Source organism: Phyllobates terribilis, unplaced genomic scaffold (genome assembly GCF_046119375.1).
Source record: "Phyllobates terribilis strain yellow unplaced genomic scaffold, ASM4611937v1 Scaffold_11__3_contigs__length_659146591, whole genome shotgun sequence".
NCBI classification, from domain to species: domain Eukaryota; kingdom Metazoa; phylum Chordata; class Amphibia; order Anura; family Dendrobatidae; genus Phyllobates; species Phyllobates terribilis.
In genome coordinates, this window is record NW_027362771.1 from 556,476,010 (window position 1) to 556,548,098 (window position 72,089).

The following is a 72,089-nucleotide window of genomic DNA, read 5'->3' on the forward strand; positions in this document are numbered from 1 at the left end:
CTCAGAACCTTCTTCATCTGGTCCTGGATCCGACTCATAAAGATTCTGGGCATCAGTGCAGATCATTTCCTCGTCTGTATTAACAGAAGCTCTGGAGAAGACCTCTGTTTCCCAGGCTATAGTATGAGTAAACAGCTCTGCAGACTCAACCATCTGTGTTACCCCATACTCAGACCGGCAGCTGGAGACTTGGGAGCAGTGAGGAAGCAAGTGCGATTGGGGTGACACCTCTGAGGACTGGAGTATTTGTGATGTTGAAGTTGAGGTGGAGGAGAGCCCACTTGAAGGAGCACTTGATATCCGATGAAGCACCTGCTGTTTTTGTGCCTCATCTGGAATTTGTAGCGATGGGCATGTCCGTAAGAAAGGGATCGTATCACATTGTCCGCTAAAAGAAGTAGACATCTTAGTTTGTCTGGAGGATGGTCTTTCTTCTGCAGATGTTACTCCCCCCCCACTGCGGGGGGGCTCGACCCACCAGCGGACAGGCACCATTATTGGGAGAGGGGGGCTGGCTCTCAGGGTCCACCGCGGCTCTGGCACAAACCCGGCGACACGGAGGTCGCACTGGCAGGAACGGACTGGCCGTGTCGGCTTCACACTCCAGCATAGTCCATCTGCCCACTCGCGCCCGTAACCTCAAAGGGATGCGCAAGCGGCTTTTTTCTTCCCAGGGCTCTTCCCCGCCCAGCAGGAATGTGGGGGAGCTCAGTTCGGCCTTCCACTGTACTCCCTTACCTCCCTCGCCCTCTTTCCTTCTTCCGTTCTCCATCTAACCCCTCGGCTCTGTGGTGTCCGCTCTCCCTCCAGCTCTCTCCTTCTCACAGGTGGACTACCACGTGTATTCACACTGTGGTGAATCTTTTGGGCCCAGGCATAAGAAGTTGTCGAGGTAATGGATAATATGTGCCCCCTTAGAAACGTGCATTACAACCCATTCGAGGAAGCAACTCAACGCCTCAAATAGTGAGCAGGATCTGGACCACCCCATGGGCAAACAGCGATCTATATAGTATGCTCCTTCCCAGAAGCAGCCCAATAGGTGGATACTATTCGGAGGCACAGGTAGTAAGTAACCGGAACGCCACATCAATGTCTGTTTTGGCCATTAGGGTGACCCTTCCCAACTTCTTGATCCGCCTGATTGCCTGGTTAAAGGATGTACAGTATATACTACTGTACTTGGTTCCGCGTCGATGTTGTCGTTTACTGACCTGCCACTTGGATATGACAAATGGTGGATTAGTCCGAATGTATTGGGTTCCGTTTTTGGCACAACTCACAACGGGGATACCACTACGTCTTGTAAGGAAAGTGTTCTGAATGGAACCGCCATTCTACCTAAAGATATTTATTTTTTTAATTTTCTTGTCACAACGTCTGGGTATTGGTAGGCTGATTTTAGATTTTTACTCCAGCCTTTCTTGATTTTAGAAGGGCATGACATGCCTATATTTGTGTCACCCCCTCCTTTTACTCCTCCACCTCTTTTCTTTTCGCATGACTCTATGTACTTGTCACTTTTCCATGTGTTAGTTGTGTCTTCTGAGCAGTTTGTCAGCTTTTGGACACCTTTGAAGGAGCTTTCTATGTGTTTCTATGTGTTTTCGTTTGCCTGCCATTGGTTTTAACGGTGTTCGACGGTGTTCGACGAACAGTTCGACGAACATACCGGTGTTCGACGAACCGAACCGAACTCGAACACTACGGGGGTGGCTCAACTCTCGTAATGTATCCTGGGAAAAGACCAGTAGTGAATTCCCGTCTTCAGTGTTGGAGGTGTGGCCGGACAAGACACTTCCAAAGGGACTGTCACAGCCCTGCTAGCCAGTGCACCACCCAAGCCCCGCTATCTAGAAATAGGACGCCCCGCCCACGAGACTCACAAGAAAATGTCCCCCAAGACTGTCCATTCTGAAATGGAGGCCAAGCAGAGTCTGCCATCGTGATGCCTGTAACCACCCCCAGGCTCTGTTCATCTGTAGTTCTCCCAGTAGGAGGGAATTCAGTGAAGTTCATGGTAGACACTGGGGCGGCCAACTTCATTTTAAAATCCACTGAACTGCCCCAGGGTCTCTCAGTCCAATCTAATATTGATCGGTGTAGATGGCAGACCTAGCAAACACACTCTCACCAAACCTATTCCGATTGGCCCATTTCCGGAAGTAATGGCACAAATTGTCATATCCCTGACCTGCCTGGTAAATCTTTTAGGAGCAGACCTCTTGTCTAAATTCCGATCCCGAATTCAGTACCTGGACAATGGTCAGATGATCCTTACTGTAAAGGATCCAAACTCTGATGCACACATAGAGGAGGTCTGCATCTTACGGCGCTACCCACGGTTATGATTGACATATCAGATACGAATGGAAATCTCCCAAAAGATCTCAGGTTAGCTCCATACAGAGAGGAAATCCCTTCTCCTCTGTGGTCACAAGGCCCAGACAACATTGGGAGATTGCCAGTAGGGCCAATACAGGTGTACCTCAAGCCCGGAGCGCCCTTTCCTAAGGTTTGCCAGTACTCGCTCACACATGCACAAGAACAAGGTCTACACCAGCAAATTCAGACCTTATTAGAGACAGGGGCACTAATCCCCTGAGTCTCCCCGTGCAATACGCATTTGTTTCCCATAAGGAAAAAATCCCAATCGGAGCAGCCGTCTGATTATTGATTGGTGTAGGATTTGAGGGCAGTAAATGCAGCGACAGTCTTGGAAACTCCTGTGGTGCCTAACCCACATACACTTCTCTCACAAATACCATCTACCGCAGCCTGGTTTACAGTAATTGATTTAGCAGACGCCTTTTTCAGCATTCCACTACATAAAGACTGTAAGTTTCTGTTTGCATTTACCTATCAGGGCAGGCAATTGACTTGGACGGTGATGCCGCAAGGAGCGCAGAATAGCCCTAATCAGTTTGCAAAGAACATTTCTAGCTGTCTGCTGCCATGGCAGCTGGACAACTCTGCGGTCGTACTATTACAGTACGTTGATGATCTTCTTTTGTGTGCCCCCACGGAGCAAGTGTCCATCAGGGCCAGTGTTAGCCTCCTCAAGCATCTAGCAAAACTGAATTGTCGAGTCTCAGCCTCGAAACTTCAGTTTTGCCTCAGTCAAGTGGTTTTCTTAGGCCACTGCCTTACTCAGGGTGCCAGACATCTCACAGAAGAAAGAAAGATGGCCATCTACCTACTACCATGCCCAAAAGATCCCAAAGAGCAGCAACGGTTCCTCGGACTATGTACATATTGCAGACAATGGATCCCAGACGCCTCACGTCTGATGCAACCCCTATATGATGCATCAAAAGAAGACATTCTGGCTGATGTAAACAACAAGGACCACCAAAAACTGCTGCAACAAGCCTTTGAGCAATTAAAATCAAGGATAATGACAGCCCCTGCCCTTGGAAACCCGGATTATGCTCAACCTTTCCATTTGTATGTCTCCAAGATGGGAGGGCATGCAGCCGGGGTACTCACGCAGAGACACTGTACAAAGCAGCGCCCGGTCGGTTATTACTCAGCACGTCTGGACCCGGTAGCCAGGGCCTCCCCCAGCTGTCTATGAGTGGTTCACACCACACAGCAGTTGCTTGAAAAAATGGCAGACATCATCCTTGGACATGAGACTCACATTTATGCTCCACACGATATTGTGGCTGTTTTGGCTTTACAGCAACCTAAACTTCTGTCCACACAAAGACACTGGCAGCTGCATTGTACGTTGATCTTGCCAGAAAATGTGAAATTACACCGGTGCACCACCATCAACCCGGCCTCCCTGCTACAAGCACCTGAAGGAGAGGGGAAAGTGGCTCCACCACATGATTGTCTGGAACAAATTACTGCGGAGTCAACACCACTTGTTTTAGTGGGGGAAGTACCCTTGGATGACCCAGAACTTACGTTATATACGGATGGATCCAGATATGCTGATACCTCTGACAGGTTTCATACTGGATATGCTGTCACAACTGAAAATACATTGGTAGAGGCTGCGGCCTTACCTTCCAGTATGTCAGCACAGGAAGCAGAGCTCAAAGCTCTGATTTCTGCTTGTCAACAGGCCGAAGGAAAACGTGTGAATATATTTACTGACTCAAGATACACCTTCTGGATTGCACATGACTTTGGGGAGATCTGGGCAAGGAGAGGCTTTGTCACGACAAAAGGTTCTCCTGTAAAAAATGCTGAAAGCATCAGACAATTATCATAGAATCATAGAATGGTAGAGTTGGAAGGGACCTCCTGGGTCATCTGGTCCAACCCCCTGCTCAAAGTAGGATTCACTAAATCATCTCAGACAGATGTCTGTCTAGCCTCTGTTTGAAGATGTCCATTGAAGGGGAACTCACCACCTCTCATGGCAACCTGTTCCACTCATTGATCACCCTAACTGTCAAAAAGTTTTTTCTAATATCTAATCTGTGTCTCCTCCCATTCAGTTTCATTCCATTGCTTCTAGTCTTTCCTTGTGCAAATGAGAATAAAGATGATCCTTCTACAATGTGACATTGAAATATTTGTAGAATGCTATTAAGTCTCCTCTCAGTCTTCTTTTTTGCAAGCTAAACATTCCCAAATCCTGTAACCGTTCCTCATAGGACATGGTTTCCAGACTGGTCACCATTCTGGTCGCTCTTGTAGCATCGGCGTCTCTGCCTCCTGCCCGGCAAAGACGCCGTCCCCCTTACCGCCGCTGTCCTGCTCTGCCATCTTCTGACCTCCCTGCTGCTGCTGCACGTAGCCTCCCCGGCTCTGTGCTTAGGGCACGCGCACGCTCCCTCCCTCTTAAAGGGGCCGCGCGTGCCATCCTAAAAAGTCCCCGGCCAATGGCCAGAGGACTTCCTCTATAAAAGGCATCTCCTCCAATATGGAGGTGCCCATGCAAGGTTGTAGCTTTGTGTGTGATACTCTGCTTCAGCCCTCAGGTCCCGCTGATAGCCTGACTACAAGTCCAGCCCGCCAGCCAGACTACAAGTCCAGCCCGCCAGCCAGACTACAAGTCCAGTCAGTCTGCTTGTCTACTCTCCAGCCTGACAGTCTGTCTACAGTCCAGGCCGCCAGTCTCTCTATGGGCTCTGTCCGCCTGCTTACCTGGAAGCACTTGCCTGTTATCTGCCATGTCTACCTGCCAGCCTACCTGGTGGCTCCTGCCTGTTACCTGCCGTGCCTAGCAGCCAGCGTACCTGGAGGCTCCTGCCTGTTACCTGCTGTGCCTGGCAGCTCGCTTACCTAGAAGCACCTGCCTGTTACCAGCCGTGCCTACCAGCCCGCCTACCTGGAGGCTCCTGCTTGTTACCTGCCATGCCCGCCAGTCCGTCTGCCCGGATCACCCGTCAGCCTGCCTGCCGTGCTCATCTGCTGTACCGGTCAGTCCCTGCCTTCTGACTCGTGGGAGTCACCTGCTCTCATACAAGGTCGGTCCCCAAAGTAGAACCTGGTCCCTCTGCTCGGTCCTTCCCTGGTCACGGAGTCGATTGAGCCACCGTACGGACTTGGTCGCTCCGAATTTAAACCTAGTTACGCCGCTCTGGTCCCTCCTTGCACCGCAGCACAGGGGTTCCACCACCCGGACCCGTAACAGTTTGCATGGGCCATGGAACCCGGTGGCTCCCAGGCCCCTTCACTTGCTGACCTGTACCAGGAGGTTTCTCATCAGAGATCCCAACAGGAAACCATCCTGACCTACCTGCGGGCTGTCAACTCTCGCCTGGACATGCTGTCTGTCCCACCTGTGTCCGCCTCAAGTCAAGTGACACCCGCGCCGGCAGCGCCGCTACCTTCCAATACCACGTCATCCAGTCTAGGACCCCGGCCTTCTCCGCCTCCTCGTTTTGGAGGTGACCCTGTCCTATGTCGTGGCTTTCTGAACCAGTGCAGACTGCACTTTGAACTTCTGCCACACCAGTTTCCCTCTGACCGGGCCAAGGTGGCGTTCATCATGTCTCACCTCACTGGGGAAGCATTGGCATGGCTAAACCCTCTATGGGAGAGAGGGGATTCCCTGGTGTCCGATCTTCTGGCTTTCCTCACTGCCTTCCGGAAGGTCTTCGATGAACCCGGACGAAGGATCTCTACTGCCTCCTCATTGCTCCGTCTCCGCCAAGGGAGACTCACCGTGGCCCAGTATGCCATACGGTTCCGTACCCTCGCTTCTGAGCTTGCCTGGGACAATGAGGCCGTGGTGTCCACCTTCTGGGAGGGCCTTTCCGGTCGGATTAAGGACGAGTTAGCCGGCCGGGATGTTCCTACCACCCTGGATAACCTGGTGTCGCTAGCAACCCGAATTGACTTCCGTTTCCTATAATGTGCTAAGGAGACTACCCGGGAGAGAAGATTTCCTCGTCTTGCTCCTGCTTTACAGAAACCGGCCTCCCAATCAGCAACTCCCCAGGCACGCTCGCCCGAACCTATGCAGATCGACCAGACTAAGATGGTCATATCTAGCCAAGAGACACGCCGAGCCGAGGGGAGCTTTTTCTACTGTGGTAGTAAGGAGCACCTGATTCGTTCCTGCCCGGTGAAGCCGGGAAACTCCAGTGTTTAGCACCGCTCGGAGAGGTTGTCCTAGGCAAAAAGTAAATCCTCTCCATTCTTGACTTCATCCGTCTCTATTTCCTGTGGAGAGAACCGCTTCTTTGAAACTGCACATCTGGATTCCGGAGCCACTGGGAATCTCATATCCCAGTCCCTTGTAGAGAAGTATCAGATTCCTACCAAACCTCTGGCCGAACCATTGGCAGTCGCTTCCGTGGATGGAAGACTCCTTCCGGTGACCATCTTGCTCGTCACAGAGCCCGTAACCCTGCAGGTGGTAATGCTGCACTCAGAGAGGATTTCCTTCCATGTGCTTTCCGGACTTTCTCACCCCCTTTTGCTAGGCCTACTCTGGCTACAGAAACATGAACCCATTCTGAATTGGCAATCTGATGAGGTGCTCCGTTGGGGGCAGGATTGCCATGAGACCTGTCTGATTCCGGTTCGCCCGGCTCGACCCTCATCTACTCCGACTAATTTACCCGGTCTACCGGCACCCTACTGGTCCTATGCTGATGTCTTCGACAAGAAGGAGGCAGAGACTCTGCCACTCCATAGGCCATATGATTGCCCTATTGACCTGATACCCGGTGCCATTCCACTGCGTGGGCGTATCTACCCGTTGTCGTTGGCCGAAACCCGGGCCTTGTCGGAGTACATCGAAGAAAACCTGGCTAGGGGATTCAGCCGGAAATCTTCCTCCCCGGCTGGAGCCGGATTCTTCTTCGTTAAAAAGAAAGACGGTTCACTATGTCCATGTATCGATTATAGAGGACTCAACCTAATCACTGTCAAAAACAAATACCCCCTGCCACTCATCTCTGAGCTGTTCGACCGCCTTAAAGGTGCGAAGATCTTCACCAAGCTCGATCTTCGTGGGGCGTATAACCTGGTCCAGATCCACCATGGAGATGAGTGGAAGATAGCATTCAATACCCTGGACGGTCACTATGAATACTGTGTGATGCCCTTCGGTCTCTGTAATGCTCCCGCCGTCTTCCAAGAATTAGTTAATGACATCTTCCGTGACCTCTTATATTCTTGCGTGGTGGTGTACCTGGACGACATCTTGGTCTTTCCTCCGGATCTTCCCTCACATCGGAGGGATGTTCGTCAGGTCCTGCTTAGGCTCAGGCAGAATCACCTATATGCAAAATTTGAGAAATACTTCTTCGAGCAGTCCTAGTTCGAGCAGTATTATCTCTAAGACAGGTCTACGGATGGACCCCAAGAAGGTCTCTGCCATCTTAAAGTGGCCCCGTCCGGAGGGGTTGAATGCGATTCAGCGATTCCTGGGCTTCGCCAACTATTACCGTCTCTTCATCCCACATTTCTCTTCCCGGACTGCTCCCATCTCTGCGCTCACCCGAAAGGGAGCAAATCCTAAGGAATGGCCGTCCGAAGTGGAGGAGGCCTTCCTCTCCTTAAAACAAGCCTTCTCTACTGCCCCTGTGCTGCACCATCCAGATAGCAACAAACAGTTCTTTCTGGAGGTTGGTGCTTCCTCTTCCGGAGCCGGAGCGGTGCTCACCCAGAAATCTCCATCCGGGAGAATGGTAACCTGCGGCTTCTTCTCTAAGCTCTTCTCCTCATCTGAGCGCAACTACTCCATTGGAGACCGGGAACTGCTAGCCATCAAATTGGCGCTGGAGGAGTGGCGTTACCTGCTCGACGGGACTCTGCACCCGGTGGTCATCTATACTGACCTCAAAAACTTGGCTTATCTTCAGAACGCCAAAAGACTCAATCCGCGTTTGGCCCGGTGGTCTTTGTTCTTCGCCCTCTTTAACTTTACCCTACATTACTGCCTGGCAGACAAGAACGTTAAAGCAGACGCCTTGTCCCGATCCTTTCTGTCTTCCAATCAAGAGGAGGAGCCTATGCATATCATCGATCCCTCCAAAGTGATGAATGTGGCCCCCTTGGATCTGTCTCATCTCCCACCCGGTAAGACATTTGTAGTGGTTCCGGATCGTAAGAAGGTTCTTCACTGGGGTCATTCATCCAAATTTGCCAATATCGTAGGACAGACTTCAAACCAACGTTAACATTGGTTTGAAGTCTGTCCTACGATGTTGGCAATAAAAATTTATTGAAAAAAAGGTTTGAAGTCTGTCCTATGATGTTGGCAATAAAAATTTATTGAAAAAATTCAAGTGTCATTACGGACTTTATAGTGTGCCTTGGTGCTAATTTTTTTCAAATATTGGTTCTGCATCTAATAGGCACCATCCAAAAGGAGTAGCATATATCCTTTCTCATGTTATATCTCCTCCAAACATGTTCGTCTCAAAATACCCTCCTATAAATTGGGTCCACGGTTCATCGGTCCGTTTGAAGTCCTCAAGCAAATCAACCCAGTAGCCTACAAGTTAAAACTCCCGGCCACCTTACGGATTCCCAACTCCTTCCACGTATCTCTCCTCAAACCAGTTGTGCTTAATTATTTTTCCGACAATCCAGGTACCATCCCAGCTCCGGTCTCCACTGAGGACGTCTATGAGGTAGAGAACATTCTGGCCACCAAGAGGGTAAGAGGAAAAAACTTTTTTCTGGTGGATTGGAAGAGGTTTGGCCCAGAGGAGGGAACTTGGGAATCCAGGGAGAACATCCACGCCCCGCTTCTCCTTAAAAAAATTTCTTGCTGGCCTGATAAAGAGGGGGCGTAAAGGGGGGGTACTGTACCGCTGTCCTCCTCCGGCGTCTTCTGGCCTCCCTGCTGCTGCTGCTGGTGCACGCAGCCTCCCAGGCTCTGAGCTTAGGGTGCGCGTGCGCTCCCTCCCTCTTAAAGGGGCCGTGCGCACCGTCCTAACAAGTCCCCGGCCAATGGCCGGAGGACTTCCCCTATAAAAGGCACCTCCTCCAATATGGAGGTGCCTGTGCAAGGTTGTAGCTTTGTGTGTGATACTCTGCTTCAGCCCTCAGGTCCCGCTGCTAGCCTGACTACAAGTCCAGCCCGCCAGCCAGACTACATGTCAAGCCCGCCAGCCAGACTACAAGTCCAGTCCGTCTGCTTGTCTACTCTTCAGCCCTACAGTCTGTCTACAGTCCAGTCCACCAGTCTGTCTATGGGCTCTGTCTGCCTGCTTACCTGGAAGCACCTGCCCGTTACCTGCCGTGCCTAACTGCTAGCCTACCTGGAGGCTCCTGCCTGTTACCTGCCATGCCTAGCAGCCAGCGTACCTGGAGGCTCCTGCCTGTTACCTGCTGTGCCTGCCAGCTTGCTTACCTAGAAGCACCTGCCTGTTACCAGCCGTGCCTACCAGCCCGCCTACGTGGAGGCTCCTGCTTGTTACCTGCCATGCCTGCCAGTCCATCTGCCTGGATCACCCATCAGCCTGCCTGCTGTGCTCATCTGCTGTACCGGTCAGTCCCTGCCTTCTAACGCGTGGGAGTCACCTGCTCTCATACAAGGTCGGTCCCCAGAGTAGCACCTGGTCCCTCTGCTCGGTCCTTCCCTGGTCACGGAGTCGATTGAGCCGCCGTTTGGCCTTGGTCGGTCCGAGTTGAAACCTAGTTATGCCCCTCTGGTCCCTCCTTGCACCGTAGCACAGAGGTTCTACCACCCGGATCCGTAACAGCTCTTCTCTGAACTTGCTCCAGTTTGTCAATGTTTGATGGAAGCGGTACAATTACCAAGACAGTTGGATGTTGTAAAGGTAAAAGCTCATACCCGACAAGACGCCCCTGAAGCAAGAGGTAATGCACTTGCTGATCTCCATACGAAACAAGCAGCTCTTCTCCAGGCATCCATGTCCATGGCTGTTTCGCGAAAGCAGACCAAACAGCTAAATTCCGTGCCAACTCAGGATCAACCTACAGAAAATCATCAACCAGTCCCTCCAATCACAAAACTACGCTCCACACAGCAGAAAGTCTCTAAAGAGGAATGCTAGTCATGGAAGGAAGCTGATGCTAAATTGATAGATTGGCTATGGAAAAAGGAACAACTAAATTGTTTGCCTCGACTCCTATATCAGGCCGTCGCAGCCTGGGCCCATGGACAGGTGCATCGAGGGAAAAACCAAGCTTTGCTACTGGTACAGAAACTATATTGGGCCCCAGGAATTTCCACTGTGTTGAGCGCACAAAACAAAGGTTGCACAATATGCCAAACCTGCAACCCAGGCAGATTACAGAATGTACCGACAAAACACCTTGCTAAACCAGAGTATCTGTTCCAACGACTGCAAGTTAATCATATCACTCTCCCTAAAGCAGGACGATATGAATACTGCTTAGTGGTAGTGGATATGTTTTCCAGCTGGCCAGAAGCATTCGCAGTTCCAAACATGACTGCCAAGACTACCACCAAAAAGCTGGTCTCAGAAGTTGTTTGCCGGTACGGAGTCCCAGAAGTTGTCGAAAGTGATCAGGGACCAGCCTTTTCTTTATGCCTATATCAAGACATGCTTACTATGATCGGATCAACAGTGGCGCTGCATACTCCTTACCATCCACAGTCAAGCAGCAAGGTGGAGAGATTGAATGGCACACTGAAAAGGAAATTGACCAAAATGATGCAGGAGACTACGGCCCAGTGGCCTGAGCTCCTTCCCATTGTACTATATCACATACGTACCACCCCCATAGGGAAACATAAATTGTCACCCTATGAGATACTATTTGGGTCGCAACCAGCTATAGCTTGATTTACCCCACAACAATTATCAGAAGAAACGGATTATGTTGTACAGAATGTGATTCAGCTTACCAAAGTACTAACTAACACCCATGCGTTAGTATCATCTTCTATTCCAGATCCAGCTGATGCAGAAGGTTGTCATACCCTCAAGCCTGGAGATTATGCGTATGTGAAGAGGCATGTTCGGAAACACGGACTAGAACCATTGTTTGACGGACCATACCCAGGACTCATCAGAAGAGCTTTAAACTAGAACAATGTGGGAAGGGAAGCAAAAGGCCAGAAAAAGCCATACAGCTGACAAATACTATTGAGATCTCTGCTACTGGAAGTGGAAAGGAAGAACAAAGACAAAACAATTTAAATAATAAAAATATGGGAGGAAGAGAAACCAATCACAAACTAAAATGTTTTTATACAAATGCACAAAGCATGGGCAACAAACAAGGAGAATTGGAACTACTAACGCAGGAAAAGGAATATGATGTCATTGGAATCACTGAAACTTGGTGGGACGATACACATGATTGGAATAAAAGGCTAAAAGGATACAACTTATTTGCAAGAAACAGACTTGATAAACGAGGAGGAGGTGTTGCATTGTATGTTAGAAAAGCGTATATCTGCACAGAGATTGAAGCTTCAGAGACTGGGAGTTCTGTGGAAACTGTTTGGGTAAGAATACAAGGAGAGAACAACGGAAAGGACACCATTGTAGGCATTTACTACAGGCCACCTGGGCAAGCTGAAGATATGGATGAACTCTTTATGTATCAAATGACCAAGTTCTCCAAAAAATATGACGTAGTGGTCATGGGAGATTTCAACTATCCAGACATTTGTTGGGAATCTCTGTCAAGTAAAACTAACAGGTCAAGCAAATTCTTATCCTCTCTTGCTGACAACTTTATCTTGTAGGGGAGAAAACAAGTGGATCTGCTACTTTGGATCTAATCCTTATAAACAGGGAGGAAATGGTTGAGGAGGTAAAGGTGGCTGGGACCCTAGGAGGCAGCGATCATGCTATTATAGAATTTTGGAAAACTAGAGGAGGAAGACATGTGAAGACTCAAACTTCAAGGTTAGATTTTAGAAAGGCAGATTTTAAGAGACTCAGAAAGAGAATAGGAGGGATCCAATGGCTGGATGTCCTTAAGGACAAAAATGTCCAGGAAGGATGGGAAATTTTTAAAAATGAGATTCTCAAAGCACAATCGTTAACAATCCCGAAAAGTAGGAAGAATGGGAAGCATTTAAGGAAACCAGGATGGATGAACACAGAACTTAAACACATGCAAAAAAGAAAGAAAGAAATGTTTATTAAATGGAAAGAGTGAGGCATATTTAAAGAAGATTATAATGCAGTCTGCAGATCCAGCAGGGCACGTATCAGGTTAGCTAAAGCTGACAATGAATTAAGGCTTGCAAGAGATGTCAAAAGCAATAAAAAAGGATTTTGGGGGTATGTCAAAAGTAAAAGAAAAGTCAAAGATGCTATAGGATTTTTACAGGATGAAAATGGAGAAATGGTAAGAGAGGATGTTGAGAAGGCCGAACATTTTAATTCTTATTTTGCATCTGTTTTCTCTCAGAAAGAAAATGTAACATCAACTGATCTCCACTGTCCTTTTAAAGGAATAGAGGAATCCAAGTTATCTGTAAACAGAAAGATTGTGAGGGAATATTTAGCTAACATAAATGAGTTCAAGTCTCTAGGTCCAGATGAATTACACCCCAGAGTACTGAAGGAGATCGTAGAAGAAATTTTAGAACCACTCTCCATATTCTTTGAAAATTCTTGGAGAACAGGAGAAGTCCCAGAAGACTGGAGAAGAGCAAATGTTGTTCCTATCTTCAAAAAGGGGAAGAAGGTGGACCCAGGGAACTATAGGCCGGTGAGTCTGACTTCTATACCAGGAAAGATCTTTGAACAAATTATTAAACAACATGTATGTAAGTACATGGATAAGAATGAAGTGATTAACCAGAGTCAGCATGGGTTTGTAACTAACAAGTCATGTCAGACTAACTTAATTTCCTTCTATGACAGAATCACTGACTGGGTGGATCAGGGAAATGCTGTAGATATAGTATATCTTGACTTCAGCAAAGCATTTGACAAAGTATCTCACACCATCCTTATTGAAAAAATGACCAAGTATGCAATGGACCAGGCAACTGTTAGGTGGATTCATAACTGGCTTAGTGATCGGACTCAAAGGGTGGTTGTAAATGGCTTCACATCCAGCTGGATGAATGTCTCAAGTGGGGTACCACAGGGCTCCGTCCTGGGACCTGTATTGTTCAACATCTTTATCAATGATTTAGATGAAGGAATTGAGGGTAAACTGATTAAATTTGCTGATGACACAAAGCTAGGAGGGATAGCTAATACTAGAGAAGAGAGAGAGAGGATTCAAAAAGACCTAAATAAACTGGAGCAGTGGGCAGCAACCAACAGAATGGTTTTTAACAGGGAAAAATGCAAAGTACTTCATCTGGGCAATAAAAAATGAAAAAAGCATATACAGAATGGGAGGAATAGAGCTAAGCAACAGTACATGTGAAAAAGACTTAGGTATACTAATAGATCATAGACTGAACATGAGTCAACAGTGTGATGCAGCAGCAAAAAAGGCAAATACAATTCTGGGATGTATTAACAGAAGCATACAGTCTAGATCACGTGAAGTCATTATCGGTCTTTACTCCTCTTTGGTCAGACCTCATCTGGAATAATGTGTACAGTTTTGGGCACCACATTTTAAAAAAGACATAGACAAACTGGAGCAAGTTCAGAGAAGAGCGACCAGAATGGTGACTGGTCTGCAAACCATGTCCTATGAGGAACGGTTGCAGGATTTGGGAATGTTTAGCTTGCAAAAAAGAAGACTGAGAGGAGACTTAATAGCTGTCTACAAATATGTCAAGGGCTGTCACATTGTAGAAGGATCATCTTTATTCTCATTTGCACAAGGAAAGACTAGAAGCAATGGGATGAAACTAAATGGGAGGAGACACAGATTAGATATTAGAAAAAACTTTTTGACAGTTAGGGTGATTAATGAGTGGAACAGGCTGCCACGAGAGGTGGTGAGTTCCCCTTCAATGGACGTCTTCAAACAGAGGCTGGACAGACATCTGTCTGAGATGATCTAGTGAATCCTGCTTTGAGCAGGGGGTTGGACCAGATGACCCAGGAGGTCCCTTCCAACTCTACCATTCTATTCTATGACTCCTGACAACCCCAACAGCAGTAAAACTTGAAGGGAAGTCAACATGGATCCATGCTTCACACTGCAAACACCAACCATCCTGAGATGTTTTATGATAATATGTGTGGTTAGACTAGTCAATACCTGGAATAGCCTACAACAGAGTACTGACCCTTTTAATAACAAGTTCATTACTCACCACCAGATTTTGGTACAAGAATTGAGTCAATTAGAGAACAACCAGTTCAGTGACTGTTGGATATGTACTCACTCACCAGTTTCAGCGGCTAGTATGCCTTTTCTGGTGGTCCCAGTCACTCTGGAGGAATTACTAAACTGGACCAATTGTAGCGACGCCCTTGCTAATAACGCTACTAAGTTTAGTAGATTATGGAACACCACTGTAGGTATAGCAGTAGTTGGGTGGGTGGATCTCCCCTGGTGGCAAGGAAATCTTACTGCCACCAGTAGACACCTACAATTTCTTGCCCTTAAAGGAAACAAATGGGTGCCCAGAAACAAGTCCTCCTTGACTAATTTAGGCTGCATACCAACTGAAGGTCTACAAATCAGTTTTGATGCTACCTCCAGTACGGCAGATGCTTTTATGCCGTCATAGTTGGAAAGATCCATTCATAATCACTTATGGGTACATGCAAATCTGTTTATAAAAGGTACCAATGACACATGTTATAAAATATCTGGTAACATCCCTTGTAATGAATCTTCTGAATATAAGCGTAGTGATCCAACATGTGGCAATCCGGATGTTGGATATTGTAGCCCCCTGGGACAAATGCCTTCATGGTGTATGTTATCATATAACACAGTTTTTATTGATTTGGTACATAAATTAGTATTACAGCACTCCGCTTTATTGGATCTGCCATAAGCCACATATTGGGTCTGTGGGAATAATGCGTATAAATGGCTCCCAGTCGGAGTAGGGGGGACTTGTACGTTGGCCCGGCTAACACCAGCCACTTATCTTATTCCCCATAGTAAAGTAGATATGAGAGCCATCCCTCTTCATACCATCTATAAACGTGCCAAGGACAGCACCCCACGCCAATCAGTAAGACCTCATTTAGTACAAATGAGTATACCCAATAAGATAGCCAGTACTGTCTTCTTCTACCCTATGGTAACACAAATGTGGGACAAATTAGTGGAAGTCACTTACTACTTAGATGACCAGATTTGGAGTGTATTGGAAGTAATTAATACTACTGTTGCAGTGCAGAATCAACTTATTATAGTAGCCAATCAACATACTTTAGTGTTGGACTATTTGACAGCAGCTCAAGGAGGGATGTGTCAGGTTATAGGCCCAGCCTGTTGTCACTATATTGACCCCGATTCAACCATACGGTTATAGACTAAAATGGAAGACATTAGGAAACTCAGGGAAGAATATAACAAACATAACGAATTGACCAAAGACAGTTGGTGGTCTGATACGTTCTCCTTTTTAAATCCTGCTAATTGGTTTAAAGGGATTGGTGGATGGATTGCTGGAGCATTACAAGGAGTGTTGCACATTGCTGCTTGCATCTTGTTAATGTATGTCTTACTAAAACTAGTTTTTTTTTGTATCCCAATTTGCATGAGGAAAACCTGCCAGTCATCAGAGAGCAAGGAGAACGCTGTCAACCAACATCCAGTGCTACTATACACGGACCTCCCAGATGAAACTCAGCATTGAGGACCTGGACGGCAAGGGAATGATGATCTTCACCCACACGCCCCGACTAACCTCACGTATCAAGATCAGAACTTTATGATTATATCAACGGACAAGGGGAGATGGACATGCCGCGACGGCCTCAATTGGTAACAAGGGCACTAATTGAGTGAAGACCAATGTCCCTCAGGCTCAACCATGACCCTGGGAAAGCACCTCTATTGTTGATAATAACATAATTTTTTGGGGGGGAATGTAAAGGACATATCGATATTCATGCTATAGTTACGTTTACTTCATTTTTGATTGCTTGCTTCTAAAATCATGCTATTATTACTCCTTGCATAGCATACATTCATTTATTCTTTTCTCCTGCTTCACATGCAAATTTCTTACAAGAACCTTTTCTCTCAAGAACATTCTATGAAATACCCTGCTCATGTTATCTAACTAGTCTGAGACGGGATGTATAACCTTGTAATTTTCCATCATGTGCCGAACTAACGATAATATAACCATATGTGTGTTTCCGTAATAATTGTACTAACATTGGTTTTAGCCTGTAGTATGGCTGTAGGTGATTGGCTATTGATATAAAACAATATATAATGCTAAGTAAAATAACGGGATTAGAGATTCTCCGAATCCTCCCATACAGAGGTCTGTCTCCGTCTGGTTCCCTGATTACAATCAACCTTGTAACATAATAATTTGACAATCACTTGGTTAACCGTGAAGGGTCATTGTTGCCCTCCCTCAACACTGTTACAGACTCTGCCTGCTGCACTCCTGATACAGATTCTGCCTTCTGCACTCATGATACAGACTCCACCTGCTGTACTCTGATACTTACTCTGCCTGCTGCACTCTGATACAGATTCTGCCTGCTGCACTTTGATACAGACTGCCTGCTGCACTCCTGATACAGACTCTGCCTGCTGCACTTCTGATACAGATTCTGCCTGCTGCTCTCCTGCTACAGACTCTGCCAGCTGCACTCTGATACAGACTCTGCCTGCTGCATTATGATACAGACTGCCTGCTGCACTATGATGCAGACTCTGCCTGCTGCACTCTGATACAGACTCTGCCTGCTGCACTTTGATACAGACTGCCTGCTGCACTCCTGATACAGATTCTGCCTGCTGCTCTCCTGCTACAGACTTTGCCTGCTGCTCTCTGATACAGACTCTGCCTGCTGCACTATGATACAGACTCTGCCTGCTGCACTATGATACAGACTCTGCCTGCTGCACTCTGATATAGACTCTGGCTGCTGCACTCCTGATACAGACTCTGCCTGCGGCTCTCCTGATACAGACTCTGCCTGCTGCACTCTGATGCAGACTCTGCCTGCTGCACTCTGATACAGACTCTGCCTGCTACACTCTGATACAGACTTTGCCTGCTGCACTCCTGATAGAGACTCTGCCTGCTGCACTCCTGATACAGGCTCTGCCTGCTGTACTCCTGATACAGACTCTGCTTGCTGCACTCTGGTACAGACACTGCCTGCTGAACTCTGATACAGACTCTGCCTGCTGCACTATGATACAGACTCTGCCTGCTGCATTTTGATACAGACTCTGCCTGCTGCACTCTGATACAGACTCTGCTTGCTGAACTCTGATACAGACTCTGCCTGCTGCACTCCTGATGCAGACTCTACCTGCTGCACTCCTGATACAGACTCTGCCTGCTGAACTCTGATACAGGCTCTGCCTGCTACACTATGATACAGAATCTGCCTGCTGCACTATGATACAGACTGTCTGCTGCACTCTGAAACAGACTCTGCCTGCTGCACTCCTGATACAGACTCTACCTGCTGCACTCCTGATACAGACTCTGCCTGCTGCACTCTGATACAGACTCTGCCTGCTGCACTCTGATACAGACTCTGCCTGCTGAACTCTGATACAGACTCTGCCTGCTGCACTCCTGATACAGACTCTGCCTGCTGCACTCTGATACAGACTCTGGCTCCTGAACTCTGATACAGGCTCTGCCTGCTGCACTATGATAAAGACTCTGCCTGCTGCACTCAGAGACAGACTCTGCCTGCTGCACTCCTGATACAGACTTTTCCTGCTGCACTCCTGATACTGACTCTGCCTGCTGCACTCAGATACAGACTCTGCCTGCTGCACTCCTGATGCAGACTCTGCCTGCTGCACTATGATACAGACTCTGCCTGAAGCACTCTGATACAGACTCTGCCTGCTGCACTCCTGATACAGACTCTGCCTGCTGCACTCTGATAAAGACTCTGCCTGCTGAACTCTGATACAGACTCTGCCTGCTGCACTCCTGATACAGACTCTGCCTGCTGAACTCTGATACAGACTCTGCCTGCTGCACTCCTGATACAGACTCTGCCTGCTGCACTCTGATACAGACTCTGGCTCTGGAACTCTGATACAGGCTCTGCCTGCTGCACTATGATAAAGACTCTGCCTGCTGCACTCAGAGACAGACTCTGCCTGCTGCACTCCTGATACATACTCTTCCTGCTGCACTCCTGATACTGACTCTGCCTGCTGCACTCAGATACAGACTCTGCCTGCTGCACTCCTGATACAGACTCTTCCTGCTGCACTCCTGATACAGACTCTGCCTGCTGCACTCTGATACAGACTCTGCCTGCTGCACTCTATACAGAAGTTGCCTGCTGAACTCTGATACAGGCTCTGCCTGCTGCACTATGATACAGAATCTGCCTGCTGCACTATGATACAGACTCTGCCTGCTGCACTCTGATACAGACTCTTCCTGCTGCACTCCTGATACAGACTCTGCCAGCTGCACTCTGATACAGTCTCTGCCTGCTGCGCCATCTAGTCTGTCCTACTGGGTTCAGCTGCTGCGCGTCCGTTGGTCTCTCCTGGAGTAGCACCTGGCGTTCTTTGGGATCCAAGTCTAACCTCACCATCTGAGGCTCTAGTGAACAGTCTGGTGCTCACTTAGTCACACCCCTCCAGGCTCTCTGGGGTCCGTGGCACAGTGGTTCCACAAATGACGTCTGTGACTCTGCGCTCTCGCAGGCAGGGTCCTCTGTCCTGTTGTACCAGTCGGTGACCCCTTTTGACATGTAAAGCGCAACTGATTAAATGTCGCTGTCACAGTAATAATAATTATAGTACTTATACTCTGGGTCAATTGATGCCACTTCACTGGTGTCTACACCTAATTTGATGTGTTTTGTCAGCTTTTGGTCCCATTTCTAGGTGTTCTCTATGCATTTTTTTGGTTCCCGCATTGACTCCTATGGGTTTCGGAAATGATAGACGAACATTCGGCGAATGTTCGCACATGCCTAAATATAGCCCAAGGTCTGGAGGAGCATTTTTGTTTTTGGTTATTTATTTTGCCTTATATACAAGTCATTACCCTGGAAGGGATGTTCCTTAACATATTTCCCAAGAAAATCAATTTTGGTTTTGCTTTTGTATGTTTTATTGTGAGTCCGTAAAAGTGGCATAATACCTCTGACAGCGTTGTTGACAGCAGTCACCTGGGAGTCATAAATGCTTCCAAGGGTCTTCCCCATGCTGTTCCCATGTCATTTGAGCACTGTTCCCATCGATTTGTGCAATTTTTAGGCCCTTTGTAGACCGCCAGGGGGAGCTACCGGAAAAATGCTCGAGTTTCCCATAGACTTACATTGGACTTGTTACTCGGACCGAGCACTCGAGCATCCCAATTTGCTCGACTTGAACAATGAGTATATCAATATAACAGTTATAACAATAATAAGTGATGCAACTGTAATTATGATTACTTCATTGGAGCTGAGTTGATTTTTTCGATAGGTCACCCTAAGAAATATGCTAAGAAACTAAGCTAAGAAATCCTAAGACTGTATACTGTGGTTTGAGAAAGTATTTACCTCCTTTTCACTTTCGTGTTTTGCTACCTCACAACCTGGGATTTCATTGTTTTTTTGAGGGTTTGCATCAGTTCATGTAAAGAACATGCCTACAAATGTAATCATTTAGTTTTCTTTTTAACGTGAAGCAAATAACAAATAGGATAGAATAACTGAAAACGTCAGTATGTCTAGCGATTCACCCTCCTAAAGTCAGTACTTTGTAGAGCCTCCTTTTGCGGCAATTAAAAAGTCTCTATGAGCTTTCCACATCTTTCCACTGGGATTTTTGCCCATTCCTCAAGGCAAAACTGCTACAGCTCCTTCAAGTTAGATGGCTTCCTCTAGTGAACAGCAATCTTCAAGTTAGACGATAGATTCTCAATTGGGCTTTAACTAGGCCACTCCAAAACATTAACACATTTCCCCTTAATCCACTCGAGCATTGCTTTAGCATTATGCCTTAGGTTATTGTCTTGTTAGAAGGTGAACCTCCCAGTAACAAATCATTGACAGACTGAAACAGGTTTAGCTCAATAATATTAATGTATTTCGCACCATCTATCTTCCCCTCAACTTGGACCATTTTCCCTGTCCTTGCTAACGAAAAACATCAAGCATGATGCTGCCATCACCATGTTTCACTGTGTGGATGGTGTTCTTGGGATGATGCGAAGTGTTGGCTTGGCATCAGATATTGTTAGAACCCTCCTGTTAGTTTTTTCTATCTTGTGTTTTGCGGTCACGTGACCATCTGCCTATATATTCCAGCTCCGCCCTTCTGGCTTTGCTGGATTTCAGTGTTGTTTGACTGTTTTGCTAGCCTGGTGCTTTGGTGCCTTTCTCCGTCAGTTTGCTTGGTCCTCTGGGACCTCTAATACTTTTTGTCAGTTTATCTTTTGTGTTCTACAACAATTTCTGTTTAGGAGGTGTCCCATTTTTGTCCCAGTCTTTATTTCTTTTAGGGACTCCTCCCTTAATTCTATAGGTCTTTGTTCAGACTAGCCGAGGACGAAGGCAGGTCTGTTCACTAGGAACAGGCAGCCCGCTACATCGTAGGGATTCAGCTTAGTCTTAATGTAGGGACAGCTTTCCCCTTCTTTCCTTAGTTCTTGTTGCAGATCATAACAGTAAGTCCAGCCCAAAAAACTTAAAGGAAAGAAATTCGGGGATCAGTATGGTTTTCATCCAGGATTGGGCTCAACGCTTGCAGGGATTGTCTCTGGAGGTGGCCGAGCTCCAGCAACTCGTGAGTAGCTGTTCTGGAGCGCATTTTGTCGAACCCAAGGTAGGACTGCCTGATGTTTTTTATGGTAAACAGCAAGATTTTTTTTCCTTTAAAAATGCTTGTTTGTTATATTTTTGGTTGAGACCAAGATCCTCTGGGAATGAATCACAGTGCATTGGTTTTATTATGTCACTTTTGCGCAAAGAACCACAGGGGTGGGCCTTTTCTCTCCAACCTAATGATCCATGTTTAAGGTCTGTTGAAGAATTTTTTTCTCCTATGGGGCTATTATATGACGACCCTGATCGAATCTCATCTGCTGAATCAGAACTTAGACGTTTGAATCAGGGGTCAGATAAAGGTTGAAAATTATTGCACGCACTTCAGGAGATGGGCTTCAGTAGTTAAATGGACTGATTCTGCGCTGAGATGTTTATTTCTTGCTGGTCTGAGTGAAAGGGTTAAGGATTTGCTAATTGCATTCCCTGCACCTGAGACTCTGCAGGAAGCTATTCAGTTAGCTGTTCATGTGGACAGGAGACTGAGGTCCAGGGTGAATGATGTAAAAACTCCTGTGACGTCAGGTCCTAGTTCCCATAAAATCTGCTCTGACAGCGGAGAACCAATGGAGGTTGAGGCAATGTCACTCCGCTCTCAGTAAAGAGACCGGAGATTTGCTGAGGGTTTATATGTTTATTGTGGTAAAGCTGACCATTTCATTAAGTATTGTGAGCGTCGTTTAAGTAAAGAAAAAAAGGTCAGTTACGCCCGTATAGCTTGTTTACGCTCTGTTTATGCTCTGTGTTTCTTTCTGGGAGTACTACTCTGCAGGGAGATTTGATTGAATTTCAGGTATTTGTGGATTGTGGTTTAACACGTAATGTGATTGATAAAGGGTTTTTGGAAAACCTTAAATTGAAATCCAAACCTTTGTCATCACCTATTTCTGTGGTTGCAATTGATAACACTCCTTTGAAATGTATTACTCACAAGACTGCTGCATTTTCCCTCACTATCAATGGAGTTCACCAAGAAATTTTGGACTTGGTTGTTTTGGAAAACTTGCCCTCTCCAGTTGTTCTAGGATTGCCTTGGTTAAAACTGCACAATGCTTTATTGGACTGGTCTGCTAATGTGATTAAGTCTTGGAGTCCGAAGTGCTATGATAAATGTTGTAATGGTCGCTTTGCGGCTGTGGAAAAAGGGGAATTACCTGTACCTATTCAAGATTGTTGGAGTTTTTTTTTGGAGGAGGAGTCGCAAGTTTTACCTCCTCATAGGGATTATGATTGCGCCATTGAGTTTGTTCCGGGTGCTACTCTTCCCAAAAGTCGCTTGTTTAATCTGACTATCCCTGAAAGAAAGGCTTTGGAGGAGTACATAGAGACTAGCCTGGCTGCTGGTCACATTAGACCTTCTAAGTCGCCTGTGGCAGTTGGATTCATCTTTGTTAAAAAAAGGACGGTGGTTTACGTCCATGTCTGGATTTTCGTGAAATTAATAAGATTACAGTACGCAATTCCTTCCCATTGCCGTTAATTCCTGACTTGTTTAACCAGTTAGTGGGAGCCAAGTGGTTCTCCAAAATTGATCTCCGGCGGGCATACAATTTGTTACGAGTGAAGGAGGGTGATGAATGGAAAACTGCCTTTAACACTCCGGTAGGTCATTTTGAGAATCTGGTGATGCCTTTTGGTCTTACCAATGCACCTGCATTTTTTCAGAACCTTATTAATGACATCCTGAGACCTTTGATTGGTAAGAATGTGGTTCTGTATTTGGATGACATTTTGATTTATTCGCCAGATCTGGAGTCCCATTGACAGAGTGTACGTGAAGTTTTGCAGTTATTGAGTGATAATTCACTCTTTGCTAAACTGGAGAAATGTGAGTTCACTGTGCATAAAATTAGTTTTTTGGGCTACATTGTCTCCAGCGAGGGCTTTGAGATGGACCCTGTGAAGATTCAGGCTGTGCAGGAATGGCCTAGGCCTATTGGTTTGAAATCTATACAGAGATTTTTGGGTTTTGCCAATTATTACAGGAAATTCATTAAGAATTTTTCTGTAATTGTTAAACCTCTAACCGATCTCACCAAGAAAGGTGCAAATACGGCCCAGTGGACTACTGAGGCCATTGAAGCGTTTGAGTATCTCAAAGAGAGGTTCAGTTCTGCCCCTATCCTTATGCAGCCTGATGAGACCAAGCCTTTTTTGGTCGAGGTCGATGCTTCATCGGTGGAGGTCGGAGCAGTTTTGTCTCAGGAGAACAAGGGGGGAGTACATCCTTGTGCCTTCTTTTCGAGGAAATTTTCAGAAACCAAACTGAATTATGATGTTGGAAATCGGGAGTTGCTGGCTATTAAACTTGCCTTTGAACATTGGCGTCATTTTTTGGAAGGCGCTAGATTTCCTATTCAGGTTTTCACAGATCATAAGAATTTGATGTATTTGGATGCTGCCAAGCGCTTGAATGCCCGTCAAGCTAGGTGGGCACTTTTTTTTTCTCGGTTTCATTTTTCTGTTACCTATCTCCCTGGTACTAAGAATGTTAAAGCCGATGCTTCATCTCGCAGCTTCTCTCCTACGGTCGGTGCCGAGGAGGAGGAGAGCATTTTACAGAAAGGAGTTGTGGTGGCGGCTTTGGACTCCGTTTTGGAGAATGGGATTCTGAAAGCTCAAGATGATGCTCCATCTAACACTCCCCATGGGAGGTTGTTCGTGCCTAGAGCCTTTAGGAGAGATTTATTTGTGGAGTATCATGTGTCTCGGTTGGCAGGTCATCCAGGAATTTCGGAAACTAAGAGACTTTTCAGTCACAGTTTTTGGTGGCCTGGATGGCAGAAGGAAGTCATCAAGTGGGTGCGTCAATGTACTGTGTGTGCTAGGTCAAAGGCTTCACATACTCCTGCTGCAGGGTTGCTTTGCCCTCTGGAAGTTCCTAGTGTGCCTTGGACGCATCTCACAATGTATTTTATTACTGATCTTACTTTGTCCGAGGGTTTTACTGTCATCTGGGTGGTCGTGGACCATTTTAGTAAGATGTGTCACTTGGTTCCATTCATTAAGTTGCCCTGCGCCAAGACACTTGCTAAGGCGTTTGTTATGGAGATTGTCAAGCTTCATGGCGCTCCCACAGATATTGTTTCTGATAGAGGACCTCAGTTTGTGGCTCGCTTTTGGCGTGCTTTTTGTGACAGGTTGGGAGTTCATTTGTCATTTTCGTCTGGTTATCACTAGAGATGAGCGTTGTTCGACTCTAACTGTTCGCCAATCTCAAATTCGAGCTGTTTTGGGCGGTGTTCGAGCCGTTCGGCGAACGCGAAGGATTTGAAAAAAATTCGGCTGTTCGAGGTTATGTTTGATAACTGTTCGTGCACCCAAAATCATAACTGGATTTTTTCTCAGTAATGATGAAAATGAATGTTAATACGCAGTTTGAGTGCACAGCGGGGCGGGGGGAGGGGCAGGGGATGGATCTCTGCAGCAATAATGAAGATCTCCATTTTTTTTTCTCTTTCCCGCATTTACAGTGGGGAGGTGCAATCTGTCAGCCTATCAGCAGCGCACACATGGAGCGAACTGCTTTTTTTCACACAAGCAAGGGCATGTGTCATTGGCAGTGTATGTCACATGTCCTTGCCCTATAAGACCCAGACATTTTCCCCATCGCCACCATTTTCTCACTGCTGCAGCTGCGTGTTAGACGGCACCGCTGTTGCTGTGTGCGCTATACCTTGTTAATTTCAAGCCAATTTTCGCACAAATCTACAGATAGCTTGGGAGTAGGGAATAGTTGTGATTGCAGTCCTTTTAAGGACTAGGTTACAGCATTTCCTACGACTTTTATCAGGCAGGTCTGTGCTCTTAAATAGATAGGTTGGGAGTAAAGACTAATTGTGATTGCAGTCCTTTTCAGGACTAAGTTACATCAGTTCCTATCAGTTTTTGCCAGGCAGGTCTGTGCCAGTGCTGTGCAAGTTTTTTTCACAGCATTTGGATAAATCTACCAGGTTGCAAATTGAATATAATTTTTTTCTGCATCTAGCTCTGAAAAAAAATTGGGCTTCTAGCAGTGTGTGGGACTTGGTCTATTAGTCCATCTATACTGACCTCCATCAGGTTGCAAATTAAAAATATTTTTTTTCTGCATCTAGCTCTGAAAAAATATTTGGGCTTCTAGCAGTGTGTGGGACTTGGTTTATTAGTCCATCTATACTGACCTCCATCAGGTTGCAATTTAAAAATAATTTTTTTCTGCATCTAGCTCTGAAAAAATATTTGGACTTCTAGCAGTGTGTGGGCCTTGTTCTTTTAGTTCATCTATACTGACCTCCATCAGGTTGCAAATTGAATATAATTTTTTTCTGCATCTAGCTCTGAAAAAAAATTTGGGCTTCTAGCAGTGTGTGGGACTTGATCTAATAGTCCATCTATACTGACCTCCATCAGGTTGCAAATTAAAAATAATTTTTTTCTGCATCTAGCTCTGAAAAAAAATGTGGGCTTCTAGCAGTGTGTGGGACTTGGTTTATTAGTCCATCTATACTGACCTCCATTAGGTTGCAAATTGAATATAATTTTTTTCTGCATCTAGCTCTGAAAGAATATTTGGGCTTCTAGCAGTGTGTGGAACTTGTTCTATTAGTCCATCTATACTGACCTCCATCAGGTTTCAAATTCAATATAATTTTTATCTGCATCTAACCCACCCAATACTTTTGGCCTAATACCACTCAGCTCTGCTCTGTCCCATCCATTATTTTTTTGTGCAAACAACTCCAGAGTTGTGAATTAGTTAACCACCAAAATGAGTGGAAAAAGGCCTGCTGCTGGTGGAAAGGGGAATAGGCGTGTTAGGAAGGGGAAAAAAGGTTGTGTCCGTGGGGTAGGTGTTAAAGCAACAGTAACATCTGCAGAAGAAAGACCATCTTCCAGCCAAACTAAAATGTCTACTTCTTTTAGCGGACAATGCGATAAGATCCCTTTCTTACGGCCACGCCAATCGCTACAAATTCCAGATGAGGCCCAAAAACAGCAGGTGCTTCAACGGATATCAAGTGCTCCTTTAAGTGGGCTCTCCTCCACCTCAACTTCAACATCACAAATACTCCAGTCCTCAGAGGTGTCACCCCAATCGCACTTGCTTCCTCACAGCTCCCAAATCTCCAGCTGCCCATCTGAGTATGGGGTAGAACAGATGGTTGAGTCTGCAGAGCTGTTTACTCATACTATAGCCTGGGAATCAGAGGTCGGCTCCAGAGCTTCTGTGAATCCAGACGAGGAAATGATCTGCACTGATGCCCAGAATCTTTATGAGTCGGATCCAGGACCAGACGCAGAAGGTTCTGACCATAATGTAGACCCTCATTCCCAAACTGTAACTCCTGTTGGTGGAGACAATGAGGAAGATGATGATGAGACTCAAATACCTGATTGGAGCGACAACTTTAGTCTTTTGTCAGGGCAGGAACAGGTTGGCTCTGAGGACGACGGGTGTGATAACACACAGGGTGATGATGATGAGGTTGGAGATCCCACTTACTGTCAACCAACAGTCAGCCAAGAGATGAGGTCAGCAGAGGAGGTGGAGGAGGATGCTAGTGACGATGAGGTCAGGTTGCGCCTTCCTGTACAGAGATGTAGTACTGGAAACAAGTCAACAACTGCATCCTCAAACACAACTCTGCTTCTGACCACAAGTCGTGGTGACTCTTCAGGTCGCATGGGTGCTAAGCCTTGCATAGCCAGGGCATTTTTTCAGATCGATAAAGATGACCCAACTCGTGTTATCTGTAACATTTGTCAGCAAAAGCTAAGTAGAGGCCAAAAAATACATAGTTTGAGTACTTCATGCATGAACCGGCACATGGACATGAAGCATAAGTTGCAGTGGGAAGCTCACTGTGCTACAATGCGGGCTAGCCGGCCGGGCCAACCACCGTCTGCCTCATCTTGTGCATCCACGGCCTCTTCATCCTCTGTGACTGGGGAGACAGCAGTCATACCTGTTTTGGGACAAGACTTGCCACCTCTTTACCCGCAACAGCCAGCGTGATTGGCAGGTCATCATTTTCTTTGGAGGTGGTAACACCAGCTGGTGTTGAGCGCTGTCCGACATCGATAGCACCACCTTTGGATTAAGGCATCCTAACATGTCCGCCTGCATCTTCCTCACAGACCGACAGTTTGCCGGGGATACCCTTATCAACCCCGTCTAAGCACAACAGCCAGTCCTCGGTCCCTCAGATGTGGACAAGTAAAAGACCATTTCCTCTTAGCCATGAGAAGGCTAAGAGGTTGAATTTCACCATCTGCAAGCTCTTGGCTACAGAAATGCTGCCTTTCCGCCTGGTGGACACAGAGGATTTTCGAGACCTTATGTCCGTCGCCAGGGAAGACCGTGTGCGACAATGCTGCAAACCATGGTGCGGCCCTTTGCCGGGGCAATGTCACACACGTGCCTTGTATGGCTCACTTGTTGAACCTGGTTGTCCAGCAATTTTTAGACCACTATCCCGGAATAGATGTCCTTTTGCAGAGGGCACGGTCGCTGTGTGCTCACTTCCGCCGTTCGCATCCCGCAGCTCAGCGACTTACATCTCTGCAGAAGTCGTTGGGCCTGCCACTTCACGGGCTAATATGCGATGTGCCTACCCGGTGGAATTCAACTCTGTACATGTTGCAGCGACTGTGGCAGCACCGACAAGCCCTGGTGCAATACGTTCTGACGTATAGCCTGGGCCAACGAGATCCAGAGGTGGGGCAAATCACGCTGGAGGAGTGGTCTCAGATCAGGGACCTATGCACTCTTCTGCACAGTTTTGAAATGGCAACAAAGATGTTTAGTGCTGACGATGCCATTATCAGCATGACTATTCCGGTGATTTAAATGCTGGAGCACATGTTAAACAGAATTCGGAGTCAGGTGGTGGCACAAGAGGAGGTGGAGGAAGTAGAGGAGGAGGAGTTGTATGCGGAATTGCTAACATCTGCAAGGTCCAGACGGTCGGCAGCACCAAGGCGGCAGGCATGTGAGGGTGGGGGTGCTGGTTTTACCAGGGCGCATGGTAGCAGCCAAACTAGTGAGGAAGGTGCAGGAGCCCAGGAAGAAGTGGAGGACGGAGTGATGGAAGACTCATCAGATGAGGGAGACCTTGATCACATTTCTGTTGTGCGAGGTTGGGGGGTGAGAACAGAGGAAGGAAGCATGATTGTTACCTCGCCACCAACACAACAGAGACTTGGTGCTCCTGGATGCACAAGACACATGAGTGCCTTCTTGCTGCACTACCTGCAACATGACCCTTGAATTGTGAGAATTAAAAATAATCCTGACTACTGGGTTGCCACACTGTTAGATCCCCGGTTCAAAAGTAAATTTGCAGAAATTATTCCTGCATTGAAAGGGATGCACACATGCAGGAGTATCAGCAGAGACTGTTGCAGAATCTTACATGTGCTTTTCCACAAAACACCAGTGGTGCATGTAGTGAATATCACAGTTCCAACTTGCCAACCGTGGGAACGTCGAGTGTTCAGCACTCAAACTGTAACAGAAACACAGTATCTGCTGGTAACATCAATTTTGCGGAATCATTTCACCACTTTTTTATCCCATCCTTTGCAAGGCCACAGGAGACAAGAAGTCTGACACATAGTCAACGCCTAGAGACGATGGTATAGGAGTATCTCCAAGTAAACATTGAAGCCATGACTGTGTCACTGGACCCTTGCTCTTTTTGGGCTTCCAATCTGGATAAATGGCCGGAGCTCACCACTTACGCCTTGGAGATCTTTTCATGCCCCGCAGCCAGCGTTCTGTCTGAACGTGTGTTCAGCGCTTCTGGTGGTGTGCTGACAGATAAGCGCACGCGGCTCTCCACTGATAATGTAGACAGACTCACGTTCATAAAGATGAACAAATCATGGATCCGAAACAACTTTTCTACCCCTGTGTCATCCTGGGGAGAGTAAAAGCTTGATGATTGGTTAAAATCACCTCACCAACCGTTTTAAGCTTTCAAATTACTAATCATGTTTATCTGTATCTTGGCTGGAAAATTATTTCGGCTTTGTAGCAGTGTGCAGTACTGATTCTATTAGGCCATCTATACTAAGCGCCACCAGATTTAAAATTACTAATCATGTTTTTCTGTATCTTGGCTGGAAAATAATTTGGGCTTTGTAGCAGTGTGCAGTAATGATTCTATTAGGCCATCTATACCAAGCTCCACCAGATTTAAAATTACTAATCATGTTTATCTGTATCTTGGCTGGAAAATTATTTGGGCTTTGTAGCAGTGTGCAGTAATGATTCTATTAGGCCATCTGTAACATACCTGGCGGCGTCCTTGCATGGTGGTCCATCTCCCACTGTGCAAGAGAGCGCACTTGATCTCCTGTCCAGAATGTCTCTCTGGCTTCCCTCCATGCTGTCTTGTTTGTGTCTGTGTCTGTTTCTGCTGCTTAAGGGCGGCGCCCGATCACTTCCTGCCTTTTGTACCTGCTGTGGGTCACACCCCTTGTGCGTCCTCAGCCTATTGCTGTCTGACACTTGGTATATAGCTCAGCAGCTCCCTTCTATCCCTGCCTGAGCATAAGTGTTTCCTTCAGTGTGTGCTTGCACTCTGAAGGTGCCAGGTCCCGTCTTTGTTTCCCTGTCCGCCCTTCCTGGAGGCTGTATTTCCAGGCCTGTCTGAACTGTGTCCTGTATGTCTCCTGCCTTGCGGTGTCAGCTCCCGTGTCTGAACTGTGTCCTGTATGTCTCCTGCTTTGCGGTATTAGTTCCCGTGTCTGAACTAAGTCCTGTATGTCTCCTGCTTTTTGTATCAGTTCCCGTGTCTGAACTGAGTCCTGTATGTCTCCTGCTTTGCGGTATCAGCTCCCGTGTCTGAACTGAGTCCTGTATGTCTCCTGCTTTTTGTATCAGTTCCCGTGTCTGAACTGTGTCCTGTATGTCTCCTGCTTTGCGGTATTAGTTCCCGTGTCTGAACTAAGTCCTGTATGTCTCCTGCTTTGCGGTATTAGTTCCCGTGTCCGAACTGAGTCCTTTCTGTGTTCTTTAGTCTGTCCTGTCTGTACACGCTCCTTGCCTGTTCTTTCCGCCTCTCTGGGGGCAGTATTCCCAGACCCGCTCCTGTATCCTGCTGCAGTGTCGGTCTCCTCCGTACACTCAGTTCCAGTCTGAACTCTCTCCTATCCTTTACCTGTTTTGCCTTTATGCCCGTTCCCTTCCTGTCTGTTCAGTGTGAACAGAGCCCTGTCCTCCCTGCTCAGCCTTGTCTGCACTCTAGCTGTGCTTGCCTGTAACCCTCTGCCTGTATTGTTCCTGAGTCCCGGTGTGTACTGGGTCCTATCCCGCCTGTGTTCTTACTTGCTAGTGCCTCCTTGTCTGCACTCTAGCTGTGCTTGCCTGTAACCCTCTGCCTGTATTGTTCCTGAGTCCCGGTGTGTACTGGGTCCTATCCCGCCTGTGTTCTTACTTGCTAGTGCCTCCCTGTCTGCACTCTAGCTGTGCTTATCTTTACCCGCCTGCCTGCATACCCGCCTGCCTGCATACCCGCCTGCCTGCATACCCGCCTGCCTGCATACCCGCCTGCCTGCATCCCAGTCTGTGTGCCAGTCTACCAGTCTGTTCCTGTATTCCCCTGTGTGGGTCAACATCCGTGTCCGGGGTCTGTCCTGGAGTAGCACCTGGTCCCTCTGCTCGGTTCCTCCTTGGTGCTCTGGCGTCGTATGCCGTCGTGCCACCTTGGTCGGATCGGGCAGATACTTAGTTACGCCCCTCCAGGTATTCACTCTCCGGCACGGTCCAGTGGAATCACTACCAATCACATGCACACGCCGCTCTAGCCCGGGCGTGTGCATAACAGCATGCTCAGGCCATGGTTCCCGTTGAGCCCCACGGCCTTCGCCCTCTGAGAAGTTTTCCAGCGGATATATGCATTAAAATAAATAAATAAATTTTTTTTTGCTTTACGCTGAGTTCCAGGCGAATTACGCACCCGTCCAGATGGATCTATCAGCCCTCGTTCCTGCGGATCCGCCACGTTACTATGGGGATCCAAGACAGTGTCGTGCATTTGTGGAGCAATGCATGCTACACTTTAAGGCCTACCCTCTCTATTTTCCTTCCGATTGGCCTAAAGTGTCCTTTATGATTGACTACCTAGCGGGTGATGCCTTGAAATGGGTCACCCCCCTATGGGAAGCATGGGATCCTGTCATCCTTGACCTGCAGGCCTTCCTGGTGGCCTTTCGTATGGTCTTCGAGGACCCTAACTCTGAAGCCCCTGCTGAAGCTTCACTTCCCAATATCCCGGAGCAGCCCCGTCAGGTAATGTGTGTGGGTAGCGCAATAGTTCTCCAGCCCAATGAGACTACTGCCCACCCAGAATCCTCACAGGGTGACTACGCTTTCCGGAATACTTCTCCCAACCTCAAGAGGCAGTCCAGACGTGCTAGACTTAGAGGCAAGCAGTCACGCCAGGGTCTGTCCTCCCTGAGACCTCCTGGTAGCGAAAGGACAGAGACTCTCCTATACTCTGTACCTGATACCTCGCTCGCTTCGTCCAGTGAGTCCAACCTAGTGTACTCCGAAGCAGAGGTTACTCCCGAGTCTCTACACCCCTCCGACCAGGCGGAGGACCTCCAGTTGTGTTCTGAACCCTTCGGGGTGCCACCTGGTGGTGAATGGACAGAGACTTTCCTATATCCTGGATCTGATACCTCACTCGCTTCGTCCAGTGAGTCCAACCTAGTGTACTCCGAAGCAGAGGTTACTCCCGAGTCTCTACACCCCTCCGACCAGGCGGAGGACCTCCAGTTGTGTTCAGAACCCTTCGGGGTGCCACCTGGTGGTGAATGGACAGAGACTTTCCTATATCCTGGACCTGATACCTCGCTCGCTTCGTCCAGTGAGTCCAACCTAGTGTACTCCGAAGCAGAGGTTACTCCCGAGTCTCTACACCCCTCCGACCAGGCGGAGGACCTCCAGTTGTGTTTAGAACCCTTCGGGGTGCCACCTGGTGGTGAATGGACAGAGACTTTCCTATACTCGGTACCCGATACCTCGCCTGCTTCCTCCAGTGAGTCCGACCTAGTGTTCTCCGAAGCAGAAGTTACTCCCGAGTCTCTACACCCCTCCGACCAGGCGGAGGACCTCCAGTTGTGTTTAGAACCCTTCGGGGTGCCACCTGGTGGTGAATGGACAGAGACTTTCCTATTTCCTGTACCTGATACCTCGCCTGCTTCCTCCAGTGAGTCCGACCTAGTGTTCTCCGAAGCAGAAGTTACTCCCGAGTCTCTACACCCCTCCGACCAGGCGGAGGACCTCCAGTTGTGTTTAGAACCCTTCGGGGTGCCACCTGGTGGTGAATGGACAGAGACTTTCCTATTTCCTGTACCTGATACCTCGCCTGCTTCCTCCAGTGAGTCCGACCCAGTGTACTCTGAAGCAGATGTTTTCTCTGAGCCTCAGTACTCTTCTGACCCGGCGGAGGACCTCCAGTTGTTTCCTGAATCCTCCGGGGTACCACCAGATAACAAAGAGACAGTGACTTTTTCTCATTATGTACCTGATAACCCGTCTATTTCTTCCTGTGAGCTTGACAAGATGTACCTCGAAGCAGAGATTACCCTCAAGTCTCTGTTCCCCTCCAACCCAGTGAACGACTGGTCCTCGAATTCCCTGCGGAAGATTCTGGCAGGCCTGAAGAAGAGGGGGCGTAAGGGGGGAGGTACTGTAACATACCTGGCGGCGTCCTTGCATGGTGGTCCATCTCCCACTGTGCAAGAGAGCGCACTTGATCTCCTGTCCAGAATGTCTCTCTGGCTTCCCTCCATGCTGTCTTGTTTGTGTCTGTGTCTGTTTCTGCTGCTTAAGGGCGGCGCCCGATCACTTCCTGCCTTTTGTACCTGCTGTGGGTCACACCCCTTGTGCGTCCTCAGCCTATTGCTGTCTGACACTTGGTATATAGCTCAGCAGCTCCCTTCTATCCCTGCCTGAGCATAAGTGTTTCCTTCAGTGTGTGCTTGCACTCTGAAGGTGCCAGGTCCCGTCTTTGTTTCCCTGTCCGCCCTTCCTGGAGGCTGTATTTCCAGGCCTGTCTGAACTGTGTCCTGTATGTCTCCTGCCTTGCGGTGTCAGCTCCCGTGTCTGAACTGTGTCCTGTATGTCTCCTGCTTTGCGGTATTAGTTCCCGTGTCTGAACTAAGTCCTGTATGTCTCCTGCTTTTTGTATCAGTTCCCGTGTCTGAACTGAGTCCTGTATGTCTCCTGCTTTGCGGTATCAGCTCCCGTGTCTGAACTGAGTCCTGTATGTCTCCTGCTTTTTGTATCAGTTCCCGTGTCTGAACTGTGTCCTGTATGTCTCCTGCTTTGCGGTATTAGTTCCCGTGTCTGAACTAAGTCCTGTATGTCTCCTGCTTTGCGGTATTAGTTCCCGTGTCCGAACTGAGTCCTTTCTGTGTTCTTTAGTCTGTCCTGTCTGTACACGCTCCTTGCCTGTTCTTTCCGCCTCTCTGGGGGCAGTATTCCCAGACCCGCTCCTGTATCCTGCTGCAGTGTCGGTCTCCTCCGTACACTCAGTTCCAGTCTGAACTCTCTCCTATCCTTTACCTGTTTTGCCTTTATGCCCGTTCCCTTCCTGTCTGTTCAGTGTGAACAGAGCCCTGTCCTCCCTGCTCAGCCTTGTCTGCACTCTAGCTGTGCTTGCCTGTAACCCTCTGCCTGTATTGTTCCTGAGTCCCGGTGTGTACTGGGTCCTATCCCGCCTGTGTTCTTACTTGCTAGTGCCTCCTTGTCTGCACTCTAGCTGTGCTTGCCTGTAACCCTCTGCCTGTATTGTTCCTGAGTCCCGGTGTGTACTGGGTCCTATCCCGCCTGTGTTCTTACTTGCTAGTGCCTCCCTGTCTGCACTCTAGCTGTGCTTATCTTTACCCGCCTGCCTGCATACCCGCCTGCCTGCATACCCGCCTGCCTGCATACCCGCCTGCCTGCATACCCGCCTGCCTGCATCCCAGTCTGTGTGCCAGTCTACCAGTCTGTTCCTGTATTCCCCTGTGTGGGTCAACATCCGTGTCCGGGGTCTGTCCTGGAGTAGCACCTGGTCCCTCTGCTCGGTTCCTCCTTGGTGCTCTGGCGTCGTATGCCGTCGTGCCACCTTGGTCGGATCGGGCAGATACTTAGTTACGCCCCTCCAGGTATTCACTCTCCGGCACGGTCCAGTGGAATCACTACCAATCACATGCACACGCCGCTCTAGCCCGGGCGTGTGCATAACACCATCTATACTAAGCTCCACCAGATTTAAACCTAATAATAATTTTTAGCTGCATCTAGCCCGGAAAATAATTTTGGGGCTCCGAGATGCACAAGACACATGAGTGCCTTCTTGCTGCACTACCTGCAACATGACCTTCAGATTGTCAGAATTCGAAGTAATCCTGACTACTGTGTTGCCACACTCTTAGATCTCCCACACTCTTCGATCAACCTTTTCATTTAAATAAAGAACAAAAAAATTTTCATTTTTGAAATTATAAGCATTAGCAGGTTATTACAAACTGAAATCAAACAGTTTTCAACTCAAAACTTTATTCTAGGTGATGCTGCATTTGCACATAGGACCCATTGTTCGAAAGGAGCTTCTGAAGTCTCTCGTCCATTGAATTTGTCAGGTTTTGGATGGTTTCTGCCTCAATTGTTTTGCATGAGGACAGAATACCCTCCCAGAGCTGTTATTTAGATGTGAACTGCCTCCCGCCATCACAGACACTCCTTTTGATGATGCTCCAGAGGGTCTGAATGGGGTTGAGGTCAGGGGAGCATGGGGGTCACACCATAAGTTTGTCCCCTTTTATGCCAATATCAGCCAGAGATGCAGATGTGTTATGTGCAGCATGAGACGGTGCATTATCATGTATGAAAATGATCTTGCTGTGGAATACACGGTTCTTCTTCTTGAACCATGGCAGGAAGTGCTGTTTGAGAAACTCCGCATACATTATGGAGTTCATCTTTACCCCTTCAGGGATCCTAAAGGGGCCAACAATCTCTCTCCCCATGATTCCAGCCCAAAACATTACTCCACCTCCTCCTTGTTGGCGCTGTAGCCGTGTTTGCGTGGGGTGTCCATCAACCAGCCATCCTCCACTCCATCCATTTGGACCATCGAGCTTTGCACGGCACTCATCCGTGAACAAAACAGTTTTGATGTCAGTCTTCATGTATTGTTTGGCCCACTGGAGCCGTTTCTGCTTGTGTGCAGTGGATAGAGGAGGTCGACAGGATGGCTTACGCACAGCTGCCAACCTCTGAAGGACCCTGCATCTTGTTGTTCGGGGGACGTTGGAGGCACCAGCAGCTTCAAAAACTTGTCTGCTGCTATGACAAGGCTTTTTTGCCGCTGCTCTTTTAACCTGATGTAATTGCCTGTAGGAAAGAGTCCTCAATTTGCCCTTATCAGCACGCACACGTGTGTACTGTGAATCAGCTACATACTTCTTGATTGCCAAGACACTTCATCCTGATCATCGCACAATGTTGATTGTAGTCATGCCTTGACCTAAACACTCCACAATTTGTTGCTTCTCAGCAGCCGACACATCCTTTTTCTTTCCCATTTTGGCAGAAAATGTAGGCTGCTTAATAATGTGGGACAGCCTTCTTAAGTAGTCTTGTCTTTCATTGGACACACCTGCCCAACTAATTAGCACAGGTGTCTGCAGTGGCTTACAGTGATATAAAGAGCCCTGACACACACCACCATCAATGAGTTTAACTGACAAACAAACAAATTCTTCCCTTATGACTCCTAAACACTTTTTGCATAATAATTTGGAACACAGTGTACATGTGCTTTTCCACAAAACATCAGTGGTTCACGTAGTGAATCTTACAGTTCTAACTTGCCAACCGTGGTCTGTATGGAGTTTTTCAATAAATGGCCCAAAATTAAGATAACATAGACGGGAGAGGTCTCTATGAATAGGAATTCCTAAGTATTTGATACCCTGTGAGGGCCAGGCAAAGGGAAAGTTGGACTGGATGGAATCCTGTATGGATTTGGGGAGGGAGACATCGAGGGCCTCAGACTTCGCTGCATTGATTTTAAAATTTGACCATGTAACAAAGTGATCTATTTCAGCCATAACAGCAGGGATGGATACATGTGATTGAATGATATATACTAGGACATCATCAGCAAATGCAGAGCACTTGTACTCGGTGCCTCCCACCTCAATCCACCTAATATTGGGGTTATGTCGAATTGATGAGAGCAGGTGCTCCGTCATTAGGATGTATAAGAGGGAGGACAGAGGACTGCCCTGCCTTGTCCCATTGTTGATTATGAAAGGTGATGAAAATGTTCTGACGTGCCCCCTGGGCCTTGGGACACCCGGAGCTGGACCCTTTTGGTGGATGCTGGTGGTTGTAGTCTCCGTGGCGGCCGCCCGGTTCCATGGCTCAGGGTGGTCAAACCAGTGGCGGAACTATTTATGTGGTTTTGATGTTTAAATGTCCGACTACGCCACCCATGGATTGCGGTCAGAGTGAACCGCCGCTGCAGGGCAGACCGCTGAGGCTGGTGTTGTGGGTGCAGCAGAGCGTAGTATAACTCCCCACGGGAGGAGTATAGCCTCAGAGCAGTGTATGCAGATGATGGGGGTGATGGTGCAGGGCAGCAGCATTAACGACACAAAGTCAGTAATGCAGTCGAGGGCCTTTACTCACAGTTCTTATTATCCAGACCACTTCTGCAGATAACGGCTGCCCACGTCGTACTGTGCTCACCAGGTGAGGGGCTCAGACAACTCCCAGATAACTTTGGAGCGCTTCACAGGACCCCCTTTGTGTGTCCATTGTCTGGCCTTTCTTACCAACGCTTCTGTCCGGCTGCCTCGGGCCTACTCTTGGTAAACTTGGCGCCAGTTTCCCTGACCATATGTGGTGCCTTCCTAGCGGGTTTAGCGAGGGGCTGTGCCACATAAAATGTCACAGCCTCCAGTTTCTGGCTGAGGGTCGTTTCCCGCCTCCACTAGTTTCGGGGACCGGTCTCCCCCTTTGGCCTGACCCCTCCACGCAGGTGGATTCGGGCGTGCGGTGGCGACTCGCCCGTCCGCACCCCTGGGATCCCTTCGTTCCTCGTTCCTGGTGCATTCTCCGCTCCTCTTTCTTCCTTCTCCCTCTTCCAGGCCTGGGCCTCTGTTACTAGGCCCACCTCCGGAGCAGAGCTCATGCAGAACCCCTGCTCCCTGTCACTTCTGCTCAGTTTGTCTATGTCTTTTTTTAAAATATGGTGCCCAAAACTGTACACAGTATTCCAGATGAGGTCTGACCAAAGAGGAGTAAAGACCGATAATGACTTCACGTGATCTAGACTGTATGCTTCTGTTAATACATCCCAGAATTGTATTTGCCTTTTTTGCTGCTGCATCACACTGTTGACTCATGTTGAGTCTATGATCTATTAGTATACCTAAGTCTTTTTCACATGTACTGTTGCTTAGCTCTATTCCTCTCATTCTGTATATGCTTTTTTCATTTTTATTGCCCAGATGTAGTACTTTGCATTTTTCCCTGTTAAAAACCATTCTGTTTGTTGCTGCCCACTGCTCCAGTTTATTTAGGTCTTTTTGAATCCTCTCTCTCTCTTCTCTAGTATTAGCTATCCCTCCTAGCTTTGTGTCATCAGCAAATTTAATCAGTTTACCCTCAATTCCTTCATCTAAATCATTGATAAAGATGTTGAACAATACAGGTCCCAGGACGGAGCCCTGTGGTACCCCACTTGAGACATTCATCCAGCTGGATGTGAAGCCATTTACAACCACCCTTTGAGTCCGATCACTAAGCCAGTTATGAATCCACCTAACAGTTGCCTGGTCCATTGCATACTTGCTCATTTTTTCAATAAGGATGGTGTGAGATACTTTGTCAAATGCTTTGCTGAAGTCAAGATATACTATATCTACAGCATTTCCCTGATCCACCCAGTCAGTGATTCTGTCATAGAAGGAAATTAAGTTAGTCTGACATGACTTGTTAGTTACAAACCCATGCTGACTCTGGTTAATCACTTCATTCTTATCCATGTACTTACATACATGTTGTTTAATAATTTGTTCAAAGATCTTTCCTGGTATAGAAGTCAGACTCACCGGCCTATATTTCCCTGGGTCCACCTTCTTCCCCTTTTTGAAGATAGGAACAACATTTGCTCTTCTCCAGTCTTCTGGGACTTCTCCTGTTCTCCAAGAATTTTCAAAGATTATGGAGAGTGGTTCTAAAATTTCTTCTACGATCTCCTTCAGTACTCTGGGGTGTAATTCATCTGGACCTGGAGACTTGAACTCATTTATGTTAGCTAAATATTCCCTCACAATCTTTCTGTTTACAGATAACTTGGATTCTTCTATTCCTTTAAAAGGACAGTGAAGATCAGTTGATGTTACATTTTCTTTCTGAGAGAAAACAGCTGCAAAATAGGAATTAAAAAGTTTGGCCTTCTCAACATCCTCTCTTACCATTTCTCCATTTTCATCCTGTAAAAATCCTATAGCATCTTTGACTTTTCTTTTACTTTTGACATACCCCCAAAATCCTTTTTTATTGCTTTTGACATCTATTGCAAGCCTTAATTCATTGTCAGCTTTAGCTAACCTGATACGTGCCCTGCAGGATCTGCAGACTGCATTATAATCTTCTTTAGATATGCCTCCCTCTTTCCATTTAATAAACATTTCTTTCTTTCTTTTTAGCATGTGTTTAAGTTCTGTGTTCATCCATCCTGGTTTCCTTAAATGCTTCCCATTTAAGTCCTGAGGAGTCCTGAGGAGATAATTTGCATATTCCCACTGCATTTTGGGGTAAGTGAAGAGTCTCCGTGAGCTCAAAGAGCACTGGATTTTGGCTGTTGGAGCTGAAAAGAGGACATCGGTAAACCAGGGGAGGAGTCCTGAGGAGATAATTTGCATATTCCCACTGCATTTTGGGGTAAGTGAAGAGTCTCCGCGAGCTCAAAGAACACTGGATTTTGGCTGTTGGAGCTGAAAAGAGGACATCGGTAAACCAGGGGAGGAGTCCTGAGGAGGTAATTTGCATATTCCCACTGCATTTTGGGGTAAGTGAAGAGTCTCCGCGAGCTCAAAGAACACTGGATTTTGGCTGTTGGAGCTGAAAAGAGGACATCGGTAAACCAGGGGAGGAGTCCTGAGGAGATAATTTGCATATTCCCACTGCATTTTGGGGTAAGTGAAGAGTCTCCGCGAGCTCAAAGAACACTGGATTTTTGCTGTTGGAGCTGAAAAGAGGACATCGGTAAACTGCGCGCCTACCGGCGCGCGCATTTTGAAGCTTTTTTTTAAGCTTTTTTCACTGTTTTCAGAACATTAACAATAAGAACATGGAAGAGTCCAGGAGCCATTTGGTGAGCTGCATATCCTGCTACATGTTCACAGACTTGCCAGTGCAAAAGCCAAACTTCACATGCCAGAAATGCAAGCTTGTGTCCCTGTTGGAGGAAAAGTTGCGAAATCTAGGAGAGAGGTTAACTACCTTGAAAATCATTAAGGAAGGTGAAGAGTTCTTAGACAGAGCAGAATTATCTCTTCATGATTCAGAAAGAGAAGAAATTCGAACTGCACCTGACGAAACAGAGGAATGGAAGCATGTGACCCACAGAAGCAGGAGGATCGAGAGGCAGTCAGCACCCATACTGCTCAGGAACCAGTACCAGGCTCTCACGCAGGAGAACCATGAAGAAATACAGCAAAATAAGACTTTGCCAGCAATGAATAACCTTGTAAGCCCTCAGAATCCTCCTGGATGGAGAAAGAAGAATGTTGTGAAGAAAAAATGGAGAGTGGTGGTCATGGGGGATTCCCTGTTAAGAGGAACAGAGGCCGCTATCTGCAGACCAGACATAACCTCAAGAGAAATGTGCTGTCTTCCAGGAGCAAAAATTAAAGATGTGTCTGACAGGATATCTAGACTCTTCAGACCTACAGATCACTACCCATTCCTGCTAATACATGTGGGGACAAATGACACCGCAAGAAAGGACCTGGAAACCATCTGCAGTGACTTTGAAGACTTAGGCAAGAAAGTGAAAGAATTGGGAGCGCAGGTGGTCTTCTCATCCATCCTCCCAGTGGATGGCCATGGAACAATGAGGTGGAATAAGATTCTACAGGTGAACAACTGGCTACGTCGATGGTGCCGTCAACAAGGATTTGGATTTCTGGATCACGGAATGAATTACCTATACGATGGACTACTTGCTAGAGATGGGATGCACCTTACGAAGACTGGAAAACATGTATTTGGAAGTCGCCTTGCTACACTCATCAGAAGAGCTTTAAACTAGAACAATGTGGGAAGGGAAGCAAAAGGCCAGAAAAAGCCATACAGCTGACAAATACTATTGAGATCTCTGCTACTGGAAGTGGAAAGGAAGAACAAAGACAAAACAATTTAAATAATAAAAATATGGGAGGAAGAGAAACCAATCACAAACTAAAATGTTTTTATACAAATGCACAAACATGGGCAACAAACAAGGAGAATTGGAACTACTAATGCAGGAAAAGGAATATGATGTCATTGGAATCACTGAAACTTGGTGGGACGATACACATGATTGGAATAAAAGGCTAAAAGGCTACAACTTATTTGCAAGAAACAGACTTGATAAACGAGGAGGAGGTGTCGCATTGTATGTTAGAAAAGCGTATATCTGCACAGAGATTGAAGCTTCAGAGACTGGGAGTACTGTGGAAACTGTTTGGGTAAGAATACAAGGAGAGAACAACGGAAAGGACACCATTGTAGGCATTTACTACAGGCCACCTGGGCAAGCTGAAGATATGGATGAACTCTTTATGTATCAAATGACCAAGTTCTCTAAAAAATATGACGTAGTGGTCATGGGAGATTTCAACTATCCAGACATTTGTTGGGAATCTCTCTCAAGTAAAACTAACAGGTCAAGCAAATTCTTATCCTCTCTTGCTGACAACTTTATCTTCCAAAAGGTAGGGGAGAAAACAAGGGGATCTGCTACTTTGGATCTAATCCTAATAAACAGGGAGGAAATGGTTGAGGAGGTAAAGGTGGCTGGGACCCTAGGAGGCAGCGATCATGCTATTATAGAATTTTGGATAACTAGAGGAGGAAGACATGTGAAGACTCAAACTTCAAGGTTAGATTTTAGAAAGGCAGATTTTAAGAGACTCAGAAAGAGAATAGGAGGGATCCAATGGCTGGATGTCCTTAAGGACAAAAATGTCCAGGAAGGATGGGAAATTTTTAAAAATGAGATTCTCAAAGCACAATCGTTAACAATCCCGAAAAGTAGGAAGAATGGGAAGCATTTAAGGAAACCAGGATGGATGAACACAGAACTTAAACACATGCTAAAAAGAAAGAAAGACATGTTTATTAAATGGAAAGAGGGAGGCATATCTAAAGAAGATTATAATGCAGTCTGCAGATCCTGCAGGGCACGTATCAGGTTAGCTAAAGCGGACAATGAATTAAGGCTTGCAAGAGTTGTCAAAAGCAATAAAAAAGGATTTTGGGGGTATGTCAAAAGTAAAAGAAAAGTCAAAGATGCTATAGGATTTTTACAGGATGAAAATGGAGAAATGGTAAGAGAGGATGTTGAGAAGGCCGAACTTTTTAATTCCTATTTTGCAGCTGTTTTCTCTCAGAAAGAAAATGTAACATCAACTGATCTTCACTGTCCTTTTAAAGGAATAGAAGAATCCAAGTTATCTGTAAACAGAAAGATTGTGAGGGAATATTTAGATAACATAAATGAGTTCAAGTCTCCAGGTCCAGATGAATTACACCCCAGAGTACTGAAGGAGATCGTAGAAGAAATTTTAGAACCACTCTCCATAATCTTTGAAAATTCTTGGAGAACAGGAGAAGTCCCAGAAGACTGGAGAAGAGCAAATGTTGTTCCTATGTTCAAAAAGGGGAAGAAGGTGGACCCAGGGAACTATAGGCCGGTGAGTCTGACTTCTATACCAGGAAAGATCTTTGAACAAATTATTAAACAACATGTATGTAAGTACATGGATAAGAATGAAGTGATTAACCAGAGTCAGCATGGGTTTGTAACTAACAAGTCATGTCAGACTAACTTAATTTCCTTCTATGACAGAATCACTGACTGGGTGGATCAGGGAAATGCTGTAGATATAGTATATCTTGACTTCAGCAAAGCATTTGACAAAGTATCTCACACCATCCTTATTGAAAAAATGAGCAAGTATGCAATGGACCAGGCAACTGTTAGGTGGATTCATAACTGGCTTAGTGATCGGACTCAAAGGGTGGTTGTAAATGGCTTCACATCCAGCTGGATGAATGTCTCAAGTGGGGTACCACAGGGCTCTGTCCTGGGACCTGTATTGTTCAACATCTTTATCAATGATTTAGATGAAGGAATTGAGGGTAAACTGATTAAATTTGCTGATGACACAAAGCTAGGAGGGATAGCTAATACTAGAGAAGAGAGAGAGAGGATTCAAAAAGACCTAAATAAACTGGAGCAGTGGGCAGCAACCAACAGAATGTTTTTTAACAGGGAAAAATGCAAAGTACTACATCTGGGCAATAAAAATGAAAAAAGCATATACAGAATGGGAGGAATAAAGCTAAGCAACAGTACATGTGAAAAAGACTTAGGTATACTAATAGATCATAGACTGAACATGAGTCAACAGTGTGATGCAGCAGCAAAAAAGGCAAATACAATTCTGGGATGTATTAACAGAAGCATACAGTCTAGATCACGTGAAGTCATTATCGGTCTTTACTCCTCTTTGGTCAGACCTCATCTGGAATACTGTGTACAGTTTTGGGCACCACATTTTAAAAAAGACATAGACAAACTGGAGCAAGTTCAGAGAAGAGCGACCAGAATGGTGACTGGTCTGCAAACCATGTCCTATGAGGAACGGTTGCAGGATTTGGGAATGTTTAGCTTGCAAAAAAGAAGACTGAGAGGAGACTTAATAGCTGTCTACAAATATGTCAAGGGCTGTCACATTGTAGAAGGATCATCTTTATTCTCATTTGCACAAGGAAAGACTAGAAGCAATGGGATGAAACTAAATGGGAGGAGACGCAGATTAGATATTAGAAAAAACTTTTTGACAGTTAGGGTGATTAATGAGTGGAACAGGCTGCCACGAGAGGTGGTGAGTTCCCCTTCAATAGACGTCTTCAAACAGAGGCTGGACAGACATCTGTCTGAGATGATCTAGTGAATCCTGCTTTGAGCAGGGGGTTGGACCAGATGACCCAGGAGGTCCCTTCCAACTCTACCATTCTATGATTCTATGATTCTATGATTCTTACTTTTCGGGATTGTTAACGATTGTGCTTTGAGAATCTCATTTTTAAAAATTTCCCATCCTTCCTGGACATTCTTGTCCTTAAGGACATCCAGCCATTGGATCCCTCCTATTCTCTTTCTGAGTCTCTTAAAATCTGCCTTTCTAAAATCTAACCTTGAAGTTTGAGTCTTCACATGTCTTCCTCCTCTAGTTATCCAAAATTCTATAATAGCATGATCGCTGCCTCCTAGGGTCCCAGCCAACTTTACCTCCTCAACCATTTCCTCCCTGTTTATAAGGATTAGATCCAAAGTAGCAGATCCTCTTGTTTTCTCCCCTACCTTTTGGAAGATAAAGTTGTCAGCAAGAGATCATAAGAATTTGCTTGACCTGTTAGTTTTACTTGAGAGAGATTCCCAACAAATGTCTGGATTGCCAGGAGACTCTATGGAATGCTTTCTCAGCATCCAACAAGAGTATCTAATTACAAATTTTTAACTGCATCTAGCCCAGGAAATACTTTGTGCCTAGTAGCAGTGTGTGCTAGTCAGCGGATTATCCCAGCTGTTAAGCAAGCTACACCACCTGTAGTTTGGACACTTAATTTTTTCAAAGGAAATGCTTCGGGACCCCGGGATACTCAGTGAAGAGCATCAGGAGGCACCCCAAGGCATAAGGGCTGGGACTGGCGGTAGGACGCCTTGCGGTGGACCGCTGAGCTCGATCCTTATAAAAGCCTTTTAACTGCAGCAGCTTTAGTGGACGCTACTCGAGCTGGAATTACGCGGCTGCTGGCATGAGACTTGCCCTCCAATAGATCCTTGTAAAAGGATTTAAAGTGTATTCATTCAAATTAGAGAGACAATCTAAATTAAAAAGCTTAGAGCTGCCTCCACCACAGGGGGGCTCACTCGACCCACCAGCAGACAGGCACCAGTATTAGGAGAGGGGGGCTGGCCGTCAGGGTCCACCGCGGCTCTTGCACAAACCCGGCGACACGGAGGTGGCACGGGCAGGAACGGACTGGCCGTGTCGGCTTCGTACTTCTTTGCTTTTAGAAGGGCATGGCATGCCTATATCTGTGTCTCCCCCTCCTTTTACTCCTCCACCTCTTTTCTTTTCACATGACTATATGTACTTGGCACTTTTCCATATGTTAGTTGTGTCTTCTGAGCAGTTTGTCAGGTTTTGGACACCTTTGAAGGTGTTTTCTATGTGTTTCTATGTGTTTTTGTTTGCCTGCCATTGGTTTTAACGGTGTTCGAAGGTGTTCGACGAACAGTTCGACGAACAGTTCGTCGAACACAGGGGTATTCAACGAATTGAACCGAACTCAAACACTACGTGGGTGGCTCAACACTAGTTATCACCCTTAGTCTAATGGACAGACTGAAAGAAAGAACCAGGCCTCTCGCAGAATTTACTCTTAACAATCACCTCTAACAAACACCTCTGCTGGGTGTTCTCCTTTTTTTTTTGCACTGGGAGACATCCGTCTTTTGGTTCGTTCTCCAAATTAGGGTCGGCGGTGCCGGAGGAGGAGAATTTTTCCGGTGATTTGGAGAGAGTTTGGACTAGTGTACGTTGCAACCTTCAAGAGGCTAACAAGAAGTCCAAGAAGTATTTTGACAGGAAACGTAAAGAGGTTTTGTTTACTGTGGGTGACATGGTTTGGTTGTCCTCGAAGAAACTGCGGTTGAGGATTCCCTCTTAAAAACAGGGTCCTAAGTTTGTGGGTCCATTTAAAGCGTTTCAGGTTGTTAACCCCTCTGCTGTTAGATTGGATGTCCCTACTTCCTGGAAGATTAATCCTATGTTTCATGTTTCCTTGTTGAAAAAGGCTGACGTATCTGATAGGGACACCACTGTCACAGTTCCCCCTGTGTTGGAAGACAGCGAATTTGAAATTTCGCATATCTTGAATTCTAGATGGCATAGAGGAAGATTACAGTATCTTGTCTCCTGGAAGGGTTTCAGTCCTGAAGACAACTCCTGGGTAAGGACTGATGATGTCTCTGCTCCTAGGCTTGTTAAAGCTTTCCACAGGAGGTTTCCGGATAGGCCCGGGCCTGGAGGATCCGGAGGATCTTCATAAAAGATGGGGTACTGTTAGAACCCTCCTGTCAGTTTTTTCTATCTTGTGTTTTGCGGTCACATGACCATCTGCCTATATATTCCAGCTCCGCCCTTCAGGCTTTGCTGAACTTCAGTGTTGTTTGACTGTTTTGCTCGCCTGGCGCTTCGGTGCCTTTCTCTGTCAGTTTGCTTGGTCCTCTGGGACCTCTAGTACTTTTTGTCAGTTTGTCTTTTGTGTTCTACAACAATTTCTGTTTAGGAGGTGTTCCATTTTTGTCCCAGTCCTTAGTTCTTTTAGGGACCCCTCCCTTAATTCTATAGGTCTTCGTTCAGACTAGCCGAGGACGAAGGCGGGTCTGTTCACTAGGAACAGGAAGCCCACTACATCGTAGGGATTCAGCTTAGTCTTACTGTAGTGACAGCTTTCCCCTTCTTTCCTTAGTTCTTGTTGCAGATCATAACAGATATAGTGTTTACCTTGGTGGCCAAAAAGTTTAATTTTGGTCTCACCTGACCACAATACCTTCCTCCATACATTTGGGGAGTCTCCCACATGTCTTTTGGCAAACCCAAAATGAGCCTTACAGTTTTTGTGTGTGAGTAAAGGCTTTTTTCTGCCCACTCTTTCATAAAGGCCACCTCTATGGAGTGTATAGCTTATTGTTGTCATATGGATAAATACTCCAGTCTTCTTGAGTACTTTGCAGCTCCTTGAGGGTTACCATTGGTCCCTGTACTGTCTCTCTGATTAATGCCCTCCTTGCCCAGGCTGAGAGTTTTTGTGGGTTTGCTGTGGTACCATGTTCTTTCCATTTGATGATAATGGATTTGATGGTGCTACGAGGGATCATCAGAGATTGGGTTATTTTTTTGTAACCCAAACCTGACTTGTACTTCTCAACAACTTTGTCCTTGACTTGTTTGGAAATCTTCTTAGTCTTCATGATGCTGTTTGGTTAGTGGTGCCTTTTGCTTAATGGTGCTGCAGCCTCTGTGGCCTTTCAGAAGAGGTGTGTATATGCTGACAGACCATGTGACCCTTAGATTGCACACAGGGGGACTTCCTTTCACTAAGCATGTGACTTATGAAGGTAATTGCTTGCACCAAAAATTTTTAGGGGCTTCATAGCAAAAGGGGTGAATACAGATGCACATGCCAATTTTTAGTTATTTGATCCCATAAATTTAATTTATAACTATATTTTTCTCACATCACTTTACCAAATTAAACTATTTAGTGCTGATACATCACACACAAATCGGATTACAAAAATATTTAAACACAGGTTATAATGTAACAAAATAGATAAAAAGCTAAGGGGCTGAATATTTTCATAAGCCACTGTATGTAGATAGTTGATCTTTCCTAACGTTCTCGATGAAGACTCTCCTGTTACTGAATAAGCTTGGCATAGTGATGATAAAGCTCACATCTGAGCTGACACCGATGAAGCCAGAGGAAATGTTCACGCAAATACAGCCACTGAGGAAGCAGCAAAAAGATCTACAGTCGAGAGTCTAGTATCAATGCAGACCAAGACCTCAGCAGCACCTGTCTTTCCTGATATTCCTAAATTCCTACAGAAGCAGAAGAAGTGGGAGCCACAGGGAGCCCAGCTGACTGAAGAAGGTCTGTGCAAAATGTGTAGTAAGCTTTGTCTGACACAAGTTCTCAACTTGTACTACTCGAAAAACTGTATGAAAAACTGTAAAGATCCCATAGAAACACCCCCCTCGTCCACTCTACCAGTTCCTGAGATTGCAGATTGACTATATACAGCTACCACAACTAGGGGTATATGAGTTTGTGCTTGGTTGTGTTGATCTCTTTCTAGCTTTGCCTGAGGCATATCTGGTGCAGAAAGCTACTGCTCAGGTTACTGCTCAAAAACTCATGAAGGAGGTGGTATTTATATATGGGTTTCCTGAAGTGATAGAAGTACACATCTTACAGGAGAGATGAAAAGGGAGATTTGCAATCTCTGGGAATTGAGCATGCTTTCCACACTCTTTTTCATCCACATAGCAGTGGGAAAGTGGAAAGGCTAAATGGAACATTAAAGTTAAAAATCCAGAAGGTAAAGGAGGAAACTGGCAAGCCATAGACCGAATGCTTACTTTTAGCTCTTTCTTTAATAAAATACACTCACGTAGAAAATAAGTCTCTTAATGAGAAATCTCCAGTTTGATGTTGATGTACAGAAAATATCTGAAATAAGGGAGAAATGTTTACAAGAACACAATGCAAACAAAGACTAATGGTGGGAGAAGCATTCCCTTTCCTGAACCTGTCACATAATATAAGGGTCCAAGCCGGAGGCTCAGGAATTACACAAAGCTGTATGCAACTATTATTGTTTTGTCTTTGGGTACATGTAGCTGTAAAAGCACTAATTTGAGTTATACCCAAGGTAATAGAGTCCAGATATAAGGGAAACCTTGTCAAAGAACCCTTTGTTGTATATTATGGACCACAGATGAGTAAAGATCCATTGTTGTGATACAAATATGGGTGTTTAGGTAGGGAACTGAGGTGAATTAAGTAGGAAATTCGTTGGTATCACGCTCCTGTATACCTCCTGAAATATCTATAATTGGTCACAAAAGGGGGGAATGTGAGAGAAAAGACTCCATTTTGTGTCTGTGGTCTCCATCTTGTCTTATAACTCCTGTGTCATGGTGATAAAATAATACTGCTGGGTCGGGAAGTTTCACATTTCTATTCAAGTTCCTAAAGTTGACATTGGCTCATATTTCACAGGGAACTTTGTCTGCCACACTATTTAACTAGCTCACATGTGCTAATAAACCAGAAAACTTGAGTATGCCATACAATGCAGTGCTGTATTAATTTCTCAAGCGCTCAGGAAAATAAATCTTATTAATTTGGAGTTCTAAAGGCAAAGAAGAGAGAGTATTTTTGCTCAAAGCTATAATAGAGAGAAACTCAGCAAAGCAGATCGTACCTTGACATACCCAGCCTGTAAATTAATTATTTGGTTCAGCCTTCATTTACATGACCACCATATGATTTGGTCTTCCAATGTTGCAAAAGCTGGATCTGCTAAGACCAGCTCATGTTTGCACCAGACTTCCATTTTAACTATCTTGCTACTTACCATGTTAATGGTTATCACTTTATGTTGTAATTCTTGAGAATTACAGTTTATTTTATCTTAATAATATACAGTACAGACCAAAAGTTTGGACACACCTTCTCATTTAAAGATGTTTCTGTATATTCATGACTATGAAAATTGTACATTCACACTTAAGGCATCAAAACTATGAATTAACACATGTGGAATTATATACTTAACAAAAAAGTGTGAAACAACTAAAAATATGTCTTATATTCTAGGTTCTTCAAAGTAGCCACCTTTTGCTTTGATGACTGCTTTGCACACTCTTGGCATTCTCTTGATGAGCTTCAAGAGGTAGTTACCGGAAATGATTTTCACTTCACAGGTGTGCCCTGTCAGGTTTAATAAATGGGATTTCTTGCCTTATAAATGGGGTTGGGACCATCAGTTGTGTTGTGCAGAAGTCTGGTGGATACACAGCTGATAGTCCTATTGAATAAACTGTTAGAATTTGTATTATGGCAAGAAAAATGCAGCTAAGTAAAGAAAAACGAGTGACCATCATTACTTTAAGAAATGAAGGTCAGCCAGGCCGAAAAATTGGGCAAACTTTGAAAGTGTCCCCAAGTGCAGTTGCAAAAACCATCAAGCGCTACAAAGAAACTGGCTCACATGAGAACCGCCCCAGGAAAGTAAGACCAAGAGTCACCTCTTCTTCTGAGGATAAGTTTATCCCAGTCACCAGCCTCAGAAATCGCAGGTTAACAGCAGTTCAGATTATAGACCAGGTCAATGCCACACAGAGTTCTAGCTGCAGACACATCTCTTCAACAAGCAGAAGAGACTTGTTTGGGCTAGAGAACACAAGGAATGGACATTAGACAAGTGGAAATCTGTGCTTTGGTCTGATGAGTCCAAATTTGAGATCTTTGGTTCAACCACTGTGTCTTTGTGCGATGCAGAAAATGTGAACGGATGGACTCTACATGCCTGGTTCCCACCGTGAAGCATGGAGGAGGAGGTGTGATGGTGTGGCAGTGCTTTGCTGGTGACACTGTTGGGGATTTATTCAAAATTGAAGGCATACTGAACCAGCATGACTACCACAGCATCTTGCAGCGGCATGCTATTCCATCCCGTTTGCGTTTAGTTGGACCATCATTTATTTTTCAACAGGACAATGACCCCAAACACACCTCCAGGCTGTGTATGGCTATTGACCAAGAAGGAGAGTGATGGGGTGCTACGCCAGATGACCTGGCCTCCACAGTCACCAGAACTGAACCCAATCAAGATGGTTTGGGGTGAGCTGGACCGCAGAGTGAAGGTAAAAGGGCCAACAAGTGCTAAGCATCTCTGGGAACTCCTTCAAGATTGTTGGAAGACCATTTCTGGTGACTACCTCTTGAAGCTCATCAAGAGAATGCCAAGAGTGTGCATAGCAGTCATTAAACCTAAAGGTGGCTACTTTGAAGAACCTAGAATATAAGACATATTTTCAGTTGTTTCATACTTTTTTGTTAAGTATATAATTCCACATGTGTTATTTCATAGTTTTGATGCCTTCAGTGTGAATGTACAATTTTCATAGTCATGAAAATACAGAAAAATCTTTAAATGAGAAGGTATGTCCAAACTTTTGGTCTCTACTGTATTTCATGTCTATAATGTGTCATGTTTAGTTTTATGATTTATGGAGTCCTATTCAGTGAACCTTACTGCTTATTAAGCAAAAAAAACATATTTAATGCAATTTACTTTAATTCATGTTTTCAAACTCATCTCAAGAGACACAGCTCTCGAGAAATTTTAGCATAATAATTAATCTCAAGAATACCGAGAGCTCTCAAGAGTACATTTATTTTGGTTATATATTGGGTAAAAAGGGGATGCCAAGATACACATTATGGAAATAAAAAGAACAAATGAAGCAGAAAACTAAAAGGCGAGCCATTTATTTTTATGATTAAGTTTACTTCTATAAAAGAATACATTGTAATTTTATATATTTTCCTATTGATTTCATTTTGATTTCTATATGTGTCTTTACTACAAATGTAGTTTATTTGACCTAAACTCAGAAAAGACAGCACTGGGATATCACGGCAGAAAAAGAAGTGTAACTTGACATTGACATGTGTAATGTTAAATAATCCTAATCATTTTAAGTGAGATAATCTCCTGTGATGAGTTATCGAGGTGGTGTATTTTTTATCAAGTTACCCTTTGCTACCTTTGTGGTTTATATTTGCTCCTTTTTCTTTTACAGTAAAACAAACACATGACCATTTCATAGACATGGCAATTTTTGCTGTATTGTTTTGTCAGAGCCATAACCTTTTTTTTTCTAATGCAGGCCATGGTTTGTCCAGTAGCAGTATAGAAAACGAGTAAATTCCTGCAGCAGAAAGTTTACAATGTTCAATAGCAGCAAAGTTAACAGAGAAGTAAATGCAGTCTACATTGGGTACACAATTACTAGGCAAGTGAGTATTTTGACCATCCATAAGCCATTATTCTCCAGTGCTGTCATATTCCCGAACTGCAACCTCCCTAAAGTGCCCAGAAGTACAAGTTGTTCAGTTCTCAGAGACATGGCCGTGGTAAGGAAGGCTGAGACATGACCACCGCTGAACAAGACGTGAAAGTAGAAACGTCAAGACAGGGCCAAGAGATAACTGGAGACAGATTTTTTTAAAGGTTTTATGAACTGATGAGACGAGAGTGACTCTTGACGGACCATGCACATGCCCATTGCTAAAGCTGGCCTTTAAAGGTCTAGTGTGATGACATGAGAGCAGTTTGCTGGGCTACTAGGGATTTTTTTTGCAGACAACAGCAAAGAGGCAGCAATAGAAGAAAGGAGGCAGGCCCGGCACTCGTGCGGGAACAGGTGAGTGACAACCATACAACCTCTTTCTTAAAGCATTTTCTATCAATTAATCTTGAATAGAAATAAGTTTATCTAAAAAGGGACTAAAATATTAAAAAGGAAAAAACAAAACTGTTGTAATTTATTTAATTATTATTTTTTAACGTTGGTTTGTGGCAGTGAATTGGAAATATTTTAGTGGATTCAAAAACAATGATAGGACCATGCAAAAGAAATGTTTTTGATAAAATGACTTTAGTATGGATCACTTGCTGCTAGGGTCCATTCAAATTTTTAGGTTACTTCTAGTTTTCTTGCAACTCACATACAGTGCCTACAAGTAGTATTCAACCCCCTGCAGATTTAGCTGGTTTGAAAAGATGTAAATAAGTTAGAGCCTTCAAACTGCAAACGAGAGTAGGATTTATGAACAGAAGCATAAATCTTACAAACCAAAAAGTTATGTTGCTCAGTTGAATTTTATTAAATTTTAAACATAAAAGTGTGGGTCAATTATTATTCAACCCCTATGTTTAATATTTTGTGGAATAACCCTTGTTTGCAATTACAGCTAATAATCGTCTTTTATAAGACCTGATCAGGCCGGCACAGGTCTGTGGAGTTATCTTGGCCCACTCCTCCATGCAGATCTTCTCCAAGTTATCTAGGTTCTTTGGGTGTCTCATGTGGACTTTATTCTTGAGCTCCTTCCACAAGTTTTCAATTGGGTTAAGGTCAGGAGACTGACTAGGCCACTCCAACACCTTGACTTTTTCCCTCTTGAACCAGGCCTTGGTTTTCTTGGCTGTGTGCTTTGGGTCGTTGTCTTGTTGGAAGATGAAATTACGACCCATCTTAAGATCCTTGATGGAGGAGCGGAGGTTCTTGGCCAAAATCTTCAGGTAGGCCGTGCTATCCATCTTCCCATGGATGCGGACCAGATGGCCAGGCCAATTGGCAGAGAAACAGCCCCACAGCATGATGCTGCCACCACCATGCTTGACTGTAGGGATGGTATTCTTGGGGTCGTATGCAGTGCCATCCAGTCTCCAAACGTCACGTGTGTTGTTGGCACCAAAGATCTCGATCTTGGTCTCATCAGACCATAGAACCTTGAACCAGTCTGTCTCAGAGTCCTCCAAGTGATCATGAGCAAACTGTAGACGAGCCTTGACATGACGCTTTGAAAGTAAAGGTACCTTACGGGCTCGTCTGGAACGGAGACCATTGCGGTGGAGTACGTTACTTATGGTATTGACTGAAACCAATGTCCCCACTGCCATGAGATCTTCCCGGAGCTCCTTCCTTCTTGTCCTTGGGTTAGCCTTGACTCTTCGGACAAGCCTGGCCTCGGCACGGGAGGACACTTTCAAAGGCTGTCCAGGCCGTGGCAGGCTAACAGTAGTTCCATAAGCCTTCCACTTACGGATGATGCTCCCAACAGTGGAGACAGGTAGGCCCAACTCCTTGGAAAGGGTTTTGTACCCCTTGCCAGCCTTGTGACCCTCCACGATCTTGTCTCTGATGGCCTTGGAATGCTCCTTTGTCTTTCCCATGTTGACCATGTCTGAGTGCTGTTCACAAGTTTGGGGAGGGTCTTAAATAGTCAGAAAAGGCTGGCAAAAGAGATCTTTAATCCACACATGTGAAGCTCATTATTCTTGGTGCCTGAACTACTTCTTAATGCTTTAGGGGGACCAAACAGAATTCTTGTGGTTTGAGGGGTTGAATAATAAATGACACTCTGAATTAACTTTTAACGTTTTAAAAACAAAAACAAAAAAAAAACAAAAACAAAAGTTGCTGCAGTGCATTTCCCACTTCCAGGCTGATCTACAGTACAAATGTCACAATGCCAAGTTAATTCCGCATGTGTCAACTAGCTAAATCTGCAGGGGGTTGAATACTACTTGTAGGCACTGTATAGTATGTAATACATAATGTTTAAAACTCTGTGATTAATCAGTCTTTTTAGATAATATGTCCTGGGTCAGGAGTAGACTTACCATTGGTGCAACTTGTGCAGCCACACAGGGGCTCAAGAGGAAAAGTTGCCTACTCCAAATCAGCAAGCAGCTTGTGTCACAGACACATTATTGAACTGTAAAGGGCCCATACACTATTCTTGCCCACGGGTCCTCTTCTGTCTGTGATAGTGTAGTGCCGGCGTCCCTGCCCTCTGCTAGGCAGGGACGCTGCTCCTCTCACCGCTCTGCTCCGTGCCCAGCGTCCTCCCCCCGCTCTGCTGTCAGCGCGCGCTCCGTCCCGGCGTCCTCCTCCTGCTCTGCTCTCAGCGCGCGCTCCTTCCCGGCCCCTGTGCTTAGGGCGCGCGCGCGCGCGCTCCCCTCCTCTTAAAGGGGCCGCGCGCGCCGCCCTAAAGAGTCCCCGGCCAATGGCCGGAGGACTTCATCATATATAAGGCACCTCCTCCAAAATGGAGGTGCCCGAGCAATGTTGTTTGCACCTGTGTCTCACCTGTGCTTCAGCCCTCAGGTCCCATTGCCAGTTACCTGCCAGTTACCTGCCAGTTACCTGCCTGATTCCTGCCAGTTACCTGCCTGATTCCTGCCTGAATACTTGTTACCTGTCTGCCAGTCTGAGGTCCGACGGTCTGCCTTACTACTCCTGTCAGTCTGTCTAAGGACCAGCCTGCCCGCTCACCTGGGAGCGCATATCAGCTACCTGCCTGCTTGCCTGAGGTCCGACGGTCTGCCTTACTACTCCGGTCAGTCTGTCTATGGACCAGCTTGCCCGCTCACCTGGGAGCGCTTCTCCGTTACCTGCCTGCTTGCCAGCCCGGAGGCTCCGTTGTCACGTGCTGTGACCACCAGCTATCTCAGAGACTCTTGCCCGCTCACCTGGGAGCGCTTCTCCGTTACCTGCCTGCCTGCCAGCCCGGAGGCTCCGCCGTCACGTGCCGTGACCACCTGCTATTCCAGAGACTCTCGCTTGCTCACCTGGGAGCACCCATCTACCATCTGCCTGCTAGCCTACCCGGAGGCTCTGCCATCACAGGTCGTACCTACCCCTTACCCAGAGACTGCCCTGATCACTTGCCGTATCTCCCTGTCCGTTCACCCAGAGACTGCCCTGATCACTTGCCGTATCTCCCTGTCCGTTCATCCAGAGACTGCCACCCGCTCCCTTACAAGGGCCGCCCCCTTGTATAGTAGCTCAGAGGTTCCGCCTCCCGGACCCGTTACAGTTTGCTCGGGCCATGGAACCCGGTGGCACCCAAGCTCCCTTGCTCACGGACCTGTGTCATGAACTATCCCGTCAAAGGTCCCAACAGGAGTCCATCCTGGGTCACCTGCGGAATGTCAATACTCGCCTGGACACTCTGACTGCACCACCTGCAGCCACTGCCAGTACCATGACTCGCAACCCGGCAGCTCCGCTACCCACTAATACCATGGTAACCTATCCCGGACCCCGGCTGTCTGCACCTCCTCGCTTCGGAGGTGACTCCGCCCAGGCTCGGGGCTTCATAAATCAGTGCACCCTGCACTTTGAACTTTTGTCCCATCAGTTTAATTCCGACCGGGCCAAAATTGCCTTTATCATGTCCCATCTCACCGGGGAGGCCCTGGCCTGGCTAAATCCTCTATGGGAGAGAGGAGACCCCCTGGTGTCCAACTTGCCTGCTTTTCTCTCAGCTTTCCGGAAAGTCTTCGACGAACCCGGACGGAAGACCTCATCCGCATCCTCTCTGCTACGCCTCCGTCAGGAGGGTCTCACCGTGGGCCAATATGCCATACGGTTCCGCACCACCCTTGCCTCGGAGCTGCCTGGGATAACGACGCTCTGGTATCCGTCTTCTGGGAGGGTCTGTCCGTCGTATTAAAGATGAACTTGCTGGTCGGGACATTCCTACCTCTCTCGATGATCTAATAACCCTTGCCACCCGGATTGACCTACGGTTCCAGGAGAGTGCCAAAGAGGTCACCCGTGAGAGAAGGATTCCACGTTTAGCTCCTACTTTCCAGAAACCCGTCATTCCCTCCGTCTCTCCCCAGGTACACTCTCCTGACCTATGCAGGTCGACCAGACCAAGATGGTCAAAAACCCGTCAGGACTCACGCCGTGCCGAGGGAGCTGCTTCTACTGTGGCAGTAAGGAGCACCGTATCCGTGCCTGCCCGGAGAGGTCGGGAAACGCCTGTGTCTAGGTTCGCTCAGAGAGGTCCACCTAGACAAGAATAAATCCTCTCCATCCCTGCTGTTGTCTGTTTCGATCATCTACGGGGAGAACCGTTATTTCAAACTAGCCCAACTTGACTCTGGAGCAGCCGGGAACCTTATTTCACAGTCCCTGGTTGAGAAATACCGCATCCCCACCAAACCTCTGGCTGTACCCTTGTCTGTCGCTGCCGTGGATGGGGGCCTCTTACCTCGCCCCATTCAACTCATCACCGAATCCATTACCCTGCAGGTGGGAATGCTGCATTCTGAAAGTATCTCCTTTCATGTTCTGCCTGGACTCTCTCACGCCCTCTTGCTAGGTCTGCCCTGGCTCCAGAGACATGCACCCGTGCTAGACTGGCAAACCGGAGAGGTCCTTCGCTGGGGACAAGACTGTCATAAAACCTGCCTGGTTCCCGTCCATCCCGTCCGTCCCTCTCCTACCCCAGCTATCTACCTGGACTTCCGATTCCTTATTGGTCTTATGCAGATGTCTTTAATAAAAAGGAGGCAGAGACATTACCACCACATAGACCATACGACTGTCCCATCGATCTGCTACCCCGGTACTACTCCTCCCCGTGGGCGTATCTATCCTTTATCCGCTGCTGAGACCCGGTCAATGTCCGAATATATTGAGGAGAATCTGGCCAGAGGATTCATCCGGAAATCTACCTCCCCGGCGGGAGCAGGCTTCTTTTTCGTCAAAAAGAAGGACGGCTCTCTCCGTCCCTGTATAGACTATAGAGGCCTAAACCTGATCACGGTGAAGAATAAGTACCCCCTTCCGCTCATTCCAGAATTATTTGATCGTCTGAGGGGGGCTAGGATCTTCACCAAACTGGACCTTCGTGGGGCGTACAACCTGGTTCGTATTCGTCAGGGGGATGAATGGAAGACGGCATTCAACACCCGGGACGGCCACTATGAATACCTGGTAATGCCCTTTGGTCTCTGTAACGCTCCTGCCGTCTTTCAAGAGTTGGTCAATGACATCTTCCGGGACCTTCTCTACTCCTGCGTAGTGGTGTACCTGGACGACATCTTGGTCTTCTCTCCGGATCTCCAGACTCACCGGAGGGACGTTCGTCAGGTCCTGCTCAGGCTAAGACAGAACCATCTCTACGCTAAATTTGAGAAGTGCCTCTTTGAGCAGACCTCGCTTCCGTTTCTGGGCTACATTATCTCTCAGACCGGCCTACAAATGGATCCTGAGAAACTGTCTGCCATCGAGAAATGGCCCCGACCGGAGGGGTTGAAGGCCATTCAGCGATTCCTGGGCTTCGCCAACTACTACCGCCTCTTCATACCACACTTCTCTTCCCGGACGGCCCCAATTTCTGCGCTCACCCGTAAAGGTACTAATCCCAAAGAGTGGCCACCCGAAGCAGAGGAGGCCTTTCTTTCCCTTAAACAGGCCTTCTCTTCCGCCCCGGTGCTGCATCACCCAGATGGCAACAAGCAGTTCTTCCTGGAAGTTGACGCCTCCTCCTCTGGAGCCGGAGCGGTACTTACTCAAAAATCATCTTCCGGGAGGATGGTAACTTGTGGCTTCTTCTCTAAACTCTTCTCCTCCTCTGAGCGCAACTATTCCATAGGAGACCGAGAGTTATTGGCCATCAAACTGGCATTGGAGGAGTGGCGTTACCTGCTCGAGGGGGCTCTTCACCCGGTAATAATTTACACTGACCACAAGAACTTGGCTTACCTCCAGCATGCCCAGAGACTTAACCCGCGCCAAGCCCGGTGGTCCTTGTTTTTTGCTCGTTTTGATTTTGTCCTTCATTTTCGCCCGGCTGACAAAAACGTCAAGGCGGACGCCTTGTCTCGATCCTTTCTGGTGTCTGATCTCGAGGAGGATCCGAAACACATCATCGATCCCGCCAGAGTAATGCAGGTGGCTCCCGTGAGTCTAAATCGTCTTCCTCCTGGTAAGACGTTCGTACCAGTACCTGATCGGGAGAAGATCCTACACTGGGGTCATTCGTCTAAACTAGCTGGCCACGCCGGTCAGAAAAAGACCCTCCAGCTTATTACCCGGCACTACTGGTGGCCTAACCTGCACAAGGATGTAATTGACTTTGTTTCTGCCTGTGTGTCCTGCGCCCGCAACAAAGTTCCGAGACACCTGCCGGCCGGCCGCCTCCTACCTCTGCCAGTACCTGCTGCCCCCTGGCAGCATATAGCGATGGACTTCATAACTGATCTGCCCGTCTCTGCCGGTTGTACGGTCATTTGGGTGGTCGCTGACCGCTTTTCCAAGATGGCTCACTTCATTCCACTGCCAGGTCTTCCGTCTGCACCCGAGCTGGCTAAAGACTTTATTCGCCACATTTTCCGTCTTCATGGCCTGCCCCGTCACATCGTGTCGGATCGAGGAGTACAGTTCACTTCCCGTTTCTGGAGAGCCACTTGTAAATTGCTGGACGTCACCCTGGACTTCTCCTCCGCTTACCACCCACAGTCTAATGGTCAAGTGGAGCTGATCAATCAGAACCTGACCAGTTACCTTCGGCACTTCGTTAATGCCCACCATTCTGACTGGGTGGATCTCCTGCCATGGGCCGAATTCTCGTACAACAATCACGAGAGCGAGTCTTCCTCCAAATCCCCGTTTTTTGTAGTCTACGGTCAGCATCCTCGGATCCCGTTTCCCGTCTCCACCTCGGTGGACAATCCGGCTGCGGAATCTCTTGTTAACAAATTTTCCTCCATATGGGAGAGTACCCGGTCCGCACTCCTTCTGTCATCCGAGCGTATGAAAAGACACGCTGACAAAAAACGTCTGGACCCTCCTCAATTCCGCCCTGGGGATAAAGTCTGGCTCTCGTCCAAATATGTCCGGCTCAAGATCCCTTCCTATAAGTTAGGGCCTCGGTTCATCGGCCCACTGGAGGTCATCAGTCAGATCAACCCGGTGGCCTATAAATTGAAACTCCCGGCCAACTTACGGATCCCTAACTCCTTCCATGTATCTCTCCTCAAACCTGTGGTGCTTAACTCTTTTTCCAAGTCTACAGGTACGCCTCCTGCTCCGGTTTCTGCTGAGGACGAGTTTGAGGTAGAGAACATTCTTGCCACCAAAAGGGTAAGAGGAAAGACCTTTTTCCTGGTAGATTGGAAGGGGTTTGGTCCTGAGGAGAGAACGTGGGAGCCCCGGGAGAACATCCATGCCCCTCTCATCCTAGCTAAATTTCTGTCTGGCCTAAAAAAGGGGGGGCCTAAAGGGAGGGGTACTGTAGTGCCGGCGTCCCTGCCCTCTGCTAGGCAGGGACGCTGCTCCTCTCACCGCTCTGCTCCGTGCCCAGCGTCCTCCCCCCGCTCTGCTGTCAGCGCGCGCTCCGTCCCGGCGTCCTCCTCCTGCTCTGCTCTCAGCGCGCGCTCCTTCCCGGCCCCTGTGCTTAGGGCGCGCGCGCGCGTGCTCCCCTCCTCTTAAAGGGGCCGCGCGCGCCGCCCTAAAGAGTCCCCGGCCAATGGCCGGAGGACTTCATCATATATAAGGCACCTCCTCCAAAATGGAGGTGCCCGAGCAATGTTGTTTGCACCTGTGTCTCACCTGTGCTTCAGCCCTCAGGTCCCGTTGCCAGTTACCTGCCAGTTACCTGCCAGTTACCTGCCTGATTCCTGCCAGTTACCTGCCTGATTCCTGCCTGAATACTTGTTACCTGTCTGCCAGTCTGAGGTCCGACGGTCTGCCTTACTACTCCTGTCAGTCTGTCTAAGGACCAGCCTGCCCGCTCACCTGGGAGCGCATATCAGCTACCTGCCTGCTTGCCTGAGGTCCGACGGTCTGCCTTACTACTCCGGTCAGTCTGTCTATGGACCAGCTTGCCCGCTCACCTGGGAGCGCTTCTCCATTACCTGCCTGCTTGCCAGCCCGGAGGCTCCGTTGTCACGTGCTGTGACCACCAGCTATCTCAGAGACTCTTGCCCGCTCACCTGGGAGCGCATCTCCGTTACCTGCCTGCTTGCCAGCCCGGAGGTCCCGTTGTCACGTGCGGTGACCACCAGCTATTCCAGAGACTCTTGCCCGCTCACCTGGGAGCGCTTCTCCGTTACCTGCCTGCCTGCCAGCCCGGAGGCTCCGCCGTCACGTGCCGTGACCACCTGCTATTCCAGAGACTCTCGCTTGCTCACCTGGGAGCACCCATCTACCATCTGCCTGCTAGCCTACCCGGAGGCTCTGCCATCACAGGTCGTACCTACCCCTTACCCAGAGACTGCCCTGATCACTTGCCGTATCTCCCTGTCCGTTCACCCAGAGACTGCCCTGATCACTTGCCGTATCTCCCTGTCCGTTCATCCAGAGACTGCCACCCGCTCCCTTACAAGGGCCGACCCCTTGTATAGTAGCTCAGAGGTTCCGCCTCCCGGACCAGTTACAGATAGTCCCTGGCTTGGTATTCTGGTAACAAGTAAGCAACAGTACTCAATGTCAAGCAGCAGCTGCAAAAGCAATTTGAAATAAGATATTAGGGTGTAAAAAGAGAGATTGTCATCCTCGGCAGGACATCATCCTGTGTAAAAGGGACCTGTTCTGCCAAAAACAATGGCAGGTCTGTTTACATGGATTGATGAGTGGCAATAAATGAACACCAAATGTAAAAATTATATGCACTGAACAATCTGTAGTAGATCGCTATTTGTGCATAGGCTGCCATTGTTCTTTGCAGTATAGGTCCTGTTTACACAGGATGATATGCTGCCGAGAATGAATATCTTTTGTGCCACATAAAAGATCTTTTCACCCAATGAATTATGCTTGTTCTTCAGGTGATCTGCAGCTAGTTTTATAGATGGTTTATTGTCAAACCAGAGTTCTTAATAACACTTGTTCACGATAATCTTTCAGTCTAAATGCATCTTAAGGCTCCATCTTGAATATTGGATTAAGTTTTGTCATCCATATTTTAAAAAGATATTCGAAAGTTAATCAGTTCAAAGGTGGAATACTAAAGGGGATTCACCTATAATGAGAGATTAGAAAAGTTGGGCATATTCAGTTTAGAATAGAAGATGTCTCGGAGGTGATCTAATTTCCTCGTGGAAGTACATGTTGGGTCAATACAAAGAATTGGTTACCTTCGAGGAACCTCTTAAGGACCAAGGGACATTCATTTTGTGTGGAAGAAAGGAGATTCCAGCATCTAAATAAGAAAGGGTTCTTTACAATTAGTGCAGTCAGACTGTGGAATGCCAGATAATATAGGGCCAGATGCTTTTTTCATAACAAATGGCATTATGGGTTATTTCTAATCTTGTTAATTTTTTAATTGATGGAGAAAGGTTGTACTTGATCGACTTTTGTCTTTTCCCAACCAATGAAAGTGTTGTTTTGGAATTGATAAGAGATAGATTTGGAATGTCTTCTCCTTTGCGATCAGATATTTCATGAATATTTTTTGGAAATGCCCATTGTATCACTCAATAAGTCTTTTAATCAACTCAACCATTTTCTTTCAGGGACAATATGGAGGTGGAAATCACAAATCAGACCACAATTGTGACATTTTATATTACTGGGTTAACTACAGACCACTTGATTCAATTGACCCTTTTTGTACTATTTTTGACCATTTATGCCTGCTCCTTCATATGTAACCTTTGTATGATGCTACTGATAAGGATGATGCGCCATCTTCATTCCCCCATGTATTTTTTTCTAAGCCATTTATCCTTCATAGACTTATGTTTCTCGTCAAGTATTACGCCGAGGATGTTGGCAGATTTCACTTCCAAAACAAAGTCTATTCCCTCCATAGCGTGTGCTACACAAATGTTTTGCTTTTCCTTCTTCGCGGCCTCAGAGAGTCTTTTAGTGTCAGCAATGGCGTATGACCGTTATGTTGCGATATGTCGACCATTGTTCTATCATCAAATTATGAACAAGACAATGTGTTGGATCTTGGCATTAGGAGCCTATTTTTGTAGCTTTCTTGCATCCATTACCATCACTTTACTTGTCTTTCCTCTTTGCGGTTCCAATGCCATCATCAATCATTTCTATTGTGATATCCCCCCACTTCTGAAACTTACATGTGGCCACTCTCAAATAAAAAAATACATTGTCATTGCATTGACTCGTTCAATAGGAAGCGCCTGCTTTCTTGTAATATTATTGTCTTATGTGTATATATTACACACCATCCTAGGAATTCACACAAAAGAGGGCAGATCCAAAGCGTTTTCAACCTGTGTGTCCCACCTAACCGTCGTCATCACCTTCTACACCACCGCACTTGGAAATTATTTTAGACCAAGCTCGGGTTTAAATGCAGATAATATCGGCAAGGTCTTCTCCATTTTTTACACTGTGACTCCCCCTTTATTAAACCCTCTTATATACAGTTTTAAAAATACAGATGTTAAAAGTGCCGTGGTGAAATGTTTTTCTTTTAGATCAGGCTCAAAAATAATCTTAACAGTAAATTAAAGAATAAAAAATAAAATAAAAATGTTAGCATATCAAAAATTAGAGCAGTTGGCAACATGTTTAGATCTGTACTACTTATGTACCATATAATAGTGACATTTCTCTGTTTTGTTGTGAAAACCCTTATTTTTACAAAGTTGAAGTAAAAGTCCAGCTCACAGATCATGCAATCTACTCCTGGTCCAAGTGAATGGTCACAGGAGCATATGGGTAATGATGAGCAAAAGAGAGGATATCCAGCACTCCGAGAATAGACTTGAAAAACTTGTATCTTTTATTTCAGGAACGTAGACATGAACATAAAAAAGGCTGCGTCTGTTCAGCAAAAAACAATGTATTTCAACAGTCATGATTAAGACCTTATGGTTGAAACGTGTTGTTTTTTTGAGGAACAGACACTGCCTTTATGTGCATGTGTATGTTCCTGAAATAAATGATACAAGTTTTTCAAGTCTATTCTCGGAGTGCTGGATATCCTCTTTTTAGCTCTTTTTTAATTAACAGGAAGTGCAGACATATTGGTTGTCCTTGTCAACAATTGTGATACAGTAGCACTTTGTAAGTTGCTTGGTTATAGTTTACCATTAAAATTTAAATAAAAAAAATAAAATGCCAATAGCTATGTAAGTAAAAAATCAATAGAAATTAATAACTCTGGATATTGTTCTAGCTGATTTACTTATACATGACCAAATATTGTATCCATTTTGGGAGAAAATCTTATTTAAAGTTTTATAGTAAATCTGTAAATCAGAGTCTGATATGGAGGAGAAAATGCTGCGCAGAAAAGGTAATAAGGAAATTGTTTAATGTTGAAACAAGCAAATCCTTACTTAATTTACAGGAGACAAAAAACAAAAGAAAACCCCCTATAAAGTGTATCTCTAATTACAGTTGTGCTCAAATAATAATAAATAATCTTTTTATTTATATAGTGCCAATCAGCTTGTCTTTAGAGTGTGGGAGGAAACCGGAGAACCCGGAAGAAACCCACGCAAACATGGGAAGAACATACAAACTCCTTGTAGATGTTCTCCTTGGTGGGATTTGAACCCAGGACCCCAGCACTGCAGTGCTAACCACTGAGCCACTGTGCTGCCCATGAAGTTCATGGCTCAAAAGTTTACATACCCTGGCAGAATTTTACCTTTCTTGGCCTTGTTTTAAAGAATATTAATGATAACAAAAAAACATTTTCTCTACTCATGGCTATTGGTTGGGTGAAGCCATTTATTGTCAAACTACTGTGTTTTCTCTTTTTAAATCTTAATGACAACCAAAAGCATCAAAATGACCCAGATCAAAAGTTCACATAACCAGGTGATTTTGGCACAGAATTTGACACAAATGGGTTTAAATGGCTACTAAAGGTAACATCCTCACCTGTGACCTGTTTGCTTGTAATCAGTGTGTGTGCATAAAAGCTGAGTGACTTTCTATGATCCGGAAAGAGTCTTGCATATTTCATTCAGCCGCTGACGTTTCTGGATTGTGAGTCATGGGGAAAGCAAACGAATTGTCAACGGATCTACGGGAAAAGGTAGTTGAACTATATAAGACAGGAAAGGGATACAAAAAAATATCCAAGGAATTAATAATGCCAGTGAGCAGCGTTCGAACTGTGATTAACAAATGGAAAATCAGGGGCTCTGTTAAAACCAAACCACGGTAAGGTAGACCAACAAAAATTTCGGCCACAACTGCCTGGAAAATTGTTCGGGATGCAAAGAAAAACCCACAAATAACATCAGCTGAAATTCAGGACTCTCTGAAAACTAGCGATGTGGCTGTTTAAAGATGCACAATAAGGAGGCACTTGAAGAAAATGGTCTGCATGGTTGAGTCGCCAGAAGAAAGCCATAACTGCGCAAGTGCCACAAAGTATCTCACCTACAATACGCCAAACAGCAAAGAGACAAGCCTCAAACCTTCTGGAACAAGGTAATTTGGAGTGATAAGACCAAAATTGAACTTTTTGGCAAAAACCATAAACGTTACATTTGGAGAGAGGTCAACAAGGCCTCTGATGAAAGGAACACCATTCCTACTGTAAAGCATGGAGGTGGATTGCTGATGTTTTGGGGATGTGTGAGCTACAAAGGCACAGGAAACTTGGTAAAAGTTGAAGGAAAGATGAATGCAGCACGTTATCAGTAGAGATGAGCGTTGTTCTACTCGAACTGTTCGCCAATCTCAAATTCGAGCTGTTTTGGGCGGTGTTCGAGCCCGTCGGCGAACACGAACAATTTGAGAAAAATTCGGCTGTTCGAGGTTATGTTCGATAACTGTTCGTGCACCAAAATCATAACTGGATTTTTTCTCAGTAATGATGAAAATTAATGTTAATACGCAGTTTGAGTGTACAGCGGGGCGGGGGGAGGGGCAGGGGATGGATCTCTGCAGGAACAATGAAGATCTCCATTTTTTTTTCTCTTTCCCGCTTTTGCAGTGGGGAGGTGCAATCTGTCAGCCTATCAGCAGTGCACACACGGAGCGAAGTGCTTTTTTTCACACAAGCAAGGGCATGTGTGATTGGCAGTGTATGTCACATGTCCTTGCCCTATAAGACCAAGCCATTTTCCCCGTCGCCACCATTTTCTCACTGCTGCAGCTGCGTGTTAGACGGCACCGCTGTTGCTGTGTGCGCTATACCTTGTTAATTTCAAGCCAATTTTCGCACAAATATACAGATAGCTTGGGAGTAGGGAATAGTTGTGATTGCAGTCCTTTTAAGGACTAGGTTACAGCATTTCCTACGACTTTTATCAAGCAGGTCTGTGCTCTTAAATAGATAGATTGTGGGAGTAAAGACTAATTGTAATTGGAGTCATTTTCAGGACTAGGTTACATCAGTTCCTATCAGTTTTTGCCAGGCAGGTCTGTGCCAGTGCTGTGCAATTTTTTTCACAGCATTTGGCTGAATCTAGCAAAGCTAATCCTTTTTGGCCTATTGCAGAGTGTGTTAGTCAGTGGAGTAGCCTATCTGTGTTGCAAGATATACCACCTGTGTATAGAATACCAATTTTTTTACTGCACCTAGTGAAGTAAAATCTTTTGGGCATAGCATCATTCTATTAGTCCATCTATACTGAACTCCATCAGGTTGCAAACTGAATATAATTTTTTTCTGCATCTAGCTCTGAAAAAATATTTGGGCTTCTAGCAGTGTGTGGGACTTGGTCTATTAGTCCATCTATACTGACCTCCATCAGGTTGCAAATTAAAAATAATTGTTTTCTTCATTTAGCTCTGATAAAATATTTGGGCTTCTAGCAGTGTGTGGGACTTGTTCTATTAGTCCTTCTATACTGACCTCCAGCAGGTTGCAAATTGAATATAATTTTTTTCTGCATCTAGCTCTGAAAAAATATTTGGGCTTCTAGCGGTGTGTGGGACTTGGTCTATTAGTCCATCTATACTGACCTCCATCAGGTTGCAAATTAAAAATAATTTTTTTCTGCATCTACCTCTGAAAAAATATTTGGGCTTCTAGCAGTGTGTGGGACTTGGTCTATTAGTCCATCTATACTGACCTCCATCAGGTTGCAAATTGAATAAAAAAAATTTCTGCATCTCGCTCTGAAAAAATATTTGGGCTTCTAGCGGTGTGTGGGACTTGGTCTATTAGTCCATCTATACTGACCTCCATCAGGTTGCAAATTAAAAATAATTTTTTTCTGCATCTTGCTCTGAAAAAATTTTTGGGCTTCTAGCAGTGTGTGGGACTTGGTCTATTAGTCCATCTATACTGACCTCCATCAGGTTGCAAATTAAAAATAATTTTTTTCTTCATTTAGCTCTGAAAAAATATTTGGGCTTCTAGCAGTGTGTGGGACTTGTTCTATTAGTCCTTCTATACTGACCTCCAGCAGGTTGCAAATTGAATATAATTTTTTTCTGCATCTAGCTCTGAAAAAATATTTGGGCTTCTAGCGGTGTGTGGGACTTGGTCTATTAGTCCATCTATACTGACCTCCATCAGGTTGCAAATTAAAAATAATTTTTTTCTGCATCTAGCTCTGAAAAAATATTTGGGCTTCTAGCAGTGTGTGGGACTTGGTCTATTAGTCCATCTATACTGACCTCCATCAGGTTGCAAATTAAAAATAATTTTTTTCTTCATTTAGCTCTGAAAAAATATTTGGGCTTCTAGCAGTGTGTGGGACTTGTTCTATTAGTCCTTCTATACTGACCTCCAGCAGGTTGCAAATTGAATATAATTTTTTTCTGCATCTAGCTCTGAAAAAATATTTGGGCTTCTAGCGGTGTGTGGGACTTGGTCTATTAGTCCATCTATACTGACCTCCATTAGGTTGCAAATTAAAAATAATTTTTTTCTGCATCTAGCTCTGAAAAAATATTTGGGCTTCTAGCAGTGTGTGGGACTTGGTCTATTAGTCCATCTATACTGACCTCCATCAGGTTGCAAATTGAATAAAAAAATTTTCTGCATCTAGCTCTGAAAAAATATTTGGGCTTCTAGCGGTGTGTGGGACTTGGTCTATTAGTCCATCTATACTGACCTCCATCAGGTTGCAAATTAAAAATAATTTTTTTCTGCATCTAACCCAGCCAATAGTTTTGGCCTAATACCTCAGTTTGGCCACTCAGCTCTGCTCGGTTACCATCCATTGTTTTTTTGTGCAAACAACTCCAGAGTTGTGAATTAGTTAACCACCAAAATGAGTGGAAAAAGGCCTGCTGCTGGTGGAAAGGGGAATAGGCGTGTTGGGAAGGGGAAAAAAGGTTGTGTCCGTGGGGTAGGTGCAGAAGAAAGACCATCTTCCAGCCAAACTAAAATGTCTACTTCTTTTAGCGGACAATGTGATAAGTTCCCTTTCTTACGGCCACGCCAATCGCTACAAATTCCAGATGAGGCACAAAAACAGCAGGTGCTTCAACGGATATCAAGTGCTCCTTTAAGTGGGCTCTCCTCCACATCAACTTCAACATCACAAATACTCCAGTCCTCAAAGGTGTCACCCAAATCGCACTTGCTTCCTCACAGCTCCCAAATCTCCAGCTGCCCGTCTGAGTATGAGGTAGAACAGATGGTTGAGTCTGCAGAGCTGTTTACTCATACTATAGCCTGGGAATCAGAGGTCGACTCCAGCGCTTCTGTGAATCCAGACGAGGAAATGATCTGCACTGATGCCCAGAATCTTTATGAGTCGGATCCAGGACCAGACGCAGAAGGTTCTGACCATAATGTAGACCCTCATTCCCAAACTGTAACTCCTGTTGGTGGAGACAATGAGGAAGACGATGATAAGACTCAAATACCTGATTGGAGCGACAACTTTAGTTTTTTGTCAGGGCAGGAACAGGTTGGCTCTGAGGACGACGGGTGTGATAACGCACAGGGTGATGATGATGAGGTTGGAGATCCCACTTACTGTCAACCCACAGTCAGCCAAGAGATGAGGTCAGCAGAGGAGGTGGAGGAAGATGCTAGTGACGACGAGGTCAGGTTGCGCCTTCCTGGACAGAGACGTAGTACTGGAAGCACGTCAACAACTGCATCCTCAAACACAACTCTGCCTCTCACCACAAGTCGTGGTGGCTCTTCAGGTCGCATGGGTGCTAAGACTTGCATAGCCTGGGCATTTTTTCAGATCGATAAAGATGACCCAACTCGTGTTATCTGTAACATTTGTCAGCAAAAGCTAAGTAGAGGCCAAAAAATACATAGTTTGAGTACTTCATGCATGAACCGGCACATGGACATGAAGCATAAGTTGCAGTGGGAAGCTCAGTGTGCTACAATGCGGCCTAGCCGGCCGGGCCAACCACCGTCTGCCATATCTTGTGCATCCGCGGCCTCTTCATCCTCTGTGACTGGGGGGACAGCAGTCACACCTGTTTTGGGGCGCAGACCTGCCACCTCTTTACCCGCAACAGCCAGCGTGATTGGCAGGTCATCATTTTATTTGGAGGTGGTAACACCAGCTGGTCTTGAGCGCTGTCCGACATCGATAGCACCACCTTTGGATCAAGGCAACCTAACATGTCCGCCTGCATCTTCCTCACAGACCGGCAGTTTGCCGGGGACACCCTTATCAACCCCGTCTAAGCACAATAGCCAGCCCTCGGTCCCTCAGATGTGGACAAGTAAAAGACCATTTCCTCCTAGCCATGAGAAAGCTAAGAGGTTGAATTTCACCATCTGCAAGCTCTTGGCTACAGAAATGCTGCCTTTCCGCCTGGTGGACACAGAGGATTTTCGAGACCTTATGTCCGTCGCAGTGCCCCAGCACCAGATGCCCAGTCGGCACTACTTCTCAAAGAAAGGTGTGCCTGCGCTCCACCAGCATGTCGCACACAACATCACCGCTTCTTTGAGAAACTCTATGTGTGACAGGGTGCATTTCACCACAGACACTTGGACGAGTAGGCATGGACAGGGGCGTTACATGTCGCTGACTGGGCACTGGGTAACTATGGTGACAGCAGGACAAGGGGCTGCTGTCCAAGTCTTGCAGTCCCCACGAGTTGTGCGTCAATCCTCTTTATGTCAAAGTTCCTCCACTGCTTCTGCCTCCTCAACCTCCTCTCGGTCTTCCACCTGCACCCAAAGCCTGTCTGGTCATGCCACAAGCTTTCTAACTGCGCAGAAGGGATCCTGCACACCTCCTTACTATGCTGGCAGTAGGGCTCAACGTCATCAGGCGGTTTTTACATTGAAATGTCTGGGAAATGTGAGTCACACAGCTGAGGAGTTGTGGTCAGCTCTGGAGAACCAATTTCATGAATGGTTGTCTCCACTGGACCTGAAACCAGGGAAGGCCGTGTGCGACAATGCTGCAAACCTGGGTGCGGCCCTTCCCGGGGCAATGTCACACACGTGCCTTGTATGGCTCACGTGTTGAACCTGGTTGTCCAGCAATTTTTAGCCCACTATCCCAGACTAGACGGCTTTCTGCAGAGGGCACGGTCGCTGTGTGCTCACTTCCGCCGTTCGCATCCCGCAGCTCAGCGACTTACATCTCTACAGAAGTCGTTGGGCCTGCCACTTCACCGGCTAAAATGCGATGTGCCTACCCGGTGGAATTCAACTCTGCACATGTTGCAGCGACTGTGGCAGCACCGACAAGCCCTGGTGCAATACGTTCTGACGTATAGCCTGGGCCAACGAGATTCAGAGGTGGGGCAAATCACGCTGGAGGAGTGGTCTCAGATCAGGGACCTATGCACCCTTCTGCACAGTTTTGAAATGGCGACGAAGATGTTTAGTGCTGACGATGCCATTATCAGCATGACTATTCCGGTGATTTACATGCTGGAGCACATGTTAAACAGAATTCGGAGTCAGGTGGTGGCACAAGAGGAGGTGGAGGAAGTAGAGGAGGAGGAGTTGTATGCGGAAGGGCTAACATCTGCAAGGTCCAGACGGTCGGCAGCACCAAGGCGGCAGGCATGTGAGGGTGGGGGAGATGATTTTACCAGGGCGCATGGTAGCAGCCAAACTAGTGAGGAAGGTGCAGGAGCCCAGGAAGAAGTGGAGGACGAACTGATGGAAGACTCATCAGATGAGGGAGACCTTGATCACATTTCTGTTGTGCGAGGTTGGGGGGAGAGGACAGAGGAAGGAAGCATGATTGTTACCTCGCCACCAACACAACAGGGACTTGGTGCTCCTGGATGCGCAACACACATGAGTGCCTTCTTGCTGCACTACCTGCAACATGACCCTCGAATTGTGAGAATTAGAAATAATCCTGACTACTGGGTTGCCACACTGTTAGATCCCCGGTACAAAAGTAAATTTGCAGAAATTATTCCTGCCATAGAAAGGGATGCACGCATGCAGGAGTATCAGCAGAGACTGTTGCAGAATCTTACATGTGCTTTTCCACAAAATACCAGTGGTGCACGTAGTGAATCTCACAGTTCCAACTTGCCAACCGTGGGACCGTCAAGTGTTCAGCACTCAAACCGTAACAGAACCACAGTATCTGCTGGTAACATCAATTTTGCGGAATCATTTCACCACTTTTTTAGCCCATCCTTTGCAAGGCCACAGGAGACAAGAAGTCTGACACATAGTCAACGCCTAGAGACGATGGTACAGGAGTATCTCCAAGTAAACATTGAAGCCACGACTGTGTCACTGGACCCTTGCTCTTTTTGGGCTTACAATCTGGATAAATGGCCGGAGCTAGCCACTTACGCCTTGGAGATCTTGTCATGCCCCGCAGCCAGCGTTCTGTCTGAACGTGTGTTCAGCGCTGCTGGTGGTGTGCTGACAGATAAGCGCACGCGGCTCTCCACTGATAATGTAGACAGACTCACGTTCATAAAGATGAACAAATCATGGATCCGAAACGACTTTTCTACCCCTGTGTCATCCTGGGGAGAGTAAAAGCTTGATGATTGGTTAAAATCACCCTACCAACCGTTTTAAGCTTTCAAATTACTAATCATGTTTATCTGTATCTTGACTGGAAAATAATTTGGGCTTTGTAGCAGTGTGCAGCACTGATCCTATTAGGCCATCTATAATAAGCTTCACAAGATTTAAAATTAAAAATAATTTTTAGCTGCATCTAGCCCGGAAAATAATTTTGGGGCTCCGAGATGCGCAAGACACATAAGTGCCTTCTTGCTGCACTACCTGCAGCATGACCCTCATATTGTCAGAATTCGAAGTAATCATGACTACTGGGTTGCCACACTCTTAGATCCCCCAAACTTTTCGATCAACCTTTTCATTTTAATAAAGACCAAAAAAATGGTCATTTTTGAAATTATAAGCATTAGCAGGTTGTTAGAAACTGAAATCAAACAGTTTTCAACTCAAAACTTTATTCTAGGTGATGTTACATTTTCACATAGGACCCCTTGTTCGAAAGGAGCTTCTGAACTCTCTCGTCCATTGAATTTGTCAGGTTTTGGATGGTTTCTGCTTCAATTGTTTTGCATGAGGACAGAATACCCTCCCAGAGCTGTTGCTTAGATGTGAACTGCCTCCCGCCATCATAGACACTCCTTTTAATGATGCTCCAAAGGTTCTGAATGGGGTAGAGGTCAGGGGAGAATGGGGGTCACACCATAAGTTTGTCCCCTTTATGCCCATATCAGCCAGAGATGCAGATGTTTTATGTGCAGCATGAGATGGTGCATTATCATGCAGAAAAATGATCTTGCTGTGAAATACACGGTTCTTCTTCTTGAACCATGGCAGGAAGTGCTGTTTGAGAAAATCCACATACATTATGGAGTTCATCTTTAGCGCCTTCAGGGATCCTAAAGGGGCCGACAATCTCTCTCCCCATGATTCCAGCCCAAAACATTACTCCACCTCCTCCTTGTTGGCGCTGTAGCCGTGTTTGCGTGGGGTGTCCATCAACCAGCCATCCTCCACTCCATTCATCTGGACCATCGAGCGCTGCACGGCACTCATCCGTGAACAAAACAGTTTTGAAATCAGTCTTCATGTAATGTTTGGCCCACTGGAGCCGTTTCTGCTTGTGTGAAGTGGATAGAGGAGGTCGACAGGATGGCGTATGCACAGCTGCAAACCTCTGAAGGACCCTGCATCTTGTTGTTCGGGGGACGTTGGAGGCACAAGCAGCTTCAAAAACTTGTCTGCTGCTATGACAAGGCTTTTTTGCCGCTGCTCTTTCAACCTGACGTAATTGCCTGTAGGAAAGAGTCCTCAATTTGCCCTTATCAGCACGCACACGTGTGTACTGTGAATCAGCTACATACTTCTTGATTGCCAAGACACTTCATCCTGATCATCGCACAATGTTGATTGTAGTCATGCCTTGACCTAAACACTCCACAATTTGTTGCTTCTCAGCAGCCGACACATCCTTTTTCTTTCCCATTTTGGCAGAAAATGTAGGCTGCTTAATAATGTGAGAGAGCCTTCTTAAGTAGTCTTGCCTTTCATTG

The 72,089-nt window shown here is 46.2% G+C and overlaps 1 protein-coding gene and 1 pseudogene across 1 annotated transcript; both read left to right on the top strand.

The window, feature by feature from the left end:
* The first annotated feature begins 14,521 nt into the window (after positions 1-14,521).
* On the top strand, positions 14,522-47,879 carry LOC141167354 (uncharacterized; annotated as a pseudogene).
* Positions 47,880-61,226: 13,347 nt separating this feature from the next.
* On the top strand, positions 61,227-62,189 carry LOC141167355 (olfactory receptor 5G26-like). Its single transcript, XM_073654770.1, has one exon. It carries the CDS (start codon positions 61,227-61,229, stop codon positions 62,187-62,189), a length of 963 nt encoding a protein of 320 aa, XP_073510871.1.
* The last annotated feature ends 9,900 nt before the right edge of the window (positions 62,190-72,089 follow it).

Coding starts and splice junctions, on each gene's coding strand:
- LOC141167355 (XM_073654770.1), top strand. CDS start 61,227: ATGGAGGTGGAAATCACAAATCAGACCACAATTGTGACATTTTATATT.